The 72,089-nt window shown below is 39.7% G+C and overlaps 1 long non-coding RNA gene across 1 annotated transcript; it reads left to right on the forward strand.

The window, feature by feature from the left end:
- The first annotated feature begins 9,369 nt into the window (after positions 1–9,369).
- On the forward strand, positions 9,370–35,014 carry LOC142398216 (uncharacterized). Its single transcript, XR_012772764.1, has 3 exons — positions 9,370–9,541; positions 11,106–11,175; positions 34,516–35,014. It is a non-coding gene; the product is annotated as an uncharacterized LOC142398216 (long non-coding RNA).
- The last annotated feature ends 37,075 nt before the right edge of the window (positions 35,015–72,089 follow it).

A 72,089-nucleotide genomic window follows, 5' to 3' on the forward strand; every position in this document is an offset into this window, starting at 1 on the left:
TAAGTGGCGAGAGGAACTTCTTTTCTAATGAATTCAGTTCATTGTGTCTTTTTGATCCGAGAATATAAATACTTGTATGTAAAAATATGTAAATCATTTTTACATCAGAGCAAAAGTTTCTGGCAACATGTTTGTACTAAATTTGAATTTAAAGCGATTCTATCTGCACCTCACTGGCAGATTAATATTTTGAATGTTTTCAAAGATACAACTTTGAGACTTATCAAACAATGAATCAGTAATTAAGGGGTACTAGTTTAGCTCTGACAGAAGTCCATAATGCAACCCGAATAGACATCTTAGCTTAAATGACTCCCTTGTGGTCAGAATAAGATTAGGTTATTCTTGCTAATTTAACACGCTCAGACAAGACTCAGCCTCTTAATCCTCCTGTGAAAGATGGAAATCTATGACTGTGTGTGTGTGTGTGTGTGTGTGAGTTTATCTGTTTGAATCTTCACATGAACAGTTGTGTCAGTGTGTTTTGGGGTGGAGTTGAATTTATGAATGTCATATACTGATTTATTCAATTAAAAAAGGCTCAGTATTTAGTGTTTAAGGGGAGATTCTGAAGGCATAGTTATATTATATCACAAAATAAAAGCATGTGACAACATAAATCTCCAGAAGGCTTGTGCAATCTTATCAACACAGTGTCCTCATCAAAAATAATTGATAATTTATGGTATCCCAATGAAAATAAAGACATTAAAACTCCTTTTTGTGAGCTTTGTGAGTATCTGATAATAATCCTGTAGTCTTCCATCTTCTGGTGTTTTAAAGCAGCAAAGAACAAGAACTCATAGTAATTTTATCAGTTTCCAACAGTCACTGAGTTCAAACCAAACAATGTGACTATGTTGCAGGAAAATAAATAAGGAGGAAAAAAAAAGAAACCTAAATCTCTAAAAAACAGACATCAGACAGATTTAGTACTGTAGTCTCAGGAGCCAAAGGAGCCCGCAGACACTGACAAATGTTTCGTACATCCGTAGCTTCTAAATATAGTTTCAGATCAATGCAATCAGGAACAATCTCTATTATAACAAGCAGGTCGGCCGCTGAAGGGAGATATCTGAGGACGTCAAGTATTTCTGTCGTGCAGTCAGGTAAATATAGTCTGTAACAGGAACTAACACTGTGAGGCTGGGGACATGCAGGCAGACAGTTTGGCAGGATTCCTGATGCAATAACCCTCAGGCCAATAAAAGATATTAAATTCGGTGAGAGACATGCTGAGCATAGCATGTATAGAAACTTAAAGACAGCGAAAGAAAAAGACAACACTTGAAACATAAAAAACGTTTCACATACTTGATGAGCTAAATTTTATCTATCGATTAAACACCCAAAATTTTAGTCTATTTGTCCATTTTAATGTGTATTTTTCTTGTTTCTATGGCTAAATAGAGCACCACCGTCACTGGGAATTCACACGCTAAACTGAGAGGTAAAAAGTCACTGAAGAATAACTCTACTTACACTGTAAATAAATTGCACCCCCCACACACTCAACTATCCAAGATTATATTATTGGAATGCAATAAACTTTATTCCAAATATTATATTCACAAATGTTCTGCAATTCCATTTGAAATAATTAATCGGCGCCGCAGCTCTGCAGATCTTTTTTTGTCCCAACTGTATTTATGAGTGGATCTACACTTGGTGGGGGGGCAGATGAGGGGAACGTTTAGTTTATTTCAAATAAAACGAAAGACGCAGCAGAAGCAGAAGCAGAAGCAGAAGACCCAGAAAATACAATTCCAAAAATATAAGCCAGACCTCAACAAGAAACAAACGAATCCTGCACAACAAAAACAAAGATGAGGATCTGGCAGTGACAAAGGACATCTGGAACTACATATAGTTGTCGGGCTGTGATTACAAACCCAGTGCAGCTGAGGCAATTAGCAAACTGGGACCTGGTGTGAAACAGTAGGGAATGAATTCAGCAAGATAAGGGAGTAAGTTCTCCAAAATAAAACAGCAAAATAACAAAATGAGCCAAGCTAGACTCCAACTAATGGAAATGTAAGTGATAACACTAATATTAAAGATATAAAGAGCTAAATAAAACCCATAGACAATGACAAAACCCCCATGAAGCATAACTATTTCAGCCTCTCTTAGCTCTTTATTTTGTTTTACATCATATTTACTGAATGAACAATGAAGGCGGTTTTATTCCTTCACGGATGAATTCGTCTTCAGCCACCTCAGAGGACCATTTTTTCATGTGCAGTCCTCCAAAAAAAGCTAACAATACACAGCCTACATGATGCTACGTGTTGACCGCATGCTGACTGGTTTCAAAGTTAGCTTGAGTTTGCTCGATTAGCTAACAGCTCAGACAAAAGCTTCACTGGACAATCTTAAAAATCTAGTTTCAGTCTATCACATTTCTGTCCTCTCCACAGCATGTCATGTCATAAAAGCTGCTTGCAAAGTGTTTTAGTGCTGCTGGTTTTTGCAAGTTACTAGTAGCACTCTCTCGGAAATCTAGTAGATATCTAATATGTAATAGAACTAATCGCTTGCACCGGCAGGAACAGGTCCAGACAGAAGCAAGCTATTAGTTCCTGCAGTGGATGGTCGGAAGGTGTCGGGAGTTCCATACACCAGTCGCCCCTTAATGCTTCCACGGTGACATAAGCCGCATTCGCACATTAGGAACCTTTTCAGGAACGGGGCTGTTTTTTCCCACATTCGCACATACAGGAACTAGGGACCACGGCCCTCAGTTCCTGGAACCATTTTAGCTCCTTCTCCGAGGCTGGGTCTGTTCTGGTTTCCATAGCAACACATCTGACGGAGGTGTTTGGTGGTTGGTAGCTCCGCCCCTTGTCATGTTGTCAGGCTGAAATGTTTCCTCATACGACACGGACACAACCTTGGCGTGTTTATTAAGTTAAACCTCCACGTGGTCTCCTTTGTCTGCGGCGCTCTGCTCTCCTTCCTTCATGAAACCAAGAAGTACGGCCTGCGCTCCATCCTTCGTCTCCTGACTCTCTCTGTGAGCTCTTCCAGCCTCCATGTTAGACGCCCGATGTGATCGTCCATGATTAATATCACCATCATGAACACGGTGGCCTCCCCGCTCTCCATGTGAGCTTCTTGGTGGTGTTTTTTTCTTCTCTCCTTACTTTTACCAGGTTTGGTTTTGTTGTTGAATGTGGCGCTAAAGTAACACGTCGCTGTCGCAGATGGCTGCGTCCCATCAGTCCCCATCAAGGTCCGACTCATGTGTGAATGCAAACTGAAACAGTTCCACTGGGGAAGGACAGTTATCAGAACAGAATTCGAGGAGGACCGTTCTAAGAACTGCTCTGTCAGAATGCGGCTATAGTTTTCTTTCAGGGTTTGCTCCCTTAGCCTTTGATTCTGTCGAGAACCTGGACCACAAGGCAGCAGTACAACTCTGGAAGGCAGGGGAATTACTCCCTGAGGCATTTTCCATACCAGCATACCCAGCAGAGTAAAGCTATATAAACAACAACAGCTGTAACACAACCAAGAGCAGCCTACAGCTCAGATTGTTCCACAAATTTGTGAGGCTGCATATAGACGTACATTTCCAAGGCACCTATGGAGTGGAGATCTATATTCAGCCCGCTCAATGGTGCATCTCACTGTAGGCCTCATTTAGTCCTGAATATCTCTGACTAAATTTCAACCACTTTTATGGTTTATAGTTTCAGTCGTGAGTTAAAAAATGAACAGTTTTGGTTAATATGAAGATATCATTTCATGGAATGTGTTTGACACAAAGGGCTACACAGTAATGCAGTGAAAACTTGATGCACATGTGGAGGAATAGAAACAACTTTACGAATTATGTCTGCTCTAGTAAACATTATTTTGTTGTGACTCACCAGTTGTTTCTGATCTGAGCTTGTGAACCGTAAATCATGTGACTGACCAGTGTTTTCTCAGATATGATAACATTTCCCTCCCAGAGATTAAAATAATTCCCAAAGAACAGATCCTCCATTTTCCTTATGGTGATGTCCAGTGTAGTATTTATTTATTCAATTTTCTCTTCCTGAGGTAAGAGCTCCAGTTTAGGTCAGGACAATAACTTCTTAGTTTGAATTAAAAGCACTTGCAACAGAGCCTATAAACCTATCCGCTGGCAACACTATGTCGCCTCGGTTTTTCATTTAAACCTGTCAATGCAAACATGTCTGATTCACAGTTCTTTTTTGCAGCAGAGATCGCTTCGAATTTGCTCAGCCAGTGGGTGGAAACCTGGCTTATGGAATAAATCATTCGTAAATAAAGGAAACGGTAGACGGTCGTTACTTATGGTGGAATCCTACCAGTGTCCAGAAAAAGGACAACACAAATTTATTTGATCAAAGCAATTTAAGAACAGGCCCAGAGCACCAGTGGTCTATCAAAGCAGGGAAGACTTAAAGGGATAGTTAGCCTCTTTTGACATGAAGCTGTATGACATCCCATATTAGCAACATCATTTATGAACATCTTCTTACCCCCTGCTGCGTCCTGTGAGGAGAGTTCCGGCCTCGTTTTGGCGTTGACGAAGGTAGTCCGGCTAGTTGGCTAGGGTCCCGAAAATAAGCGTAAACACCGTAACAGGTGCGGCTATCGCTAGGTAGCTGTACGCATTGATATGAAGGGAGGCAAAAATAGTGCCAAGCGATTGTGAGGTCTGACTTTTTCTGGAGGGACGATTTTGTGATCCAAATGTATTACTCTTTTGAACGCATATTGTTTTGAGAAGCAAGACGCTTTATTTTCGGGACCCTAGCAAACTAGCCGGACTACCTTCGTCAACACCAAAACGAGGCTGGAACTCGGCTCACAGGACGCAGCAGGGGGTAAGAAGATGTTCATAAATGATGTTGCTAATATGGGAATGTCATACAGCTTCATGTCAAAAGAGGCGAACTATCCCTTTAAGATCCAAGGTCAAGGTGTTTCAAGAAGCACCATGCAAGGACCAGAAGACACACAAGGACCGGATTACTCAAGCAGATTCCAGGTGCATCTGAGGTCTCTAAGCATCTAAGATACTGCTCAGAACCTTCAAGCCTCCAATACGCAATCCAAGCTTGAGTAATGTGTAGTTATCCCCCACCCCACCCATGTCCTTATAGGGGTTGGAGGGAGATTAGTATGTGTTTCTGTTGAGGCAGTCTCTGAGTGTTGTTTACAGGCGCTCATTTTGTGCTCATGCAGGTGACCTTTTCTTTACAGTCAGATGATCAGATCTTTTAGGTCGGAGCACTGCCGCTCTCGGCTTTATTGTTTCACAGATCTGTCAGGCTCTATCTGCGTCACGTACATGGACTAAAGGAGAGGCGAAAAAGGGAGGAAGCAGAGGAGAGGGCTGGAGGATAATGAAAACATCATTGTATGGGAGGAGATCCTGATCTAATCACCGAGGAAATGAGGCCTGTGAATGCCCAGTCGTTTGGACTCATTTACACGACTGCGTTAATGCCGCTCACCCATCGATTAGCCACAGAGGACTTCAGGGGAAGAAGAGGGAGATGATTAAATGGATCTGTAGTTTGGAGTCTTTACTTCTGCTCTAAATTCAGAAGAAAAATACAGCAGGTCGGTGGCCTAATTGCCATGCAAAAGTGCTCCATTGATGTTTGATTGTGCACTGAAGCAACACCGGTGCAGTGATCAACAAAGCCATATATTGTGACAAATTATGCAAGTTTTCAACACCCTTAAAAAACATTTAATTTGGCAAGTACGTGGTCCATTTATAGGATAGTAAGAGTTTATACAGCACTTCATAAGAATAATGACTTTAATGAGTCTTGGAAACCTGTGTTGTTTCTTTTTTTTTTTTTTTTTAGCAGAATACAAGACTTTAACCACATTCTGTTCAGCCACCCAGCATCTTTCTTTCCTTTTTCTTCCCATTTAGTAGTTTTTGCTCTGGTAGTACATCCAGAGCTTATTCCACTAAATAAATTATATTTTATTTTCTCCACTTCTCCACTTCAGTGTCTCAACTTAATATTTGATAAAAGTGCATTTCTTTGCAGCTGTTTTTTATTTATTTTGATGTCCAATTAGCAGTGGTGTTATATCCAAATAATTAATAAAGTTTCTATATCCTGCAATGATGAGTGGTTGGATGTGAAGACACATGCAGGGAGAAGATGGGCAACAGCTAACATAAGCTTAAATCTAAACTGAGACCAAACAAACCGAATCTGGCATGGGGAAAAGGAAATACAAAGGCATATAAATTAAGAGAAGTAATCAACGACAGGGGATAGGAATTAAATAGTTTAGAGAAGGTGTGATGCAAACAAGGTGCAGAGCAGGGATGTCCAAAGTCAGTCCTCGAGGGCCGCTGTCCTGCAGGTTTTAGATGTTCAACACACCTGATTCAGATGAAATGGATCTCTTCGAAATATTGTTTAGTTCTGCACGAGCCTGCTGATGATGCTGAATCAGGTGTGCTGAGGCAGGGAAACATGTAAAACCTGCAGGACAGCGGCCCTCCAGGACCGGATGTGGACATCCCTGGTGTAGAGCAAAGCGAGTAGGAATGGATTATGGAGGAAACCCTTCAAAATAAAACAGGAAGTAAATCTAAATGTATATATCTGTCTACATTTAAGATGTAGTTCTATCAGTGCATGGAGCAACAGATTGAATAAAATGTATCATCAACTGGCCGATAGTCCAGTTTTACCGTTAAAGTCTGACAACATAAGGTTTTGTTGCAGATTCTACAAAGCTTCTGCATCAGCATCAGAGTGGGTCCAAACTAGCCTGGCGACGCCATCCTACGTACTTCCGCCCAAAGATTTTGGCTCCGCACATAGTCTGGCCAAATCCCCCTACCTCGGTTCGCTCAGTGTTTTGCCAATCAGCAAACAGTTGCGAGTGGTGACGCAGAACTCACGCGCGGAGTCCATAAACATGGCGACGGAAGAACGCTAGAAGCTATCCATGAAGTTGTCTCAACTTTGGAGAGCATTACACAATTAAAACGAGAGCAAGAGGAATGCCTCTTCAATTTTGTTAGTGGCAAGGATGTCGTAGCTCTCCTTCCAACTGGCTTTGGGAAAAGTTTGATTTATCAAATGGTATCGGTATAATGAAAGCGGATGTGGGAAGCGTGATTCGCGAGATAGAGCCTCGCGAGAGTAAGCATGAACCTCGGCGCATAACCAACGTCATTTCTAAACATTATGATTGGTTAAGGGAACTCCGTTACTCCAATGAATTTAAGTTGCTGGGTAAGGTCCCGCCCTCCATGGAAACGGATTCCTCTTGGGTTTTCCCAGACTGTTTAACAGAGTCGACAGTCGGCTTTCGCCCAGGCTAGGTCCAAACCATTATTAGGTAAAAATTAGGGCTGGGCGAGTTAACTCGTTATTGTCGCCTTAACTTGTTAATTATTTAACGCCGATAAATATTTTATCGCGCATTAACGCAGGTTTTATTATTACAGTACAAGTCTGTTGCTCACATGCTTTTCTTTTGTAAAAGTCTGTTGCTCACAGGCTTTTATTTTGTAAAAGTATGTTGCTCACAGGCTTTTATTTTGTAAAAGTCTGTTGCTGCCTGCTGTGGAACCGGAAAAGAAAGTAAGCGGCGGATCCACCAAACATGGAGAAGGGTACGGAACTTTTACTCGGCCATTTTCATTTTAAAGTTCTTCCAGACGGCGGAGTCGACAGAACCAAAGTCATCTGTAAACACTGCCAAGTTGAATTGTCTTCTCAGCGTAGTAGTTCCAGTCTAAAATATCACTTAAAGGCAAAACACACAACTGATAGCAGCAAGTCATTCAAGGAAACAGACAGTGGAGCGAGGCTTCTACATAAAAACTACAGAAAGATGCTGATGTTAAAAGTGTGTTTGCACAACAAATGTTATGGCTCTTTCATTCATATGGTAGCACATTTAGAATCAAACTAAATGCTAAAAGCTATACACTACTTTTGAATTCCTTTTTGGATTTTGCGTACAAATGCGATTAATCGTGATTAATCAGGGAAATCATGTGATTTATTTAGATTAAAAATTTTAATCGTTGCCCAGCCCTAGTAAAAATAAAGGTAAAAATCTTCGAAAACCAACGCTGACACTGTTTACACTACACCATGAAGTTCAGCATCTGGATTTCTTTTGAAAGAAGGAAGGGAAAATGGACAAACGTCTGTCAAGCATTGGTTGAGTTAAATGGTAGGCCAACAGATCTGAACACTCATGAGGTGCGAGAGCGTGGTGAATCGCTAAATGCTAACACACCTAGCACAACTCAGAAGATAAAGCAAAGATATTAAACACTTTTTCCAACCACAACTTGGCGAGCTCCAAGGTAATTACAACATTTGTTGCTTGATTTATTGCTAAAGATTTTCAGTAGACTTACAGTGTGGTTGAGAGAAAAAACTTTGGTGATTTTACATAGATTTTAGATAGAGCTAAAATACATAAACTAGACAGTAATTCACTGACAAATATGTGCCAGACTTGAATATCAAAGTAAGGAATGTAATTAACTATCAAATGCATATTAAACTGTGGTGTGAACTCACAAAAATACGTGTGATTCCTACTCTTTTTTAAGATATATTTGCTTGAAGGTAGCAAACCGATACTGCATTTATAGAAATTATACAGTCATTCACGATGGAACATTGATATCTTGTTACAGAAATGTTAAGAAATGTTTCAAACTGAATCAAATCAAACTGTATAGATTAGATCTAAGTGGCTCTGAATGGTCCCTGAATGGCATCTTACCCCGTTTATCTAAAGGTAAAACAATCTTAAAAGGGAGTGATACTCACTCATATATTCAGATTAGAAATATTTCTGTTAAATATCTTTTACATGCTGAATATGAGCACCGACTCAGACTTAGGTTTGATCCCATTTAATTCTGGCTCTCTGAGTACTTGAGACTGCAGGCTGACACATGTCGACAGTTAACATCGAATGTCCCGAAGAGATTTCATTTTCCTATTATGACCAAATTACATTCTCACTTCTAACGAAGCACACCTCAGCTCATGTGAAAGGAGACTTGGATGTACATTTTCAAGTGTCTGGATGGCATTGATTGGCGAATTGAGTTTTGGGGAGGGAAATCACTCGTTTTTATGGCACACAGTGAACAAATAAGTTTCACATGGCTCAGGTTCTACTCATGCTGCTTCCAAACTAATGCTCGATTGCAACCCCGCTTATCGCACACTCTTAAATGTATGATCCAAACCCTTCCTGTCAAGACGAAGTCTTGCACGACACAGCAAGAATTATCTCTGAACCGCGTCTCAACTCCCACATATGAGACATGCAAGATAGCTCTATCCTCTTATACTTATCCTTTACGAACATGCACACACACACACGCACACACACACACACGCAGTCACTTTTATACAACGTGGACTCACAAGGAGAAGAATTCTGATTAGGCTGCATCCAAAGCTGCCACCCACGGGACCCAGGGGAGATATGAATTTGAAAAGACCATGCAATGCCGATATGAAGCGCCTGCATCGCTGGGCAACAGGGACCCCCGGTAAGACGTGCTATCCACAGACCTGACAAGAGAGACAGACTGAGGGGTAGAGGGGGTTGGGGTGTTGCATATGGAAGCTGAATGTGCAGTCTCTCATTAAAGAGGTACTGCATCAACCACACCAACACACGCTAGCTAAGGTAACACTCACATAAACTAGCAGAATAAATATTTACCTTTGTGTCACAAACGGAAAAATCTAATTAACCTGTAAATGGGAAAAAAGACACAATTTAATTACTGAGTTAAAGTTGTTTACTGTTTTCAGATCTTTTTGATCTGATCTGATCTGATCTGATCTGCTTCTGCGGATGATAAGAGCAGCAAAACACTGGTGAATGGATTAAAACGGTATTCTACTGTTACAGGATAAGGTAACTCTTTCTCAAAAAGTCTCATGAAAAGACCAAAATGATTAATTATATGTTTGGTGCAGTAACAATCAGTAAAAAAAGGAGAGGCTTAATATTTTCCTTATAATAGTTTTTATTACAGGTGAACTCATTGTGGCTCGTTTTCATTCATCACAGTCTCTAGCCTAGCAAGCTAGACCCGTACAGCAAAAAGCTGTACAGGGGTCTAGTGTAGCTGGATAGCAGTGTGGGCGGGATAAACGGTTGTCTGTTGAGTTGCCTCTGCACTCAACGCCACGCAATAGGATGGCGCAACAACCAATCAGAGCGATGAAGAAGGATTACGTAGTCAGCGCGACGGAAAGTACATCGTGGTGTGTAGTCTAATGTCGTCTCGCAAAGAAAAATGTATATTTAAATCTTCTAGAGTCGCTGCCAAAGCCAAATCGAAAGACTGTTCGCTGGGCGCAGCCATTGTTTACCTCTCTCATGAACTACACACTAAAACGTCGCACCTCTGTCGTCACTAGGTAGCCGACCCCACTCCTCACGATTTGATTGGCCTGATTAAGTTTCGATTTGCAGCCTCGCAAAACGACCACAACTGACTAGACTCACCCGGGAGCAAATTCAATTTGCGGTCGCTAAGGGCGTCTAGATTTCTGGGCTATGCAGTCTCACTAAAACCTTGTGAGTTGATGGATTGCCTGTGGCACTGCTTTATCTTTTTTTTTGGTGGACTTTGAAATTAAAATGACAGGATATAACAATCTAGTCCTGTTTCATTTAGTGAAACTATCACGAAAAGACAATTTCCCAGTTTTAACAGGTGAAAAAAAATCCAAGTTCACACACGGCCTGACGACGCAGGTTAATTTCCCATCTTATCCATTATTTCCACACATAGTTTTATGCTTCGCTTTTGTTTGTTGTTCAGTCATCAGGAGCTACATGGTTAGATTTAGATAGATATCACATACTGCCACAAAACAGATGCTGTTTGTCTATCGCTCGTCACAAATGTCCCTTTTCTGGCTAACGGGGTGACAAGTCTGTGGTGCAGACGTGACAGTACTCTCACTCAGTGGGGTAGCGCCAAGCGATTGTGAGGTCTGACTTTTTCCTGGAGACCGATTTTGTGACGCAAATGTATTAATCTTTTGAACGCATATTGTTTTGAGAAGCAAGCCGCTTTATTTTTGTGTCCCCAGCCAACTAGCCGGACTACCTTCGTCAACGCCAAAACTCAGCTGGAACTCGGCTCACAGGACGCGGCAGGGGGTAAGAAGATGTTCATAAATGATATTGCTAATATGGGATGTCATACAGCTTCATGTTAAAAGAGGCGAACTATCCCTTTAAGACAATTTCTTAAGAAATTTAGATGAAAAGAAAAAAAACATTTCTTCATCTTCACTCCCGGCTCACTCCTGTTTTAAAACATAATTCCCCATGAAATTTAGTAATTTGCTTCTGTATAAATACGTTTAACTCCGTAGCCTGAAGGTTATGATCTGCCTGCATGACACAACGTACTCAGGCTGAATTTTACTCCAGACTTTCTGATAGTTCTAAAATTTTCCACACACCATTTAATTAAAAGCAGGGGCTTGTTTGTGATTGTCAAAGTGGGTGGGTTGGTAGGACACGGATGCGGACTCAGAGGATGTAAAAGGCAAACTGGGTTTATTATTAACTTAGACGGAACAAAAAGCGCGGCTGAGCCGGATGACAAAACTTAAACTGTGAAATCAAAAAAATAACAGGACTATGACAAAAACAAACGACTAAGCATGGCATGGATAAATACTCAACTCTAACGTGACGTCATGGCATGAGGGGGTGAAAATCAGGTAAAGATCTGACAAAAGTACAGGGGAGCCTGGAAACTAAATAGGGAAGTGGGTGATTGTGAATGAGTGCAGCTGGGGACAATGAACAGGTGATGTGAGTGAAACTAATGAGCTGGTATGTGAAGTGAGGGGAAAAGCAAATGGCAAAACATGAACTCAAGAACCAAAACACAACCTAAAACATGATAAAACACAACTAAAAACATGGGGAAAATCCCATGGGCGTGACAGTGATGCCAGTTCCAAATATCATTGGAGAAAGAAGCAGACAACACAATCTAAAACTGATGTTCACCGAATTAATAATTACTTTCCTTATTATTAACCTAATATTTAACATTTTCTTTTATTTCCACACCTCCTTTTGTGTCTCGCTTTGGCGCCCTGAGGCACTTTATCACCATTACGTGACACTTGTGATTGAAAGGTGCAATTTTTAGAAAAAGTTACGCTGATGTAAGCCATGCGACTTATACATATCAAGCTGATTGTTCACCCTCTTAAACATGTTGAAAATAACTCAAATTAATTTCACTGAATATAACTATCACTCACTAAATGCTTTAGATTCCCCACCTTCTTCATTGCCTTACTGCACTCGCAAGGAGTGGTAATAACTGAAGCAATCATACGTCAAACATAACAAACAGAAATGATACAAAAAAAAACAGACACTGAGAAAGAATCCTGGGGCCAGAAAAATAGAAAATATTTTACAGCCACTCCCAGCGATGATTGGCTTCATATGTTATCCTGTCATTCCATTAGCCGTTACGAGAGGATCGAGTGGGTGAAGAATGGGAGTGAGAGGATGAGGAAAGAAAGAGGGAATTTAAAGGCAAGGGTTGCAGATGGGAGCAGGGACATGAGAGGTTAGGGTGAGAGGAGGAAGGGAACTACAAGGGAGCTGAGACTGACAATAAGGAGAAGAATGAAACCTGAAGAATGTGAGTGCAGAAGAGAGAGAATTACAGAAATATTAGTGGAAAAAGAAAATAAAAAACATACCAGGAAAGAAAAGAGATGTGAGAACCGGGCAGAGGAAACAAGATTAAAGGGAGAAGGGAGAATGGATAAGTTGTGTCGAAGAATGACGCAATGAAAGGGAAGAAAAGAAGTGAAGAGTACAAGTGGAAATGAGAGGGAAGTATTGAAAAGGCACGGAGAGCAGAGAAGACGGGGATCAAATCCAATCAAGTCTCACAGAGAGAAGCGGAGCTTGAGTACACTACCAATCTGACAAGACGGGGATAAAATAAAATAAAATAAACCCCAGCAGACTGAATCCTGGCTCCCCCCCCCATCTGTTTTCAGTCTCTGCAGCTGAAAGGAAAGCTCCAGGCCCGGCCCACCGCCATGACTGGGCCGTAGAAGACTTGGAAAGTGCATCTACTCCAAGATTTACACCCACGCACACAATCCTTGGAGAGTAGGCCTGACGCCAGAGCACAACATGAACCAGCTGTTCCTTTGCTCTCGCATATTCGACCAATCAATAGCTACAACCATGGGAGACGGGCGGAGGAAAAAAACGTGCCGTTAACTGTAATGTTGATCTCGCTTAACAGACTTGAAGCAGAAGATAAGACCAAGACTTTTCTTGCCTCCAGATGTCACGAATTTACCAGCACTTGACCTAGTGGCCTAGCTGTTAGTCACATGACCTACTAACCTTACATGTCAGACATTAGTTTAACTGGAGCAACTAAATCACTAAACAACAATTCCCATGGTCTTAAAGTTGCATTTATTCTGTGTGTTCCCAGGCTAGAATGGCAAAAAAAAATCTGCGTGGCTCAAATAAAAAGAGGCCATCAGCTCTATGAATATGCTCAGCTCCAAAATTTCCCCGGTAAATATTGTTACGAAACTTCATACATTAAATTAAATATTGTAACTAATAAATGAACTAACTCATTTACATATTTGAGGTAGAAGTATAATATTTCATTCTTAAATTATATGTAGAGATAATAGTAATAAGTTGGAGAAACAAAACCCTCAAATTTGAGTACTTTACAAATATAATTTCTGCTATACTCGCAATTTTTGATGAATGACGTATGTGTTGTCAGCGCCACAATCAGAAGCTTTCCCGATGGATCAAAAGCTAAAAGCTACATAGAGCAAAGAAGACCAGAAGGACACATTTTTATCCATCAAAAACCTAAACCTAAAAGATTTAATTGCGTCTATAATCAAATCAAATCAAATTTATTTGTATAGCACATTTCATGTACAGAACAGTTCAAAGTGCTTCACATAAAATAAAAGCATTGCAGCAGGGAGTGGAAGAAGCATTAAAAATACATAAAAGAATATAAAGAGAAACAAATAAAATCATTTAAATGATTAAAAACAAGCAACAGTCCAGATAAATCAAAAGATACCGTGCAGATTTCATGCATAGACATATGAGAAAAGAAATATTTTTAACCTGGATTTAAAAATGTCTCCATTTGGTGAAAGTTTAATCTCCACTGGCAGTTTGTTCCACTTGTTTGCAGCATAGCAGCTAAATGCTGCTTCTCCATGTTTAGTCTGGACTCTGGACTGGACCAGCTGATATCCATGACTATAATGGATATTTACTCCACATTAGTACAACAGGTCAAACAGTTGTTTACACCTTCACCACCAAATGACGCCCATGTAGGAATACTGTCTGGGGTTAGTTTAAGAGCAGCTTAGGTTGCAACACCCTGGCAACATGGGCCATGTTACACCATGGTGTAAATATCCACCGCATAACAATCAATTGAGCAAACTTTTAGGCTTTTAGTTGTTTTGGGTCATGAAAAACAAAGAATGCAGGTTTAAGGCACGTCTAAATTGACTTCTTTCTTTAGAGGGGAGAGGAAGAACATCTGTACAGGCCATGGTCTTTCAGTTATTCTGTTTATTAGGGGGAATGTTTGCACACATTTGCATACCAGCTTAATAAAAGTACTTGATTTAAATTTTCACATGTAGTCACAACTCATCAAATGTTTATAGCGATGTCAGACACTTTTTGTCATGTTGATTCATACAGCATCTTTTCCTCTTGTAGAAAAATAGCAAAAAAAGTTTTTTAACAGCTGATGTGACCCTGGCAATGCTGGACTCGTTCCGACCTGAATGTTTCTGTCCTTGGTTTTAAGATCACAGCTGTGCCGACAAGATTCAGGTGCAGGTTTTACCTGATGGAGTCAACATTCGGGCCAGCTGTCAGACAGGTTCAAAGCTCCCACCCCCCAACACCTGAACATCCTTAGCTTGTGTCACTTCAATGTCTTCAGGCATGTGTGCATATCAGTGTGTATTCACATTAAATGATAAGCTAAAATGTAGTGTGCGTTTCAGAGGTGGGTGATAACGAGTTACATTTACTTGAGTAAGTTTTTGAAAAAATGATACTTCTCGGAGTAGTTTTAAATCACTATACTTTTTACTTTTACTTGAGTAGATTTGTGCAGCAGGAACTGTCCTCTTACTCCGCTACATTAGGCTACAATGAGCTGGTTACTTTTCTTCTTACCTCTTTGGTATTCTACGGCTCATTATTTTTATCCCCCCGCGTACGCCTCATTTTAATGTCTTATTCTGACAGAGAGAGAGACTTCCGCCAAAGGCTCTACCACCTGACTGTGTTCCACCAATCAGACGTAGCCGTGCAGTCTGGTCACGTGACCATACTCAATCTCAGCGGCGGGACGGGTTAGCTTTAGCATTAGCAGTCGTAGCAAACAAACAAAGACACAGATGAAAAATGTCAGAACCAACGGTGGGAAATGAAGACGCAGACGAGGCCTCATACTGAAAGCATGTTTACCTTACAAAGAGTGAGAAACAGCAGCTACATTATGTGTCTTCTGTGTCAACCAAAACAAACGCACATTTCAGCAGAAACTCAACATCTAACTTGAGGAAACATGTAGCGGTAAGTTTCCTAAAGTCGTTTTTTTCCCCATGGATAGATGAATGTTTGTTTTTTAGGTTACATATGGGTTAGATATGTTTTAAACATTTCCTAAGTCTCTTATTTTTTATTCAAGTACTTGAATTTACCTGGATTATTTTAATTTAAGCTATTTTGTAATTAATTCATTCATTTTAATTTATTTTATCAATTGGATGAACTCTAATTGGCCTAAAGATGATTATTTAGTAATTTTGTCTGTCTGATTGAATGCTTGTGTTAACAAATAAATCAGACGTTACTCAACAGTTACTCAGTACTTGAGTAGTTTTTTCACCGGGCACTTTTTTACTCTTACTTAAGTAATACTTGAGTACTCAAGACTACTTTTTACTTTTACTTGAGTCATATTATTCTGAAGTAACTATACTTTTACTTGAGTACATTTTTTGGCTGCTCTACCCACCTCTGGTGTGTTTAAAATATGCAACCTTAAATGAGGACATGCAGACATACAGTTACGCACATACATGTTCGTACACACGCTCCTCATAAAAATGGCCTTTCCCCCTTACTTTTAAGCTTTGCATAATCATACATTTGTGCATATGATCAAATATCTTACAGAATAAAAAAAAATACCCCAAAGGATTTATAAGCACTGAGGTCCCACAAGTAACAATGAATTAAACATTTTAGGATGCATAAAAACTGTCTTGTGCCTTCTCAAGTTTCCAAGCACTGTTGGATTTTTAACATGCCACCACATTCTCCTCACTCATCTCTTAAACACATGACCTTTGTAGTCTGGTGATGACAGGATTTCAATGCGGGAACTGTGTCTGGAGATACAGAATATGCTGCGGGTGGTTTGGCCAACAAAGGGTTCATTGTTCCATTGCTGCTGCAGGTTTATTGTGATCAGTGTCCTCGCTTCCTAACAATGTAGCTCGTGCTTGTTGACTATGTTAACCGGCATGAGGCCCATACCTTCCTCATATGTTGTTGGACTGTCCACAACTCACACACTGGCCTTAAAATGTTTTAACATTCTGAATTCTGCTGATATCTACAAGATATATGCACCTGTTTTATTCTCACAGCGAAGCATGAAACATACACAAAACGAAACTCTTAGTACTGATAGATACAAGATGGACCCAGACTGCACATTTTCATCAACACTCGACCTCTGAGAGTGGCTTCTGGTATACAATTGTGTGTCTAATTCAATCTCCAACTGTCCTGAGTCTCTCCAAGCGTCCTTTTACATCAGTAGAAACTTGCAATTACTTATTTTGTGACAGTTTACGAAAATGCTGTGAAACTATATTCTTTTATGCCATTTTGTTCACGTGCACGTCCATTTAAAACAGAGAAAGTCCTGACTGAGGACATCATTAAGAGAATTATGTACGTCTTGATGAATTTGTTCACCTGTTTTGGTTAATTTGCCAATACATACAGAAATACAGCTTTTGAAAAGAGCAAATAGATATTCATTCATTCATTCAGTTTCTATACCCACTTAATCCAATTTAGGGTCGCGGGGGGGGCTGGCTCGAGCCTATCCCAGCTGTTATTGGGCGAGAGGCTGGGTACACCCTAGACAGGTCGCCAGTCCATCACAGGGCCACACAGAGACAAACAGCCATGCACACTCACTCCTAGGGACAATTTAGAGTCACCAATTAACCCAACACGCATGTTTTTGGACCGTTGGAGGAATAGAAGCCACATATACATGGGGAGAACATGCAAATTCCACACAGAAAGAAGGCCCCAGCTGGGAATCGAACCTGGAACCCTCTTGTTGTGAGCAAATAGATATTGAATACATTTATTAAGTGCTGCATATTTATTTTTTTGGGCTTTTTATGCCTTTATTAGATAGGACAGTGTAGAGAGACAGGAAGCAGAGAGAGGGGGAACAACACGCAGCAAAGGGCAGTCCGATGCGGGACTAGAACCGGGGCCAGCAGCAGCGAGGACTATAGCGTCTTGTACATGGGGCGTCTACTGTACCCACCACGCCACAGACAGCCCCAGCGCTGCATATTTTTAGCAGCATTCATTAGCTCAAAGCATGGAGAACATTTCTTGTACTAAAGGTCAAAATAACACAGGCTGGACTGGAGATATTATGATAGTTGTAGACTTGCTTTGATGTTTTTCTGTTTCTTTATTGGTCTAAGGTGGTGAAAGTCGCTATCTGTAACCATTGTAACCATTCCATCAATGCACAAACTGCGTTATTTAACACACACAGATACAATCATTGTTTCAGAAGTTTAGGAATGTTATGCCTGAGTACATACGTGCGAATCACAATCACCCAATTTGCTGTTGCTATTAATTGCCTTATATACATATAATTATTCTAAGTGTGGCGCTGACAGCTGCTTTTAGACAACAAATGCTTTAGGATTAGTCAGACAGCAGCTCAGGGTGTCTGTCAAAAACACGACGTATGACAGGGTGGGAGCAGAGTCAAGGTTTTGGACATGCCGTCACTGATAGTGTTGGAGAAACTTGACTGTTGTGGTGTTGCAACAATGGGGCTGGAATTCACAGTGGAATGACAGACATGTCAGGCACAGGAAGGTAAACTGCTGTCAGTCTGGCTTTGTGAGCTGCTCCAGGTGACTGCTACAATGGTGCGACTGATTCACCTTGTCATTTTTCGAGAGTCTCTCCATTTTTCCCTTTCACCTGGGTTAGCTTTGCCTGTAGGGTTGTCAGGGTCATCCAGAAGCCCACAGGCCAGCGATAACCTCGGTATTTTATGACCCTGACTGCACGTTGACCCAGAGCTGCCTGAGGCGGGGTCACCACAGACAGAAGTATGTCTTTAAATTAAAGCGTAAAGACAGCTTGTGGTTTTTTTTTTTCTTTCTATAATGCAACCTCCCCACCTTCGTGTTGTGCATACTCCAGTTTGTCATGTCATCTCTGGCTATGAATGTCCTACTTTTCTAATTTAGATTTTTATCTTCAGTCACACAAAGAAAAACCTTAAATTGAAAGTGTCAGGGAATAGGCAAAAGTTGCCTCCATTGATAAATATAATTTGGATAAAATCTACAATGTGATTTTAAGAAAACATTTCCAACAGCTTGTCTTCTCCACTATTTGTTTTTCACCAGTCTGGTGTCATTATGTGACAAAATTAGGTGGAAGCACTGTGAAATCAACATGCTGAACATATAGAAGCCCTTATTAAATTTGGAAAGTATTGAAGAGCTAAAAAAGTCCACTGTGGGTGAGAGGAAATGGGCTGGTGCGGAAAAAAATGAAAGATTTCAATCAAGAAATCCTGGTTTGATTCTTCAGTGGAAACATTTCTACACTGTGTTTTCCCTCTGTTTTCAGTCACTGTTGGGTTAGGTCAGAGGTCGGTAGAGTAGCCAAAAATTGTACTCAAGTAAAAGTACTGTTACTTTAGAATAATATGACTCAAGTAAAAGTAAAAAGTAGTCATCCAAATAATTACCTGAGTAAGAGTAAAAAAAGTGCTTGGTGAAAAAACTACTCAAGTACTGAGTAACTGTTGAGTAACGTCTGATTTATTTGTTAACACAAGCATTCAATCAGACAGACAAACATACTAAATAATCATCTTTAGGCAAATTAGAGTTCATCCAATTGATAAAATAAATTAAAATGAATGAATTAATTACAAAATAGCTTAAATTAAAATAATCCAGGTAAATTCAAGTACTTGAATAAAAAATAAAAGAGACTTAGGAAATGTTTAAAACATATGTAACCCATATTTAACCTAAAAAACAAACATTCACCTATCCATGGGGGAAAAAATGAATTTAGGAAACTTAGCGCTACATGTTTCCTCAAGTTAGATGTTGAGTTTCTGCTGAAATGTGCGTTTGTTTTGGTTGACACAGAAGACACATAATGTAGCTGCTGTTTCTCACTCTTTGTAAGGTAAACATGCTTTCAGTATGAGGCCTCGTCTGTGTCTTCATTTCCCACCGTTGATTCTGACATTTTTCATCTGTTTCTTTGTTTGTTTGCTACGACTGCTAATGCTAAAGCTAACCCGTCCCGCCGCTGAGATTGAGTGTGGTCACGTGACCAGACTGCACGGCTACGTCTGATTGGTGAAACACAGTCAGGTGGTTGAGCCTTTGGTGGAAGTCTCTCTCTCTGTCAGAATAAAACATTAAAATGAGGCGTACGCGGGGGGATAAAAATAATGAGGCGTAGAATACCAAAGAGGTAAATCGAGAGGCAAATCACAAATCTACTCAAGTAAAAGTAAAAAGTATAGTGATTTAAAACTACTCCTAGAAGTATAATTTTTTCAAAAACTTACTCAAGTAAATGTAACTCGTTACTACCCACCTCTGGGTTAGGTTTTGGGATAAAATGACTAACTGCTTAAGTTTAGGCATGAAAATTACTTGGTTGGATCAAGATATTAAAAATGACACAACAATTCAAGTTCTGTTCTTTTTTGCAGGGAAGAATCTGGTGTAGTTTAATAGCAACAGTGTTACATCATCACAGCATGGGGAGGGATGAGGCAACCGGGCAGGACAGTCTGCCAAACATACCCAAAATGAACCCAACAACTCGATACCTTGTGTCCGTAGGTGCTTTTTGTTTGTATGTTTTCAACATGTTTAAAAAAAAGATGGCTCGTTCCTGTGCTGTGACTGCAGCAACTTCTTTGAAAAGCAAAGTCAGAGGCAGCCATAGCTGTTTGAGATTCTTGCAGAACTAAGGTAGCACAATTGATCATTCAAGGTAAACCGTCTCACTCGTAAAAATAGACACCATAAGTCATTCCTGCAAACTGTTGCTATGACCATCAAAAGGTTTGAAGATAAAACAAGTGACCTTTATTGGTGTTTAAGTTGGAAAACTGCTTTTGTTCAAGGCCCTCCCTCCCTGCATGCCTCTGTGAGGAGGTGCAAAACCATTGACAAACAGCTCAGAACTGCCTTCAAGAACTTGTTTAGTGCATAAACTTTAATGTTCCCAGTTTAAGTTAAAAACTAAGAGATCACTTGTTGTGTTTTTGTCCATTTCTGTGTTGCTTTAACGCAACAAATCTGCATAAGAACCCGTGAGGACTGAGCTGAAGAGTCAGACAACACCAACTGCTAAACTCAAAGCCCTGCCAGCACTTCATGACCTCCGGAAAAGAGTTTTATGACACAGCAAAGCTGGGAGCTACTTAACAATCTATCTCACAGAAATATGGCATCAAGCACTCACAGATGTGACCACTGTAAACTCATGTTTCTGTGCTCATTATGCTGCTGCTGCGACGAACCACAGGAAGCAATCATCGTGTTTATTTTTGTTTCCTCTTCGGGCCTTTTTAAGCTGATCTTTGCTTAACTGTTGCATGTTTTATTTGTTATATCATAAGACTCAAAAGGCTTTTCTCGTGTCCCTCTGATTTAAGTGAGCTTTGAAAACAGAGCTGCTTTATCTGGATTTTATCACATTTCTCTCATGAGCTTTTATTCTTATTGCTACTGTTATGTGATGTTTTTGATGTTTTTAGATATTCTTTATTAAAGGTTCTTTTTCTGGAGCATTTTTTTACATATTGCTTGAAATACTCTTCACACCCCCATTGCAACCAATTAATTAAAAGTTTTGACACAAATATGAAAAGTTTTAGTGGCCTCTAGAACGTACAACCTAGGAAAAACACTATCCAATCATACTGAACGGACCGTTAACAATGATTGGATTCTGATGCGTCTATCAAACTGCAATCTGCTCCTCCCTCCCCCTCCTTCCCCCTGTGCGCGTACCCTTCTTCGTGAACGAATTACGCGTCCAGAAGCTTGGCAGGAAGCTAAACTAGAGCCAGCTAGGATAGCACCTAGCATTATTAAACGTATAGTTAGCATACTAAATACGGCAACGATCGATGCTTGCTGTCAGAACAGCGCTCGTGCACCTTCATGCTCGTGCGCGTTCATGTACTCTAGAGGCGTGCCTTCGGGGGGAAAGTGAAGAAAAGGGTTGGGACTTTTGACCTGTGTATTTTCAAAATGCAGCTTCGCTGGACTCAAAATCCAGGATCTCCTACCCTACCTTTAAGAGAAAATAATCCAAGGCTATATCTGATTTTAAAACTGTTTTCTTGTCATTAATGAGATGATGGAACTTTTTTAAAACTCAAATTTAAATCACGTGACCATCTTCAAGTTGTGTCATATGCCTAAAAATGTAAGTGTAGCTCCAAGCTAATTATTTCTGTATGTTTCACTGGCATGATTTGAGTGGACAGGACCTTTTCTTTAAGGACCTTAAATCAATATCTACTCCAGGATTCATATGCATCAAGTCAATGTTCAGTCTCAAGTTGATGTTTGTTTCCCTTTATCTGTATTAATGTCCGCAGATGCTCTGTTTGTTCAAAAGTATTTTGCCCAATTTGCATGTTACTCCTAAATAATGAGTAGAACTGGCATCCTTCATAATCTCAGGTAGAAAACATTATATATACACAGGCATTCGGTTGTATCATGCATTACTGCACAGTTTACAACAAAACTTCATGTGGTTTATTGTCTATATTCGGTTTGAGTCATTGCAATATTATAGTTTAGTTACATCAATATGTTTGTATTTGTCTTGTATGACGAGTAGTTTCTGGTTGGCAGCTTTGATCAAAACAGCAGAGCAGTACACTAAAAAGAATTTCACTCTAAAACACTCACTGTCATGGACGCTGGAAGTGCGAGGAGAAGGAGGACCCAAATGCAGATTTTCCAAAAAACAAAAACTTTGATTAATTTCCAAGAAAACAAAACAAAAGGCGCGGCTGAGCCGGATTACAAAAACTAAACTGTGGAAACGAAACTTGACTATGACACAAACAAAAACACGAGTAGAAATAGAATATAATAAAATAGAAAAATACTTTATTCATTCCCCAGTGGGAGAAATTCAAATTAGTTATGTAGCTCAAAAAAAATTATTAATATTTACAATGATTGTATATTATATATTGTATATTATTGTATGAGTATGACTATGAATACACAAAAGGACAACCCTGATTTGACAAACTTGACTTGAATAACAGTGACAATCATGGGGATAAGGTGAGGATCTGGCGCTGATACCTGGGAGACCTGGAAACTAAATACTGAGGGAGTGATTGGTGAGTGAGAGCAGCTGAGGGGAAAAACACAGGTGGCGTGAATGAAGGTGACGGCAGAGCAAGAGAAACTAATGGTAAAACTAAATACTAAACATGGGCTGTGTTTGAAACCGCATACTTCTCCTCCTACTCCTACAACTCCTACTAACTTTAACTTTTTTTAAGTTCCCGGATGCATACTAGATTCTCCGAAATATTGGGTATGCATCATGAGGTTACTACTCGTACTCAAACTACCCAAGATGCAACATAACGTGACGTCGCCGATCGTCATTTCCTGTCAAGCTAGCTACAACGAGGGTAGGTTCACTTCCTGTTTTCAAAACAAAAGCACCAATTGTATCGTAATGGCTTTCCCTATGATAAAAGGCAACGGGTATTTTATTTTGTGAAAATAACCGGAAGTGCGTTGCTCACTGCGGCTAGCTTTAGTAGCGCCGAATTCGTGGGAACAAAATTGTAAATAGCCGGTATTTTGTCAGATTTTCAACACGTTGGGGATCTAAACGACTACTTTCTCACCTGAAAATGTTTCAAATGTTGCTAAAGGTTACAGAGTTTAGAGCTTAAGTGAAATCAGCTTCAGGCCGGCTGATTTCGCCTCGGGCAGGAGCAAAATGCATTGTGGGTAAACACTCTGCATACTGTCTGATCGATGAGTATGCAGTATGCAATATTAGGTATGTAGTAGGCGGTTTCGAACACAGCCATGGACTTGAAAACTAATTTAACTAAGACATAAAAGATACCTAAAACATGACAAGACTGTAAAACACAAGAGGAACTAAAAACAAAAACAAAACTCACAGACATGACACTCACAAGTCAGGGTAATATCTTGTATTTCTGCCTTTAACACTAAACATTCTATTCTTCTAGGTTTCTAATCATTTTAAAAAGTAGAAAATCAAGACATGAACAATGAAAGTCTGTTACTCCAACACAACTTATATTTTTTTCTCTGTGGCAAAAGATGAGCCCTTCGTGAGTCTAAATTGGTCATTTTTTTGCTTCCGAAATCTTTCCGTTTCCTTCCAGAACATCATTTCATGTTTATCTTCTAATAAAAACTAGAGAGCAGTCATGATTCCAACGACCCACTTTAACATGAATGCAAGCAAAACAGAGTCTGAGTCACTGAATGCTAAAAGGAATTGAGCAAACATAGAGAAACTCTAGGGTCCATATGCTTTGTTACTGCAAGGTCAGCAGACAGTATGCAACTCGAGACTACAACACACAGACAAGAGCCTGTTGTTCCTTTATTTCTCTTTCTCCGAGTTAAGCATCTGTGTGTGTGTGTGTGTATTCTGTCGTAAGTCCACATTAAATCCACAGTAAATTTATGGTAATTCATCAAAGTATTGCATTCAGAGAAAAAATAATAATACAAAACATAATTGGCAATCAGAGTTTTAAAAAAGAGGCTCGTGTTTGTGTTTAAAAAAACCCAAAACAACCTAATTTAATTTATGTACAGCTCAGACACATATTTCATCATTTAGCTTCACAAATCAATTAAATAACCCTGTCTTTGTCTTTCCTATGAGACAGCAGATCTCCCTGAAATATGTGGACGAAGCATGAATTCTTTGCCAACTTCTTATATGGTGGTGACAATACATGTTGGCTCCGTAGAAACCGTGCCAATGTTGAGTCAATCTGTCAAGGCGGACCAAACTTTACTCATCGAGCTGTACACACAGATCCCCTCGGTCCTTTGAGGAATAATAAATCCTCAAAAAGTCCAATTTACAGGAGAAGTAGGGGATGGCGGCTGTTCAGAATCAATTTAAGATTTGACCTTGGGGTGAACTTGCTGGGACGTCCACTCCTGGGAAGATTGGCAGCTTTTTTGAAAATGTTCCACTCGTGAACGATCATTCTCTCTGTGGAACGATGGACTCCAAATTGCTTGGAAATGGCCTGATAACCCTTCTCTCAAAGATGGGCAACAACAACTGGTTCTCTAAGATAATTGCTGATTTCTTTCCTCCTTGGCATTGTGTTAGCAAACAGTAAAATGCCAAACCTTCTGCTTTTATAGTAATAGTGCATTTGATGACCAGCACCTATCTGATATGTAATGTGTAATGTGTTGTTCATCTGAAGATCTCATTAGGATCTGATGTTTTTTTTTCTATTATGCCCCAACACAGAAAACCTTAGCGCTGAAAGTGGGTATTCTTTCTTTTTCACATGACTGTACTGCACCACTGCCTGGGGTGTGACTGGCAGCCAAGCTGGCTGGTTATAGAAACAGATGTGAAAGGAATGCAACATCTTTGCACACCACAGTAAGTGGAGGAGAAACTTGTTTTCTGTAGTTTCGGCACATTACTTTAACATCGTCGTCTTGACCATTTCAGGTATTGGTGTGAGACCGGGTGTCCCATCGGACCCAAAGTTCACACACAGCATGCATAAATTCTCTCCACCTTTTTGGATTTGAACACTCATTTTAGTTTCATTCTTCTGTTGTAACTTGTAGAACCTTGTAAACCTGTGGGAAAAAAAGGATTTTGAGCTCAATAAAGCATTAAAGTACAATACTTCTAAACGGTTTCATAGAGAATAAGACATACTTGAATAATGGTGTCCTAAATTGAACAATTACAGGAAGAAAAAAAAACCAAAACAGCCATTTCTAAGAAAAAATGCTTCACTGATGCTTTTCCACAGTGGATAGTTTTAACATGCTGAGGTAAGAACCATTTTAGTTAAATTCTAAGAATCAAACAAATCACCCACTCAAGTATAATATGCAGCACCACAGGCGCCAAGTGTGGTGTGAAAAACACCATACACAACCACAGCGCAGTGCTGACTGCAAACAGCGACTTCAAAGGGTCTCTGAATGCTCATACAGTAGTAATGCTGCTCGACTCACGCAGCTTGCCTCAAAAGAATGCATGAGAAAGACATCTTTTGTATTTGTTTTTGCGTATTATTCCAGGACATTTGCCTTTGCTGTTTTTAATGAGCACATTTAATAGCTAATTGGGAGATTAGCCTCCTTGCCTGCAGGCTGGAAATCGGGTCCCCTGCTGCGCAAGTTTGCTGTTCAAATACAAAGCTCCGACAGTCATGCCTCTCAGCTGTGGCCCAAACTCACTCTGCTCTATCAGTCTGCATGGAAATGAATCTTCATCCAGAGCAACAGGAATTAACTAGATAATCCAGCTTTTGTGCCCAAATAGGCTGCCTTTGTCAAGAGCTTTTGACGGAAGAGAAGTTAGTAATCTGGTGAGCCATAGCTATCTCTGAGGGCCACTGAGTCACAGGGCATTTAGCTTTCAAAGTGGTGGTTGATGGCTCCACAAATCAATAGATGATGGAAGATTAGATTTGTCTGAATGTACGTCAAGACCAATTTCATTACGATAAAAGTTACTTTGCAATAAACCACGGAGATTATAGAACTCTGAGTCATCGACATCAAGATGTGACTGTATCATAAACACAAAACAGTTGAAAACTTTTAATATAACCATTAAATATTGAGTTTAAATGCATATTATTTCCTACACTTGCAGTTTGTTAATATCATTAATGCTGTGGACCCTTTGGAAAACAGCTCTGAATATTTTATGATGTAGATGAGTCAGACTTTGATGTTTTAAAGTGTAGAATTAGTTTCCCAACATGATTTCATAGAAATATGTCTAATGAGCATAAACAAAGCTTTATGAGGTAGCAGCAAATAGTTGGGATTGCATGATAGAATCACAAAAACAGTGCCTGGTTTGTTCAAAACGTTGTGCCATTTCTCCATTGGTAACATGATTTTAACTAGGGCTGGGCAACGATTAAAATTTTTAATCTAATTAATCACATGATTTCCCTGATTAATCACGATTAATCGCATTTGTACGCAAAATCCCAAAATGAATTCAAAAGTAGTGTATAGCTTTTAGCATTTAGCTTTATTTTAAATGTGCTGCCATATGAATGAAAGTGCCATAACATTTGTTGTGCAAACACACTTTTAACATCAGCATCTTTCTGTAGTTTTTATGTAGAAGCCTCGCTCCACTGTCTGTTTCCTTGAATGACTATCAGTTGTGTGTTTTGCCTTTAAGTGATATTTTAGACTGGAACTACTACGCTGAGAAGACAATTCAACTTGGCAGTGTTTACAGATGACTTTGGTTCTGTCGACTCCGCCGTCTGGAAGAACTTTAAAATGAAAATGGCCGAGTAAAAGTTCCGTACCCTTCTCCATGTTTGGTGGATCCGCCGATTACTTTCTTTTCTGATTCTGCTGCAGACAGCAACAGACTTTTACTAAATAAAAGCCTGTGAGCAACAGACTTTTACAATAATAAAATAAATAATAAAACCTGCGTTAATGCGCGATAAAATATTCATCGGCTTAAAATATTAGTGCGTTAGCGCGATAATAACGAGTTAACTCACCCAGCCTTAGATTTTAGGCTTTGAAACTTTGCTTTCATTTGCTGTTTGATTAGATTAAGGAATTTTTGCTTTCAGGTGAATGAAAATAGCAAAAATGAAAAACTAAAAAACTAAAACTAAAGCGCAAATACGTTTATCCAATGACTTGAGATGGTTTTTTGCTTTATCCAAAGAAAACTTGATGTGCATTGGGAGGATGGAAACAACTTGAACAATCTTGTAAAGATTAAAATGACATCACTCACTCTGTGTTTACAGTCTGACCCAGAAAATAATAAACTCACATGATTGGCTAGTGTCTTCCCAGATATGATATGACATATCGGATATTTTCCAGAGATGAAAATATTCCTGGAGAAGCTCTTTCCATATTGCTCTTGTGGATGTCCCCCACAGGTCTTGTTGTGTTTTTCTTCCTCAAACGTTGGTTTCAGTTGGAGGACGACCTAATCTACTGAATTAGCGCCACTTACAACGTGGCCTATTCCTCCAACCCCCTGGAGACACAATGCAGTTTGGTTTATTTGCTTCCAACAAGTCAATTGAAGATTCACAATTTAAACATTTTTTCACTGTATTTCACAAATTTCATGAGACCGGCCATAGATTTTCTCTGGCACAACCCTTACCTGCTCTAGAAACTGAATGTTGAAGTAGCCATGAAACCAACGTCAATGTTTAAGTGTTTTTAAATGTTCTGTGTTGTATAATATGACACCTACAGTATCTGGAAAATAGGCTTAAGAAGTAGGCTTGGTATTTTTAATGTAATTTTTAAAGTTGATGAAGTTGAAATTTAGATGACACAACCTGCACACAGAGTCAAACACATATTTTGGAGTTGATAGGAATAGGATATGTGCAAATATGCAGATGTAAATAGCACTAAAAACACTGATCAACACCTAACAGGCGGCAAGAAAGCAAGAAAGACCTAATTTACATCCGATTTGTAGGTAATGGAAAATTTAAAGCTTTTTGGCACAATTACACGAGGTGATCTGCATTACATTAACACTTTTAAATGAAAAACGTTTTCATATCTCTTAGTAAAATGTCATTTTGTGCACTCACAGCTGTCCACTGTACTTGTTTAACACAAGATGCTATTAAATTCTTGTCACGTCGGCAAGACCAGCCAAAACATTCGACTCTCCAAACATCCAATATTCCCCCATAGTGGACGCAGAGCCACTCCAGCCACATGTCCGATGAAAGCTTCCTGTGGTGGCAACCTTCCCTGAGACCGGTGGCTTATAGGATTTGTGATCTTTCATCACAGCTGGACTCGCACTCAGAGCTCCACTGTACCTCCATGGTCTGCACGTCTGGCGGTTTCATTGAGGCAGCCCTGACACTGACACTCAGTGGGTCTACATGGTGAGATTAATTGGATTATAGCAGTAGTTGGGTTATGCTCCTTATTTGAGCAAGGGTAATTCTCCTTGGATATATGGCGGTGAATGACTCGAATCATTGGCACAAAGCGTGTCACACTCCGGTATGATAGGTGGCGCTGTACCCATTCCAACTATTGCTAATAGAGCCACTTCCTGTTGACCTCTTCACCACCACCAACAACAACAAACTCAGGCATTGGAGAAAGATGGAGAACGCAGAGCAAGATAAAGCTACGTCCCTCTACATTTGGTCTGTGATGAGCTGCTTGTTGCACAAACTCGATGCCCAACGGAGCATTCTCCATCGCGTTGTTTGTTTCTTTCTGACGGCGACAACAACAGGAATATCGTCTCCTTTGACTTCCGGGTCAAGACCCCAGGAAAACATCTGGAGCATGCGCAGAACGCAAAGTCTGATTCACCACGTGCTTCAGCGTCTACAAGCAGGTTTATTTTGACTTTCAACCGAGTTATCTCGGGGTCTTCGGCTTCTCTTTATTCTTTATTGAAGACTTTTCGTAAAGCTGTGACGCTCGGCTTTTAAAAACATTTTTACCCTAAATGTCAGAGCAAAAAAAAAAAAAACTCTTACAGATTCATGCACCTAAAGTAGGTCAAGGACATCAACGTATTTCTTTGAATATGCTGCCTTAGCTTCACGATTGCAGAACGAGCTGTTGGTTACAGTCATTGTGTTTATGCACATAAATAAAATGCTGCTAAGTAAAATGTGAGCTACGGTAGTCACCACCTGTGTAAACAAGGGGATTTAATGTAACGGTGCATTTATTTCAGCAGTCACACGTGAAATGAATGCCTGAAAAACATTCCTGAAATGCTTTCTGTGCAAACATGCCATTAGTCTTTGTTAAATTGAAGTCAACACTGATTTGAAAGCATAGGATGGATCTGAAATCCTAACAGTCAAAGCAGCGCTCTAAACATCCTGCCGCACTATTTTCTATAATAAAAAGATAACAATTAAAAATAAAGCCATAGAAATAATGTTCAAATGCTGTTAGGGAAATACAAATGCGAATAAAGATCGTTTCAATGTAAGTAGGGAAGTTATAGTGACCTTTTCCCCTCTATTTACTCGTACTTTCATCTTAGACATAACCTCAAATTCAATAACCAAGTGTTCATGTATCATCGGTCTTGCAGAATATACACTGATCAGCCATAAATTTATGACCACCTGCCTTGTTTTTCTGTCAAAACAGCCCTAATGCCTCCACTAGGCCTCTGAAGGTATTCTGTGGTATCTGGCACTGGTCCTGTACATTGCAGGGAGAGGCCTCCATAGATTGTAATTGCTTATTCGGCACATCCCACAGATGCTCATTTCAAATAACATTTCATTTGAGTTGCTCTTCAAACTCTCTTTGAACTAGATTAGCACTGAGGCAGGGAGCATTATCCTGCTGAAAAAGGCCACTGCCATTAGGGAATAATAGGGGTGTGACGATACACTCATCTCACGAGACGATACGATACACAATATTGGGTTCACGAGATCGATACGATACGATATTTTAAGAAAACTAAAATGACAAATTATGACTGGATAACAGAATTTTATTTAACTGAGTTGCACGTGCATTTATAACTCTTAACAACATGCATGATGTAAGCATGAACTTTCAAACTTCTTCCTCTACAAATTGAAATAAAAATAAAAATGTATAAAAGTTAAAATAAAATAAAATATTTCTCCTTTTTTCAAGTGCAAACAATATTATATGCAAAACATATTTTTGTAGTGTAGGCCTAATCAAAGATTTTCTTAGTTTTCACCGTCTCCGGTGTAATGAACATAAATAAATAAGTGATCTCAGGAAAAAAAAAAAAAAAAAAAACTCACGATACAGATTTTTGAAGCGACGAGAAATATCGCGGAGTTTAATATCGCGAGATCTCGTGCCACGAGATCTCGTCACACCCCTAGGAAATAACGTTTCCACGAAGGGTTTTTCTTGGTAAGCAACAACGCTTAGATGATTGATACATGTCAAAGTAACTTCTACATGAATGGGATAAACAAAGGTTTCCCAGCAGAACATTGGCACCGCCAGCTTTCTTCCTATTCTGAATCATGGTGCCGTGTCTTCACCTGATAAGGGATGCACATAATTCATCAGACCAGGCCCACCACTTCCTTTGCTCCAGTTCTGATGCTCTCTTGCCCATTATTCGTGCCTTCAGCAGTTGACACAGGTCAGTAAGGGTACCCTGACCACAACAAACTGTTATGCACTGCATGTTCTGACACCTTTCGATCAGATCCAGCAATAACGTTTTTCAGAAATTTGAGGCACAGCGTCCCTATTTAGCATAGAGAGGAAAATAGGCAACTCGGCTTGCTTTTGGATAGAAAATTAAAAGTTCTATTATGTCAAAGTTAGAACTATCTACGAGAAGAAATGCAAGAACACAGTTTATTTAACACTGTATTTTCACAGATGAAGTAATTTGCTCATTCAAAAGGTTGTTTTTATAATCTTTGGAGTACGAGTTAACATACCCCTGCTCACCCATCCACTATGCTGCACTGCTATGTTGCGTTTTTGCAGCATTACACACTTTGAAAGAAAGGGGCTGTGTTCAAAGCCGCATACTTCTCCTTCTACTCCAACTACTCATACTGACTTTTTTCCCGGATGCATACTAGATTCTCTGAAATGTTGGGTATGCATCATGAGGTTACTACTCATACTCAAACTACCCAAGATGCAACGTAACTTGCTGATCGTCATTTCCTGTCAAAACGGCAGTTTCAAGCTAGCTACAATGAGGGTAGGTTCACTTCCTGTTTTCAAAATAAAACCACCAAGTGTATCATAATGGCTTTCCTTATGATAAAAGGCAACGGGTATTTTATTTTGTGAAAATAACCTGAAGTGCGTTGCTCACTGCGGCTAGCTTTAGTAGCGCTGAATTCGTGGGAACAAAATTGTAAACAGCCGGTATTTTGTCAGGTTTTCAACACGTTGGGGATCTAAACGACTACTTTCTCACCTGAAAATGTTTCAAATGTTGCTAAAGTTTACAGAGTTTAGAGCTTAAGGGAAATCAGCTTCAGGCCGGCTGATTTCGGCTTGGGTAGGAGCGAAATGCATTGTGGGTAAACGCTCTGCATACTGTCTGATTGATGAGTATGCAGTATGCAAGTATGTAGTATGTGGTTTCAAACGCAGCCAGGGTGATATGGGGAGGGGAGTATTTAGTTGTTTGTAATTTGTAATTGCCTGCATCATACTGAACCTTTAATACTACGTTTGTCTGGCAGTGAAATTAGCTGTTTGGTTCCAAGTGTTTTGATTTTCTTCTTGAGAACTCAACATGCTTGAGAAGCCATTGGAGTAATCCTTGTAAGCCTCTCCGGAATAAAAAGAAAAGCATAACGAGCAATGCCAGATGATTTTTTTTAAACGAGGCCTTTTCAAAAAGCTTTTTTTCACATCTTTTTCTCTTCAAATGGGGGACTGCTTTTTGTTGAGAGAAATGCCAAGACAACGGTAACAGCCTCATTTTAAAACCATAACCGATACCTTTTTCTTTCTCCAAGGAGGCAGCTCAGTGAGCCAGAGAGTGCATGAAGGGCACAATGCCAGCTGATTGGTAGTCCTTACTGACTCAGTGCTTTGGCTTGATTACGGAGAGCTTGTGAAAAGTGGCTCTGAAGATAAAATGAAAATTGGGAACCCACTTAGCCAGCTGCATAATTTGCCAGAATCACAACTCAAGAGCAGGTATTGTGTTTTTGACGGTTACTGTCAAACCCGCTACCTTTTTGCCATCCCAGACTCCTTTAACCTGCCGCTTTTCTTATCATCTAACAACATGATGAGTTGACAGAATTTTGACAGGCTTCAGCTGGAATCTTTTAAGTGTTTCTCCAAAGGTGCTGTGTGCGTATAAAATGAGTAGAATATGCTGTCAACCACAATACACAAACAATAAATCAGTGTTTACATCATGTAATTGTTTGAAATATTTTTCCTTTGCTTGATTATTATGCCATAAAATTAATATTGTATTGACAACACTGCTTAAAACCTTAATTTAATCTATTATCGATACTTCTATCAAACGTTATCCAATTGTAAATCAGGGAATTTATGAAATGCTCCTCGACGCAGATGCTCTTCCCGGGTTTCAGCAACACATGGCTGAGAAGTTTGCCAGAGTTTTCTGTAGCTGGCTTGAATACTTTATATTCCTTGCTCTGTGTGCGTATGTGGGCGTGGAACAGCTGTGATGAGACAAGCCCAGGCCCCAAGTGACAGAGTCTGCAGAATGTGAGCACAGTTTTCACCCACGCCCCCTCATGGCTTTTCATTCCCTGCGCAAACTGATAAAAACAAAAAAAAGAAAAAAAAAAGAAGAAAAAAGTCAGAACAAGTCTCTCAGTCTGCCAAGAAACCTTCAAAACTTTTTCTTAAACATGTACTTTACAAGCTTGTCATGCAGCAATGTGCCAAACTTTAGAAAAGATAAGCTACAACTTGTCTCGTCTTGAGTGTGAAGGTTTTTTTTTCTAACAACATCAAGTTGTGGTATGGAGCAAGAGAAGGAAATCTTTTACATTTTGCAAGAGGAGAGAGATCAAAGTCCCAGAGAGGAACATCAGCAAGGGATTTTCAGTTTTTAATTTACTATAATCATTCTATAACTGTCTGGTGTGAAATATGAATGATAAATCTGACATAGTGTCCGTGTTGGTAACGGTGTGTAACTATAATGTTACGACCAAGTTGTTGTTTTACTTTTTTTAAATTTCCTAACCCTAACCAACTGATGTTATTACCTAGAGTCAAACAAGATCTGGTAAAAAAAAATAAATAAATTGTACGTTTTCGCATGTAACCATGGCAACCGGCCACAAAACGACAGTTATGCTGAAAAAAGGAATATTTTTGATACTTTTGATCCGTAACTATGATCATATTCTAGCCATAACTGATTAATGCTATTTCCTAAATCCAACCAGAAAGTGACTAAAGTTTTTTAGTAAAGTGTGTCATTAACTGAACATAACTCTCAGCTGACTTGTTTCATTCAATCAACTGAACTGTCTGCACTGAAGTTCTTAACCAGTTCATTTGATTGAATGAAACAAGGGTTGCTTGTTGCTTGCTGGGTTGGAACAAAAACCTGCAGCCACATCGGCCCTTTCACGAACCAGTTTCAGACCCCTGCTTTACAGGAAGGCCACATTTAACTGTATGAACAAAGAAAGTAAATGGTCATATCGATTGGATGATTTAAGATTAAGATCCGATTTATTGTCATGTAGATACAGGAAATACATGAAATTACTCCTCCGCATTTAAAGGGATAATCCGGAGTAAAATGCACTTTAGATCAATTTACGGGATGTTGGGAGTACATACGTTGAGTTGACATCAAAATCATGTCATTCGGATGTGTTTTGAGAATTTCGATTTGACCGTTTTTAGCCAAAAGTCGTTAGCCTGGAGGTGAATGGGGCAAATCATGTCACCGCTACAAAACGCTATTTTTATACCTCTTCTACAGCTCCAAACAACATAACACTTACGTGGTAGTGAGTAGAGGGTCCCTAAAGCCAAACCGAAGTGTCCCGAGGTCTTTGTGTAATCGGATATAGAGTCCAGAATGAATTTAATCAAGCCAGTAAAGCCAAAACAAAGTCATTATGAAGCAAATAACGAAGCTTTGTCTTTGCACTAAAACAGGCTTTCTGTGCTGCAATAGTTTAACCCGATTAGCACTGAAAATATGAACGTCCACTGATAGGCTCCCATAAAACTGATATATTTCTTACACCAGGATCTATCCATGTGTAGGATATGTTGCACAGAGATTCTATATTTTCCTGTATTAAAGGTTAATCTGTTTTGATCAAAGGACTGCTGACTTCCAACTGTGGGATTCTGGCACGAGAGGCTGTTGACTCCAGAAAACCACAAGTGTGGAGCGCTGGCATGAGACCAACCTGGAATTAAAATTTACAGTCCACAAACAAGGTGTTTAAGTGTTTGAGATGCAATTTTCCCAAGGAAAAAAAAAAAGCGTCACATTCCTTTTACTGCTTGACTCCTGAATTTTAACTGCAAACAAAAAAAGTACACAGTGTAGCATCTCAGGGTTTCATATTTCTGGAATTAGTCAGCTTGGTGTGGGGTTTTGTTTCTATGTTTGTATTCACATTTTCAACTTAGGGAGTGGACACTGAGCCAGCCTGCGATGGGCTCCTTCGGTTTCTGTGGTCCCACACAAAACTACCTGCTGATCTGAGCTCTATTACAGCTGTGTCTACATTTAAAACAAAACTCTAAAACATTCCTGTTCTCACAAGCCTACATTAATAACCGTGTGTGCATTTGTGTGCATGTGAACTTGTACTGCATCATGTGTGGTTCTCTAAAACCTCGTCTTTGTTCCACTGGGTTTACATGCTGTATAAATAAAACTGCCTGTGCCATTATATCGCCCAGACAATGCAAAACAAAAAAGTTCATTCCTCTTCCATCAGTTATTGGTTGCAGTCTTTAGAATTTTTAGAAAACCTGGCACTTCCATACGATCCAGACGTGGTCTACTTGTCTTTGGCAGCATCAGTCAGACACAGAGAAATCCTTCTAAAGCAGGAGGAAGCTATGGATTAAACCCTGAAGAATACAACGCTAAAAGCAGGATGTGGACGTGCATCCATTTATGCAAAGAGCTAAGCTTTAAGTTTTAAGTGTTTGCTGCCTATAGTTCCTCCATTAACCAAGAGGGGTAACACTGATTTAAGCAACTATATTACCCCTGATGAACGCATGGTGATATTTATCATTTTACATTACTGACTCAGCCAGTGTTTGAAATTTTAGTAATGGAAAGATGAAGCAAGAAGGCTTGCTTGTAGCTGAATAATACGTGACAAAAAGCTGGATACACATGAAAATGTTTAGAGTTGTACCAACTGAGCATGGGCGGCGGGTGAGCCTGATATTTGGCAAGGCACCGAAATCGACGTTTGTTTGTTTTTTAACCAAAAATGGTGTAAAAATTAGCTATTTAGCATAATTAATAACAACAACACAAGGATTCTGTATCAAAATCAAAAAGGAGGACATGACGGTGACGGTGTGGAATTAATTTCCAAGACTAACAAGTGTCCTGACTGTCTGTCTAGCATTTACGACTTTTTTTTCTAACTTTTTTCTTTTTTTCCATAACACAAGCACATACATTACACACACCCACGAGGCTACGGGGAGCCACAGCCACTCATCACTCTTTCAATAGGCTATATAGACCTGGCCCAGTGCAAATTAAATGAACTTCTTTGTTTTTCCTTTGCCTTGAAAAATGTTCGTATATCCATTTTATGCTTTTTCCAAAATACCGCGGCAGCGCGGTTCGTAAAGTTTGAAAACGTTTACAATGCCAGCCCATTACCCATATCACCTTGGGCCAGGTCGGTGACAACATTCAGTGGAGTTACATGGCACTGAAAGGATTGGATTATTGGCTAAATTACAATAAGATTGAGTTATTAAGTGCATGTAGACACCTTAATCTGACAAGAAATGGGTTTGGATTAAAGCGATACTCCGGAGTAGATTCAACCTGGGGTCATTTGAACCGTGATATCCAGCCAAGTAGCCCACCCGCAGTTTTTTCTATATTGGCTGAACATCAGCTGAGTTACTGAGTTATCCCGAATAGCTTCGTACAAGCGCTAACGGACCCTGGCAGTATCTCCAAAATTACCACACTAAAATCACATGCCATGACACCAAACTTCTACAGTAGTACAAATATGGTCTGTACTCACAAAACGATGCATTTGGAAGTTTGAAAATAGTCCAGGAGTTTATTATTATCAACACCAGCCGGATAGCTTTTCTGCTGCTAAAGCTGCGTCGACGTCACTTCTGGGAGCTGGGAGCTTCAAAGTAAGATGAGGGTTGATCTACTACTGTAGACAACAAAGCAAGGCTGCTCAATTTCTCCATTGATAAAATAATTTCACAACTTTACAACATAAAAATTCATAAAAAAAACATGTAGAATATAGCATATACTTTGTTGTCTACAGTAGTAGATCAACCCTTATCTTACTTTGAAGCTCCCAGCTCCCTGAAGTGACGTCGACGCAGCTTTAGCAGCAGAAAAGCTATCAGGCTTGTGTTGATAATAATAATCTCCTGGACTGTGTACAAACTTCCAAATGCATTGTTTTGTGAGTACAGACCATATTTGTACTACTGTAGAAGTTTGGTGTCATGTCATGTGATTTTAGTGCGGTAATTTTGGAGATACTGCCAGGATCCATTAACCCTTGTACGAAGCTATTTGGGATAACTCAGTAACTCAGCTGATGTTCAGCCAATATCGAAAAAACTGGGGGTGGGCTACTTGGCTGGATATCACGGTTCAAATGACGCCAGGGTGAATCTACTCCGGAGTATCGCTTTAAGACCCTGAGATAACTTGGTTGAAAGTCAAACTAAACCTGTTTGTAGACGCTGAAGCACGTGGTGAATTAGACTTTGCGTTCTGCGCATGCTCCAGATGTTTTCCCGGGGTCATGACCCGGAAGTCAAAGGAGACGATATTCCTGTTGTTGTCGCCGTCAGAAAGAAACAAACAACGCGATGGAGAATGCTCCGTTGGGCATCGAGTTTGTGCAACAAGCAGCTCATCACAGACCAAATGTAGAGGGACGTAGCTTCATCTGGCTCTGCGTTCTCCATCTTTCTCCAATGCCTGAGTTTGTTGTTGTTGTTGGTGGTGAAGAGGTCAACAGGAAGTGGCTCTGTTAGCAATAGTTGGAATGGGTACAGCGCCACCTATCATACCGGGGTATGACACGCTTTGTGCCTCTGATCCCATTCATTCACCGCCATATATCCAAGGAGAATTACCCTCGCTCAGCTCATTCTTATTGTAATTTAGCCAATAATCTGATCCTTTCAGTGCCATGTAACCCCACTGATTGTTGTATTATCACCAGGGGGCTGCAGCGACAACACCCCCACACACAATATAATAGCCTATATAACTTGCACACATATATTATATATAAGTAGCAAAACTCCCAGCATAACATTGCGGAAGGCACAGCCTACCCTAGCCTTCATTACCCGCCGCCCACGCAATTGAGTATAGAGAAGGAAAACGGTTGAACAGTTGGCTGATGTGGGTAGGTGTTGAAATCAGCTGATGTACCAAGATGTGGGTGTAGCTGGGCTTGCTGAAAGGGATCAACTTTACCGTGTGACTCATTACCAGCATCGTTATTACCTTTGAAGACTTATGCTGAACATTTGGAAAAAACAAGTTCGTGAGACGGTCCAGGCCTCAGAAAGGTTTTTGTCAACTTTTTTTGCAGAACGCAAACAATGTTTTAGTCGGCGTTGCAGGAATGTTTGGCTTGTCGTGAGTTTCACCAGAAGCTTTTCTGATGTAGATAGAAGATTAGATTTTTGTTGCATGTTACAAGAAAGGGTGACCTCTAAAGGTATGCGTCCTAAGTCCTGAACAATAAAACTGTTGTAAATAGAAGAGCTCTGGTCTAACACTTAAACCACTGAAGCTCTGCGCATCATTCAAGGATACTTTGCTTATCGTTGACTTAATAAATACTAAAATACAGACGCTGTAAAGAGTGCTGTGCAACTCTGAGGAGATTGTTGGATTTTTTTCTCTCCCAAACCTTGACAGAACATTGAGCAACTGCATAACCGTGTGTGAACCACAAACGTTGAACATTTTAGCTGTGCCACCGAGCATCAAGCCGACCCTAAATCACAAGGGTGGAAATGAAGAGAAAATGTTAGATCAGTATACGTTTGAACCGCTTTTCAAAAAACACTTTAATTTTAGCGAGGGGGCATAAAAGCTTTTTATTCGTCCATATTCTCTTTTCTCACCGGGAGCAATCTAATGAGGCAAAAGAAAGACATAAAAGGACTCTATCAAACTGAAAAGGAGCTGTACTAATAACAATGATTTCCTGTACCATAAAAACGCATTATTAACGCAGGCTACAGACGCCGCTAAAGTGTTGGATAAACCATTGACTTCACATCAATATTCTCAGTGGGTGCCCTCCTTCGAAACGCCATATTCCTGAAAAATTACATAAACAAATTGTGATTGACCACGGTGGGGGCGACGGTTTAGACAGCCATTCAAAACAACTCGACATGAAGTCAGAGCCGCCTGGTTGAATTTTCTCACACACAAACAGCTGCAACGCTTGAACAGACACTCACAGCACATCTGCCACTGCGCCTCGTCTCTGCTGTATTAGCATGGTAAAAGGAGCTTGTAACCCCCCCCACCCCCCTACATGTTTTTTCTTTTTTTCGATAGCTGAACTCCACGGTGCACTATGGCTGGGTGCCTTCCATCACAGCCCGAGCTCAGAAACTTGCATTTTTTTATATCAATATTGCTGCAAAGCCACAGAAAATTGCTGAAAATGAAAAATGAAATAGGTGGTTTTGTGTGTGTGGGGAGCGTTTAAAGAGTGGGTGAGCGGCCTCATGGGAACTGTGGAGGTGAGGAAAATCAAGCCTTCAGAAAGCAGCAGGCCATGCGACCTCCTCCTTCTGTCTGCTCGGCGACAGATTCTCCTTCTGAATGCCTCGGTGCTTCCAAATGAAGAAGCAGGAATTTGGGAGAAGAAGAAAAAACAGCCCGAATTTCCGCTTGGGCTTTGACATACTGTAATTATTTAGTGGACAAGAAGCATCAGTTACTGAGAATATTGTTGAATCCAGAGGCCTTCATGAGTCCAGTGAGAGCGTAACCAAGTGAGGAAGATTTCATTTAGTGCAGATTCTTTCAGTCTTTTTAGGTTTAAGTGCTTCCCTTGTCTACTGCTTTAGGTATCGGGGGTGTTTTTTTTAATCTCGTCTCTGTCAATGTTCATGCGGTGTGCATGTTAATATTTTTTTTCCCATTTCAATAAATGGGAAAATCACACTTGTCCCAACTGGAAGCGTAGTTTTTGTCCATTTTCTGTAACAAATTAGGGAAGAACACACTCGTGTCCTATGAGATGCCATTTCACTCAAAATTAAATAAGTAATTAAACACTTTAATAATTAGAATTCCAATCTTAGTTACAGATGTTATAACGCATTTCTTCCAATGGAATTCTTATTTTGTGAAAACAAGAATTGTCGTTTTCCTTCACCGTACGACAAGTAATTCATTCATATAAAGTCCAGCCTGTGGCCACGTATTTAATAACATATTACCTTTATTTTTCATGGGTAACCCAAACTAACCACAACTTAAAAGTAATTGGACAATATTGAGCTGGATGGGGTTTGAACTCTGTGCTCTGACATCACAGTTTCTCCACCCTCCTATCCCTCCGACCTCTTTAAACTGTTTATGAACACGTTATAACAACTTGAGTGACAGTGTAAATGGAAAAAAAAAACAAAAAACATATTTCAAAGGACGGCTTTAAATACATTATAATAATATTTCAGAGGACATCTGTTTTCCAGCTGTTATTTTCCATTTCTTACATTCGAATGTTGGAGTGTGATTTTCTATCCAAGACGGACAAAGCAACGGGATTGGTGCTGGACTGGGTCAGCTCCGGTGACCGATTCAATCCGTCTCTGGTTTTGTTGCTCTGTATGAACGACTTTGTGCGATTACCAAGCAAAAAGTCTTCGTCCATTGAATTTAAAAACAAACAAACAAAAAAAAACACAGATTCTGTATTTATCTAATATCGATTAATGGCATCATTTGAGTCTTTTTTCTTCTGTTTTGGCGTCTCGTTATTGTAGGGAGTTTAGGTCGCTGTGCTGAGTTCACTTGGCAGCTGATGAACTGAGTTGGGCTGAACTGAGGATGAATGTCTTGGCTCTGTGACAAACCTGACAATCATTCAGGACTCATAACCACCTGCCAACACGGCGTCCAATTACCTCGTAATATCCACGGTACCTGCTTGTACGTCTGAGTGTGAGAGCGAGGAGTGTGAGTGATGGGTAAAGCTGCTGGAATGACATACATGTTGGCAGGGACGCGTGTGCACATGTGCATGTGTGCTCGATGTGTGCACCATGTGTGAGCGTGCCTGTCTTTACGTGTCTGTATGTGTAGCTGCATCTGTGATGGATCAAGCTATCCCTGGAATGACATTTTTGTGGGCGAGTCTGCCTGTGTGTGTGTGTGATGGATCAACCTCTCCACACAGAGGCAGGATGACAGAGAGGAGCAGAAGATGGTGGAAATGGTTCTGGTGCTGTGACCAGAGTTCCGATGTGTTTTGGCTTCTGAAATAGCTGCAGAAAAAAAAAAAAAGAATAAAAACACTCCAGAGGATATCTCAAAAGAAAGATGTTCAAACTTCCCTTTTAAGTGGGGGAAGCCTTGAGCAAAGAAGTTACAGTGCTGGTCAGAATTACGTGCACCCATGAATTGTAGATGCAAAATTCATCATCTACCAGAAGCAGATTCATTCAACTGATTTTTTTTTATCATCAAAGTATTTTGATAAAATGTCTTAAATGAGTTAAAAAGCAACAATAAAAGTTAGACAATTCTATAATGTTGTGGGACTGCGATGTATAAACTTAACCCTCCTGTTGTCTAGTGGGTCAAAAGTGAGCCACTACCATGTTTAGCTGTAGAAAAAATACCTTAAACTATCTTTTTCCAACTCGAAATTGTATGACTTTTTGTAAAGGGACCCCATCATTAGAAAAAGTCACACTTTATTTTTGTTTATGTTTCCATGTGGGCTGTACACCACTAGGGTACAAATTTTGAGCCGTGAATTATAAAAACATTTAAACACCAGAAAAAAGTTCACAGTTTTTTTCCCTTTCAATATAATTAATTCAGAAGTAATTACTTCACATTTATATAATAGCAATAATAAACCTTTATTATGTAAAAGAAAACTGAGAAAACAAGAAAACTGTTGGTCCAACTGACAGTTGGTTTGTGGTAAAAAAAAATAAAAAAAAGATTAATCCTGAAAACTGGTGATTGTCTTTTTGTATTGTGTAACAAAAAATACATGATAAAAAATGTATTGAATTGAGTTGAATAGATAAATAACAGGTGGTTTCATCATACTAAATAGATTTTGGATTTAAAATTCAATTAAGTTGCTTTATTTTGGGGCTTTGGTAGGGCGGGTCATTTTTGACCCGTAGGACAAGGGGAGTAAACTGAATGTTAAGACCGCACAAGGGTTAAATATTGAAGACAGCATGGTGTTGCAATCTGTTGGTTTCCTTAGCTGGAAATTGTTTTTGAATTGGCTCAATATGAATGAATTGGATTATTTTATAAATAATTATGATTACAATGAATTGAATTCCAATTGGCTTGAATTGGACTTTATTATTTAAGTGCCTTGAGATGACATTTGTTGTATTTGGCGCTTTATAAATAAAAATTAATTGAATTGAATTGGTGTGGTGGTTAGCACTGTCGTGGGAAAACTCCAGCTTCCTCCCATCGTCCAAAACCCTGCAAGGTAGGTGATTCTCAGTCGAATGTAGGGGTGAGTGTGGCTGTTTGTCTTATTTGCCTCTGTGTTGACCCTGTGATGGACTGGCGACCGCATCCTGCCTCTCACCCGATGGGAGCTGGGAAAAGCTCCAGCGCCCCTGCGATCCTGAATAGGATAAAGCTGCTATGGAAAATGAATAAATTAATAAAAATGATGAAAATATCAGATGGAAACCACTGCATTTTTTTAAAAGAAAATGTGCCACATAGTCTCAGAAAACTATGGAAATCTCGGGTCTCTCAGCAGGACAACGGCACCAAGTAAACATACAACCAGTCCAGTCTGCAGGAAAATATGTTCCCATTTAACATTTGTGGAAGTCATAAAGTCATAAGTCATAAAATAGGTGCAAAGTGTCAGTCACATTTGCACAGACTTTACTTCCTTGCGTTTAACATGATGCCATGTGTTTTTCCCTAACCCTGAGGTGTTTTATGTCCATAACTTTAACCAGTTATTCTATCTACTGGAAAATATTCGGTGTTTGCTGCATCCGCCATGGTTCTCCCCTCATCCACCAACCCCCAACTTTGTTGAGGCAAATTTTTTTTGTTTTGTTTTCTTTCTTGGACTGAAGTAGCTGTTATCTGTTTGTTGATGCATGACAAACTGTTGTAAAGTCAAGCGATGTGGTGTCTGGCTTGGAGCCAAAGTTGTGAACTGTGGTATCTCAGCCCCCGTGCGCTCCGGAGAAGTTTCAGGCCTGGAAATGTGAGCAGCAACACACTTCTCTAGCTTTTAGGGGTGTGACGATACACTCATCTCACGAGATCGATACGATACGATATTTTAAGAAAACTAAAATGACAAATTATGACTAGATAACAGACTTTTTTTTAACTGAGTTGCACATGCATTTAAAACTCTTAACAACATGATGTAAGCATGAACTTTGAAACGTCTTCCTCTACAAATTGAAATAAAAATAAAAATGTATGAAAGTTAAAATAAAAATAAATGAAATAAAATGTTTCTCCTTTTTTCAAGTGCAAACAATATTATATGCAAAACAAAACGTTATTTTCTGTCAATACAGAGTGCAAATAGTGCAAACAGAGCCTGACCACGTATGTCACTGTAATGGGTGCATCTTCCGACGTCATTTTGGCTGCTTACTGGATCACAAATCTCGCGAGACAGACAAGTCCACGTTTCCTGTTTCCTGTTGGGTGTTTTTTTTTCTTTTTTTTTTTTTGTAGTGTAGGCCTAATCAAAGATTTTCTTAGTTTTCACCGTCTCTGGTGTAATGAAAATAAATAAATAAGTGATCAAGCAAAAAAAAAAAAAAAAAAAAAAAACTCACGATACAGATTTTTGAAGTGACGAGAAATATCGCGGAGTTTAATATCTCGAGATCTCGTGCCCCGAGATCTCGTCACACCCCTACTAGCTTTGCTTGAAATTTCTCAAAAGATTTCAGAAAAATAAAAAACGAGAATTCGTATCAGGGCTTTTTTATTTCCCCCCCTAATCCTCTTCAAAATGATCTGGGCTGTGTGGTCGGAGGCTGAGTAAAAGCACAGAGATAGTGGAACATACACTGAAAAAAACAACTCATAAGATTTACTTAAAAAACCCTTTGTAAGTATTTGCACTCAAATGATTTAAGTAATATTTAATGCTGCAATATCAAGTAACACTCACTTGCCAGTATCAAGTAAATTTTACTTACCATAAAACACAACAGTTTTGAAGATATTAAGTAACATTTACTTAATTACATGTAAGTTTTAAGTTGTATTTATTTAAACAAATTAAGTAAAGTCTACTTATTTTTCATTGGCAGGAACATCAATTTACTCAAAATTTTAAGTAAATTTTATATATCTGTAGTATTTGCTGTTATGAAGTAACTTAGTAGATTTTAACGATACACTTTCAGAGTAAAGTTTATGTAGTATTTCTAGGTTTATGTACATAAAACAATTAATCATTTAAATTGTATGAGGAAACCGAAGTAAAACTTACTCTTCCCCATAATTCATGTATTACGTTAATAAAATGTTTAATTTTACTTAAGAAGCTCTTAAGAAGTTCTTACTGAATCTTAAAAATACAAGGTAGAAATTATGACAGTTACTGTAATACCGTTTACTCCACCACAAAGTCACTTTTTTCAGTGTATGCTTATAGGCTTAAAGCTGCTTCTTCAGGAGGAAGAAACGGGAGGCATCCCATCTTCTTTTTTTTTTCGTGGGCCATAAAACCGCCTTAAATGTGCAGAAGCCCTGCTAGGCCACAGCTGCTCTCATTACAAAACAGGAGCTAATTGATTTGGAGGGTTTTGCCTGCTGGTCGTTGACAAGGCTGCAAGGTTTATATTCTTTATGGAAAGATTTAGGGGCAAACACGAGTGGAATAAAGGGGGTTATGGTAAAGTTGAGATGTGTTTGTGTAAAGAGAACTAAAAGGAGCAGAGGAAAGACATACATTTATGTATGGGCTCATGGGTGTGTCTGTTACCACTAGGAGGAGTGATCACATGCTGCAGCATTAGTCCTTACAGTGGGACTGGACGTAGGTGTGTAGACAAGACAAATCGTGATGAAGCATGAATTGATGTATTCTCTGAACGATAGACGTCACCATTTGTAGCCAAATGTCAATTTCAGACCCAGAGTACTTAAAATAACTGAGAATTGATGTTGGGTGCGTGTGCGTGTGGGAGTATGGGGCAAATACATCAAGGCCGATCAAACATTCGACAAGGTACTAAAGGCATTGGACAGAGAGAATATAAATGTGGTTGTTTATGTTGGTCTGGCATGTGCAAATTAAAGTGTTTAACTGCAGGCTTTCTTTTCTCTCTTTGTCTCAGTGTTTGATGCCTGTTTAGAGTTGTTTCAGAGTAGACTCTCTGCGATTTTTCAATCATTCGATTCAGCAGTCCACAAATAATTCCCAAATCATTCTGATCCACCCATAAATTGTCGTCATTACTGTTAATTATTGATCATCTAAGAAGAAAAATGAATCTGACGAATTGCCCAGAAATGAACAGCAGACTAATATCCAGCTTTTACATTTTGCTTTTTTCAGAAGAGAAAGCCAGGGACAGACCTCGGGAAACATTTGTTTATACCAAAATGTCAGATTATTACTTGCTAATGAGCGCGCTTTTGCCACTGACAAATAGGTTAATTGGTGCATAAATAGCAGAGCATTTCATCACTGCCTCCTTTGTTGAAGTAAACACGGGAGTTCCTCTTCATTTCAGAGTTTGTTTTTGCACCTCCTAGTATGCTTAAAAAAAACAAGAAGATGACAGCTTTTCATCCCCCACCAGCTGTATAATTATGGCGAGGTAAATCACAGCCATGCTGCTGGTATGTACAGGGAAATCTCAGCAATGCAGGCGTCATAAAAAGCTGCACGTTTGTTTACCGAGGTTGCAGCATGCATGTTTACGTGTGTGTGCAGTTTGCAGTGTGGTCAACAAATTGAGCTAAACTGTTTTCTCAATGTGAAATATCTTTGTGCAGCATTTTCCTTTTTGTTTTTCCTTTGTTGCGTTTGCCAGCGAGCATGTCTGTACTGGAACGGATGGCTCGGATAGTGAAGCTTACTACAGTGCATACCTCCTCATGCTGATCCCATCGCGTCTGCAAGTGTGTGCCTGTTTTTTTTTTTGTGTGATATTCAATGGAGCCAGCCACTGACTCAGAGTGGCCTTTAAAAAGCCCACGGTGCTCACTGCTGGCATGCTGTTTGAAACAAAACACACACCTGTAATGCAAACCAACCGCCCAGAGTCCTCTTTGAACTTGTTGAGCAATTGAATGTTACAGCAACGCATGGGCGGTGCGCGCTGGTAAATGGAGGTATTCACTGAGACAAAAACACGACTGGGATTTGAAGCTCAAAGGAACTCAAGCAGTTCTGCAAAAATCTATCTGGAATGCAGGTTAATGGGTAACACTTCACAACGTCTTATTGTTCTTCGAACTGCGATTCACTGATAGGACTTTTTATTAGAGGAGTCAAAGGCCGCGGAGATGTTGAGCTTGAAAAATATGCTCATAAAAGAAGTAAAGATCTGAAGAGAAACGTGTGAACGTAGTTACTGAAAGATAATGAACGCTGGTTTGAAATGTGGAATAGTTGTATAAAAACAGGGTCAATGCAGCGGTGGACACTGTGGGAAGTCATCAGCCCAGTTTCTCAGGGTAAAACTAAGTAAAATGAAAAAGTCAAAATATAGGACGAGAATTGTCCTCTTTTTAAAGGCAAAAGGTGCAATATTTAGCCAAATGATTTGGTTTTCTTAAGTTAAACCTGATGTCACAGTTTCATTTATTCCTTAACCTTTAATGATCGATGGGGTTTGTTATGTATTCTAACCTTACTTCCTGTTTTCTTTCTTTATTTTCATTGGTTTTCCTTGTGCACCTCGGTCAGTTTGCCCCACACCTGCATTTCATCCATTCATTACCCCTCCCATTATTTTTACTCTTTGGTTTTCTTTGCTCTCCATAAGTTCCCTGTCATCCTTATACTTGATGGCTGTTCTGCCTGTTTGCTCAGGTGGGTTTTATTTCCTGTCCGCTACTTATTTGTTCGGATTAAGTTGGATGTTATTTGGAGTCTTTTGGCTTCTCTGCTCCGTTTTACCTTTGGTTTTAAGTTTCAATAAAGTTCCCTTCATTCAAAATCTGCCTACATGCTGTCTTCCTTTGGATCCAAACCAAGTCTTTTGACAAACGTAACTAGAGAACAAAAACAAGCAGCAGCCGGAAACAAATCTCTAGTTGTAAAAGTGTCACATCTCTGTTTGTATAACTCGCTCTGCGACTTCTAAATATGGCTATTTTCCACCTTCAAGTCTCATAAACAACTTCTTTTGTGACATTGTACTAAAACAACATTAACTGTAATTGTATATGTGGTAATGATCAACTCCACACACATGAGGAACAAATGATTATTGAATCAATAGAATACATTTCCTGCACAGTATTTGTATCTCCTCCTATTCTGTGAATGTATTTGTACCGACTGGGAATTTATTTTCTTAGTCTTTCCACAGATTAAAGTATTGACTTGATCAATGCAACAGCAATCAAAAGTAGATTCTGCAGGATTCTCACTTTCCAGTGTATTTACTCATGACCACAGTACAAAATGTACTGCATGACAACTAATCCCATGTTGCTCGACAAATGGCTGTCAATCTCCCATCCTTATCCTGAATCTGGTGTTGATGAGGCTATGTGAGAATGGTGGTGCAGCACACACAGAGTGTGTGGTGCTACTCTATGGGTCAGACAATCACTACCACTGGTATTCAAAGGATTAATAAGTAATTGGTATGTTCGAGGAAATCTGGAAGGTACAGCCAATTAAGTTTGCCAATTATTTTGGGACATGCTATTTTGCCTTTTTGCTGGCTTAGGTGTTATGCATGTTTCAGCTTCTCAACTCAACTCAACTTTATTTATAAAGCCCTTTAAAACAGCCGTGTCTGAAACAAAGTGCTGTAAATGAGTAACAACACGAAATATAAGGCATAAAACATAAGAACAATAATAAACAATAACAATATTAAAACAATAAAAACAATAACAGAAACCGAGTCTCATGCTGGGTTAAAAGCCAGGGAATAAAAATGGGTTTTAAGACGAGTTTCATGTTGACAACTTGCATTGTAGTCCCTTAAACCCTTAAAGGGTTGGAGGCTGCCAGGCAGGATGATGACTTTTGAGGCATCTGTCCAGAGGGATCCTTTGTCCCTTTTTTTCCCTACCGAGCTTTTTCAAATACTCTTTGTTCATATGAATACATATTAAATCATATCTAAAATGTAGACTAAATACTGAAGTATTTTGTAATTTCAGCTGCATCAACTTGCTGCACAGCAGCTGAACGTGGCCAGTGAAGAAATGAATATTTTTCCACACAAACAGTCAATCCAACTGTCAGCTGCAGTATTTTCTATCATCCTATTTCCCTACCTCATGCCATGCCATGCCATGCTCCAATCCTAAGTGGTTAACAGCCTAGCTGACTCTTAAATGGCCCATATTGCCATTACTAAGGTTTTCTAGAGCCACCCCTTTCCCTTTTTAATGACAGCTGCTTCCTCCATTAATTCTCAATCAATAATGCAAAAAACACTCAGAGCGAAGTCCATCCTGCCACAGCTTTATTTTCTAATGCTCCTCGAAAGCTAATGAGTCAGGCTAATTGGTCCTTCATCATCACCACCACTCAGGAGTTGACCAGAGGAAGTGACTTCTTTGAGGTTTAAAGCGCATTAGCTGAAGAACTGGTTTCCAGCGAGTGACCTGCACAACTTATGTTGCTTCACAAAAGCAGAAACTTAAATTTTAAATGTTTTCCTACGAAGCAAGTCAAATTAATTTAGTTGTAATATTTATTTCTGTGCATTCTTTGACCCAAAGGCAAGTATGTTTTTGAAAGAATTTGTATTAGATCCTACATTTACAAAGAGTTTGGGATGCACTTAGCTGCTTATTTAGTCTCAGGGTCAGACAAACTGTTGAATAATGAAAAAATATAAAAATCATCGTCAAGGATTCACATTTGATCAGGAGAGGAAACAGCCTGCCTGGCCCTGTTGGAAGGTAACATAATCTAACAACCTCAGGATCTCAGGAAATAAATCCTTATTTAAGTTAAGCCCATGCACAGGCCAAGGAGACACACAAACTGGCTCATAAGCAAGTTGAGATGCAGAGAGGTGGAACACTTATTGCACAAAATGCAGCATGAATTATTAATATTCAGTTTTAAGAACATTGGTACAAACTGTAAAATATTTATAAAAACAAATCTCAAACAAACATTTTATTTATAATAGAGCACAGAAAACATTTAAAATGTTGAAAATGAGAAATGTTACTGTTTCAGTAGAAATATTAGCTTGTCTTGGAGTTGATGGCAGCAACACATTCAAAAAAGGTTATAAAAGGGCCAAAAAAAAAGGCTGAAAAAGTAAGAGGCTCTGAAAAAGAAACCGGTGGAACATGTTGCAACTAATTATGTTAATTGGCAAAAGGCCAGTGAAATGGCAGGGTACCAAAAGAGCTCCGCACAACCGCAGTCTCATGAATAAAAATGGGCAGACATTCAGCAATCTGCAAACAACTGTGTAACAGTTTCAGAATAAAGGCAGCGCTGCAGTAAAAGCAGGTATGATTCTGTCATGGAAATCACAGGAACACTTCCAGAAATCACTGTCTGTAAGACCCACAAATGTAGGTTAAAGCGCTGACATGCAAAAGAAGATTCCATATGTGAACATGATGCAGAAACACTGCACTTTAACCACATCATGAAATGTTAAATCTGAAAGATGACCCAGCTCTGTTGAACAGCGATACTGCAGAATCCCCATGCATTTGTCTCCAGCAGGTTAGACTACTGTAACGGCCTGCTCACTGGGCTCTAAACGGGCTGTAAGACAGCTGCAGTACATCCAGAACGCTGCTGCTCGAGTCCTGACCAGAACCAGGAAATAGACCATATTAGTCCAGTGCTCAGTTCTCTGCACTGGCTTCCTGTCGCTCAGAGAATAGAGTTTAAAACAGCTCTGCTCGTGTACAAGTCTCTACATGGTCCAGCATCAAAGTGCATCTCTGACATGTTAGAGCCATATGAACCAGCTCGGGCTCTGAGAACCTCAGGGAGGGGTCTCCTGCTGGTGCCCAGAGTCAGGACTAAATAAGGTGAGGCTGCGTTTCAGTTTCATGCTCCTAACATCTGGAACAGCCTTCCAGAAGATGTGAGACAGGCCTCAACTCTGACCATGTTTAAATCCCGTCTGAAAACAGTTCTATTTAGCTGTGAATATGAAGGCTAGCCGCAAATTCAACATGGCAGACTCACCAGGTGTGGCCAATCGCTCATCGGCATCCAGATCCAGATACAAGGCGCTCCTTCCTGGGCTCTCCCTGTTCGCCAGCAAGCTGCATCCCACCACCTCCCCATCTCCACCCGGTGTCTCAAGGTCCTCGGTATCTCTTTCCTTCGTCCGACTCCGCCACCAGGTTCGGGTCCCGGGGGGGAAGATATCCAGCATCTATCTCCCTATGCCGGACTTTCAAGCTCACAGCGGTTCAGCTTGCATGTCCTCCGCCGGGGCCCGAGCGCCAAAGAAATCTTGTCAATAAAACCTTGCAATTGTCTCCCTCTCTCTCCGTGTGAGTCTCTCCAGGTTGAAATGACACCTGAAAGTATTTTATCTGCACTCTTCGCTTTTAATTTAATTAATCAATGATTATTTTTATGTTTTATGTAGGGATGCACCGATACTGATACTGGTATTGGGCCCAACACTATTGTAATATTCTCGTACTTGTTAAAGTTAACTGATACCATGAACCGATACCAATTTATTGCATGAAGACCGCGATCAGAGGGTGGCTTGTCATTTTTGTTTAGGGGAGATGTCGAGCTAATCAGGAACAGTGTGGTTTGGCTAGTGAGACCGAAACCTGTCTTCCAATTCATTGCACTTTTTTTGTGGTAGAAGTATTGGCATCGGTACTCGGTATTGGTAAGTACTCAGATCCAAGTATCGGTTTGAAAAAAAGTGGTGTCGCTGCATCCCTAGTTTTATGGAATGATTTTGTGTCGCTGTAAAGCACTTTGAATGGCCTTGGGTACGAATTGTGCTCTACAAATGAACTTGCCTTGCTTTGCTTTGCCTATATTAGACAAGAATGGGACAAAATTCCTCTTACAAAAGGTCCAGCAAATGGTCTCAGTTACCAGATGCTTACAGACAGACTGACACACAGTGGTAAACATGACCCTGTCCCAACTTTTTTGAGGCCATCAAATTCAAAACGAGCTAATATTTTTCATGAAATAGTGTTTTATCTCATATATAACACAACAGGGTTGTCCAAGGCTAGCAACTTTGTTTGTTTTGGAGCCGAGAGCCAGTCCTTTCTATCATTTTAAACTTTAAAGCACTTCCTTGTTGGCTTTATGTTCCACAGCCCTCGGGTAAATTATATTCAGTAAAGTCTATGGTCCAGAGACAAAACAGGAGAGACGTTTAATGAGATGCCTCACAGAAAGAAACAATCAGTCAGCACTGTGGAGATGGCCAAAGCAGGTGCTCCACTTGCATCTGCTTGATCTATTATCACATTTACACAATAATACCACTCAATACTCGTGTCTTGGAGGCCATTTCCTAATATTAATTCACCTCATTTACCAAAGCACATAATGGGGCATTTAGTTGATGCGAAATGTAATATATTGGGGAGTCCAGCCTTTATGAGAAATCAGCTCGGATATCTGTTGCTGTTTGAAAATGCAATCACTGAATGATACATAAATTCATCCCGTGAACTCATTCTCCTCCCGACCACCTTCCCTTCTGTGGTCAACATAAAGACCCCCTGCCTAAACCCAATATTACCTTGTAAAAACATGCAGACCCATGGATTATCCATATATCACTCCATGCATTACAGCTGCAGGATTGGTGGAATGTAATCATCTCGATCATTTCTAACAAATAGCCTCCCGTTGGATCAATAGTCGCACAGACACAGGCGAGAGGAAAATTCTTCCTCATGGATTTTGTAATCAGCAAGACCTCTTCAGTTATCCTGTGGCTGCTACGTATTTTTCAGTTAAGACTAAGAGCAAGAGATAACTAAATGGTTGCAATATCGAATGTGTTTTAAATAAATGACCAAATGTCCCAATTTGATGGAAGGACAGTTGCCTGGAATTGTTCGGATTTTTGTTAACAGCAGTGACCCGAGGGGCACGTGACTTCCGATTGCGACACAGCGGACAGAGTTTAGCACAGTAATAGATCGTTATCTTCTGTAGATTTTAAATGTAAAACCTGTTACAGCAGTGGTCTCAAACTGATCCGTGAAAGGGCCGGTGTGGCTGCAGGTTTTTGTTCCAACCCAGCACAGCTGACTTATTTCATTCAATCAACTGAACTGGTTAAGGCCTTCAGTGCGGACAGTTCAATTTGTGTGATTAAATTCCTTTACTGCAAAATAAAAGTTTGATCGAAGATTGGCAGCAGTAAGTTTGTAATTACCTGAGAGACATTAGTATCAATTTATTTGATATTTACTAGGGCTAGGCGAGTTATCTCGTTATTATCGCGTTAACGTATTGGTTATTTAACACCATTAATTTTTTTATCACGCATTAGCACTTTTTATTTTTATTTTTTTAATTTAAAAAGACTCGAACCGGGGCCAGCTGCAGCGAGGACTATAGCCTCTGTACATGGGGCGCCTGATAAACCCACTACCCCACGGACCACCCTTGCTTTATTATTCATTTTATTATTGTAAAAGTCTGTTGCTCACAGGCTTTTATTTTGTAAAAGTCTGTTGCTGCCTGCTGCGGAACCGGAAAAGAAAGTAATCGGCGGATCCACCAAACATGGAGAAGGGTACGGAACTTTTACTCGGCCATTTTCATTTTAAAGTTCTTCCAGACGGCGGAGTCGACAGAACCAAAGTCATCTGTAAACACTGCCAAGTTGAATTGTCTTCTCAGCGTAGTAGTTCCAGTCTAAAATATCACTTAAAGGCAAAACACAAAACTGATAGCAGCAAGTCATTCAAGGAAACAGACAGTGGAGCGAGGCTTCTACATAAAAACTACAGAAAGATGCTGATGTTAAAAGTGTGTTTGCACAACAAATGTTATGGCACTTTCATTCATATGGCAACACATTTAAAATAAAACTAAATGCTAAAAGCTATACACTACTTTTGAATTCATTTTTGGATTTTGCGTACAAATGCGATTAATCGTGATTAATCAGGGAAATCATGTGATTAATTAGATTAAAAATTGTATTCGTTGCCCAGCCCTAATATTTACGTTACCTAATATATTGATATTTTTTAGAGTCAGCTACCGTATATCCTGTAGATACAGTTATACTTAGAGCAAGTCAAAAAGTGGATGAACCAAAATTTCCTTCAGTTAAATCAAGAAAGAACTGAGGTCATTGTGTTTGGCAACAAAGAGAAGAGGTTTGCTGTCAGTAAACATCTTGAGTCACTGTCTCTAGAAACTAAAGACCAAGTCCGGAACCTCGGCGTGCTGATAGACTCAGACCTGACCTTCAACTATCATATCAAATCAGTCACCAAATCAGCCTTTTATCAACTTAAGAACTTATCCAGAATGAAGGGTTTCATGCCCCAAACAGATCAGGAGAAGCTGATTCATGCTTTCATCTCCAGCACACTTGACTACTGTAACGGTCTTCTGACTGGACTCCCCCAAAAGAGTCTCAAACAGCTGCAGCTCATTCAGAACGTTGCAGCCCGAGTTTTAACCAGAACAAAGAGATCACATCACATCACCCCAGTTCTCAGGTCTTTACATCGGCTCCTGCTCAGATACAGAATAGATTTTAAAGTTCTGGAACGGTTTAGGTCCAGAACACATGAATGACATGCTAGCAGAGTATAAACCCAGCAGAGCTCTGAGGTCTGCTGACTCAGGTCAGATAGTGGAGCCCAGAGTTCAAACTGGACCCGGTGAAGCAGCTTTTAGCTGTTATGCTGCACACAACTGGAACAAACTACCAGCAGAACTGAAAGCAGCCCCAACTGTAAGCACTTTTAAATCCAGGTTAAAAACATTTCTCTTTCCGTGTGCTTATGGTTGAGTTTATATTTTTCTTTTCCCCTCTTCTTTGATTGCTTTTAATGTGTTTTTAATTTTCATTCTATTTTTTTCTCTCTTTAAATTGCTGCTTTATGCTGTTCTTTTAAATGCCTTGTCTTCATGTAAAGCACATTGAGTTGCCTGTGGTATGAAATGCGCTGTATATATATAAAGATGCCCTGCCCTGCCCCTGCCCTACAGTTGAATGTTTTCTACTATTTGACGATCTTTCCAAAGATTAATCTCAAACACACAAAGGTTTTTTCAAACAGCTTGTTTGACACGTGAAGTCCAAATACATGGTGGCATTTATTTATTCTGTCGGATGACAATTTAACTGACAGCGAAAACAAAAGTATATGCTCTACTTTGTTTGTGTGCCATATTTTAGAGTGACATTTTAAAACCGAGCAGCTTGTCAGTCAGAGAGCAGAGCTCCAACATATTAACGCTCAGAGAACAGTAACTTCTGTTTACCACGAGCAAACTGGGGAATGCATCAGAAGATATGCGGCCTGGTATGTTAATGTCCTCGACAGTCTTTGGTGCAAAGACACATGATTTGGTCCCATTTCTTTAGTTACGTCTATTAAAAAAATGACAAAGATAACACAGATTGACAGTCATAAAATGATATTTTTGCACCAACAAGGTGATTCCCAAAGAGCTATAAGCTGAATGGTTGCTCTATCTCAGCATGGTGTGCAGTGTGTGCATGTTGTACCCTTGAACAAGGGAAATAGCGATGGGAGAACGATGGGAGAACTCGTCTTTACTGAGTCATCATCAACCATAAGCACAGCAAACACAAAATACATATCTGGCATAATCACACCCCTTTTCAGGGCCACAGCAACCATGTCTAGCATACGTTTTTAACATTTTATAAGTGATCTTTTTAACATAACCTACTATATTGCCATGAAGATATGATACACGTTTATTTTTTTAACTTTTACTTATCTTTCTGCTGACACAAATTGAACTCGAACAAATTAAAGAGTAAGCACATTCCTTATGTTAACACTCTTAACTCGCTAGCGTAGCCACGAGGTACCAAGCCGCTTAGCTTGAACCTGTTTCCATGAGCTATACAAGACCTCTAAGACACTCAATAAAACGATTCTCCTTATGTATCAACCTACAGTCACACAGAGAAAACTCTTATGAACATGATCTTAACAAATTTACATTGCTTTTTACTTATAAATACCTTGAACCTAGCGATGGGAGAACGAATAAATGAAACAGTCGCTCTCTCCTTCACTGAGTGAGGAAGAGGTCCGTGCTCCCCCTACTGGATCCCCGAGGCATTACCAATAGCGAATATTGAACCCACACAGATTTCAAAATGCAATCATGTTAATCTTAAAATGCATTTACATTCAAGACAATACTTCTAACTAACAACTGTCTAATATCAGTTATAATATTACTTATCACATGCAAACATACATTTATATGCCAGCTGTAGCTGCATTGAACTGCCTTTTTTTTTTAACTTATCTGGTGTGTGGGCCTGTTTATTTGAGAGTGAGCTCGATGCAGCACACACTTGAGAACCATCTAAAGCAACCTCAGCCTTCAAAGACCGATACTTGGTCTGGTTGGACTGACACTTAATCTTTTTGTTTGTTTGCTGTAATTATTAAATACAAGGCTGGCCTCACAAAATGATGAAAAGTTGACGAGTGATTTGATCAATCATCATGAAGCTGTTAAGGTCAGAGACATTTCAAGTAACGTGTGGTGTCGATGAGAGTGAGTGATGTGAGAGTGAACAGATTTCCTCAACTAGGTGAGATATTAGTAATATTATTGATAGTTATAATAAAAGTTAGTCATATTGGTAATCAGATAATTGGTTTGGTTCTAATGTAGTGGTCACCATGGCTTCATCCACCAACAGGCCAATAGGATCGCTTTATATTAACCTGTAACTGAGGTGTTTTAAACCCAGATAAAGTAATATTTTCACTGATCTCTGTGGTGCTTAATCTATGCAGCTTATTTTGGACTTTTTAGATGACGGTATTGATGTTAATAATCCAGATAGACCTGATATTTATGTCGTATTACTCATATAAAATCCCAGAATTAAACAATAGGCAGCTGTTTCTGGAAAACAAGCTTGGACACGCATGACAAACATCTTAAGAAGAAAACAGGGTTAACTTCAAAACAGGAAAATCCAGGATTTTTCAATCTGGACCCTGTTTTTGTGTGGAAAGTATTAATAAGTATAGAAATGTTTGCATTAATTGACCCATATTGTACAAAATCCCCATGACAGAAAGCTGCAAAATAGCTCCAGAGTAATGATACATGGTAAATCATCCATGGCAAAGCAGAGGTGCTTGTAATTGTGACTCAGATTGTTATTTTAGGTACCTGAAAGTATTATGGAATAAGTGCTGATAAAGATAGAGCTCATGTTCACATTTCACTTCTAACCCTCAGTTGCATCATCCCTTTTTTGGTGACTTTTGTTATTTTCAGTCACGTTTATCGTTATTTACAAGTCATTCTATTCACTAATTAGACCTGATGGGCTATTTTACCAATCAAAGCTCTGGATATAAACTGCGTAGAAGTGTTGGCAGTTATTGATTTCCACATGTCATGACCTACTTCAGGCATTCGGGCATTTCAGTTTGTTTGCCATCTACATTAATTTTAACCAGAAAACAAGAAAAGCTCACACAAGAACTTTAATAACTTTAGTAAACTACAGAAACTCCCTCCACTTGCATCCACAATTAAACATTAATGTTGTCAGACACTTTCAGTTGAAAACTAAAAGCGCCTTTATTTTTTTCTGCAAGTGATTGTCATTACATTAAAATAATTTAGTGGTTGTTGTTCTCACTCAGCAGGGGTCAGACATAAAGTCTATCAATAATTTACGGTCACTTTTAGGTTGAAAAATCCCAGAATTTTAAAATCATTCCTCAATTGGTTTTCTGGAGGTTTGGTGGGGACCAAACCAGAGCAAACTGAAGCTACATGGAGACGTTTAAAGCAATCATTAAACAGATTTCATTGGTTGAGAATCAGTTACTACTTTAAAGGGGAAGTTCGGTTTTTTGAAACACATAAAATACGTCTTCTGAATCTGAAAAATCTTCTGAAGGAGGCCGACTTTCACCAAACTGTTATCGGTGAGTAGATGAATGGATTTTATGCCAGGAATAAGGTCCAGGTTTAAAAAAATAAAATAAAAAATTAGGATGTGAAAACATTAGGCAGCTCTTTAGTAAACATCAATTTTACTTGAATTAAGACAAATTGCTCGCTTGCAAAAGTGAAAATTATTCAGTTTTCCATTTAAGGCCACTAGTAACCTGCAACTTTAACTTAAGGTTGAAAAAAAGTGGGTATCTGTTTCATTATGCAGCTAATGTAAAACCCCCTCAACCTCGACAGATGTGCTTCATTTCTATCCAATTGAACTCTGCCTCGATGTGATTGGTCCCCTGCTGTTTATGAATGGGAACACAGACTGAGAAATGTCATTCAAGTGTTTGGCTCAGACTCAGATTAAAGGTCTCATTATTGTCAAATGGCCCACCGTTAATGTCCCCGGGCACATTGCTCTGTGGAGGTCACCATGTTAATAGATACAAAACTAGACTATTAGCCTTTAGCATGCATGCTGAGTGCGTGAAAGGTTTTAAACAGTCAAATATGTTGTATTAACATGGCGAATTTGATTTTGAATACTCGCAGAAAATATGTATTTCCATTCAAACAATCATACCATTGCATCAAAGACACAAATGTCGACAAAATACTTTAAATCAATTCCTTTTATCATTTTACTCCAGAGAGTTAAAGCATTTTGTAAAATAAAAGTACATTTATCAGATGTTTTGTCAGATTTAGTGTCTCGTTTCTTCAGTAATACATGATAAAAGATTTCGCATTCGGCACAAGTCTCGAGGACACGGTTAATTTAAAGATAAACATTTTTAAAAACAAAATGAGGCATCCGTGAATGTTAAGTCAACAGCGAATGGACATATTGGTTTCATTTCGAACATATTGGACTGAAACCGGAGCCGAACGCAGAAGGTTAAACAATGAAATTGACGGTATTGATTGAGTTACTGGAATTTGCCTCAGGTGATGAAGAAAAAACAGTCGGGATGAATTTCTTTGGGGGAAGCTACAGCCAAGCTGGCGAAAGAATAGAGAGTGAACAGAAAATTACACGATTACTAAAGTGACTAAGCTGCTTTAGAGATGTATATTAGTTCTATACTTGGAAAAACTGATATTATGACTGAATAAATCTGAAATACGTTGTGATTTTTATCATTTTTTTTACAATGTATTCACATCTTTCATCTTAAAACAAAGACACATAAAACTGGGACATTTCAACACTATTGATGACTAACTCTCCATTATGCACGAATGGTTGGTGTTGCAACAGGAAGTAGAGGTAAGAGGTAATTCCATTATTGGGAACATTGGTAACCCATTTCTGAAGTATATGTGCCCTTTGGCAGAAATAGTTAAGAAAACCTGTTTTTAATTAAACAGTTTTTCCTGGTTGATATGAGAAATTCAACTTAATTTTTTTACATTGATCGAACATCGAGATAAAAGTGAGAAGATATTTCATGCCTGAGGCTTTTCCGTGGTTACAACAACATCTGAAAGGGAAAAGCAAATGCAAGTGATTCTCATCTTACCTCTGAGTTTTTCATACATCACTGGTTCACATATCTGATTGTTGAGCGTTATCAGGACTGTCCAGTTTTTAATGATTCCTGGAGAGGAATGCAGCTGAATCCATGTAGCATGAAAATATACGTTTGAAAGGCATAGGTCAAAAACAGTGGAATTTAGGCGCAGTTGGGAAACAAGAGGATTTTAATGCTGATAAGAAGGACTTCTTGCCTGAGTCATCCAGTAACAATGTGTGAACCGGGCTAAAAATGCTAATAGTGGATCCTAAATTGCCCTATTATTCCGAACTAAAAGGATACCCCTTTAATCTTTATGTTTTAATCTAAAATGTAACGTTTTTTTCCTCAGGATCCAAACGTCCAAGTCCTGCCAGTCATATCAGTTTGTGATCAGTAATGACCCATCAATGACTAAAACAGTTTTTACACCAAAAGAGACAATTTATTCATTTTTCCAAAGTGTACACTGGCCAGAAAAAAAGCAAATTAAATGACTTTGTTCTGTCGTACTGTTTATCCTCAGTCTCTGAAAGCTACCAAACACTATACAGCATCATCCTCAGTGAAAATTACTGCGTGCGGATCCTTATGTTGTGTCAAGCCAGAGCCGATAAAAGCCTGCGATTATGGACGAAACACTTTCCCATCGCACTAAAAGCCAAACATTCATGATTATTAGTGGGTGTTTTGACCAGTGCACAAAAGGGAAAATACAGTTTCCCAGATGCAAAAATGACTTGTTTTTTTGATCATTTTTAACAATGCTTTAACTTTTCCATTAAGATCTAGAATAAACTGAACTTAACTTTTATGAACTTATATCATGGACAGGGTGGGGGTAGATTGCCCGTTGCTGCGTGGACGGTGACAGCGATACGCTTTGCTCATGGCCAGAGGCCTCACTGAGTCACTCATTCGTTCATTGGATGTATTCCAGGACAGTGGAATGACGTGAATAGATTGTGTGAGTATTTTCTAAGGTGCAACAAAGTGAATCTGTGACTGGAAGAGTGCCTGACTAGCTTCCTGGATCTACCGGGTGATTGACTATCGATTCTTTGAGCAAGGCTCTGAACCCAGAAGTGCTCATATTTGACTGATTAAGTTCTAACTGAAGGAGGTTGAGTTATTATCAGTTCTATCGGATCCAGGGAGCATTTCTCTGTTGACAGAATGCAAACAGTGACAGTGAAAGCTTTTTTGATGAAGATATTTTTCAGTCATCTTCCAATTGGCTTCAGAGGGAGTTTCATTTCACCCACTATAGCTCTTCTCTGTTGATCTCATTAGTAGAAACCAGCCCCTGATCGATGGCGATATACTAATAGTGCATCCATCCACCCTCAAACTATTGCATGCTTGGCCTTTCTGAACGTTTTCCATCGTCTACTTCACCTGTAGATATGTGTAGCAAACCACCTGGTACATCAGGTAAAAGGAACAGCCTTAGATTCACATTAAGCATGTTTATATTATGCTACACAAAAAATTCATTCTTGTTTGTCCAATGCTTGACGCCAACTTTGCATTCTCTGTAATGTTACAGGCAGAGGTGGAAAGAGTAGCCAAAAATTGTATTCAAGTAAAAGTACTGTTACTTCAGAATAATACGACTCAAGTAAAAGTAAAAAGTAGTCATCCAAATAATTACTTGAGTAAGAGTAAAAAAGTGCTTGGTGAAAAAACTACTCATGTACTGAGTAACTGTTGAGTAACGTCTGATTTATTTGTTAACACAAGCATTCAATCAGACAGACAAAAATACTAAATAATCATCTTTAGGCAAATTAGAGTTCATCCAATTTATAAAATAAATTAAAATGAATTAATTAATTACAAAATAGCTTAAATTAAAACAATCCAGGTAAATTCAAGTACTTCAATAAAAAATAAAAGAGACTTAGGAAATGTTTAAAACATATGTAACCCATAGGTAACCTAAAAAACAAACATTTATCTATCCATGGGGGGAAAACGAGTTTAGGAAACTTACCGCTACATGTTTCCTCAAGTTAGATGTTGAGTTTCTGCTGAAATGTGCGTTTGTTTTGGTTGACACAGAAGACACATAATGTAGCTGCTGTTTCTCACTCTTTGTAAGGTAAACATGCTTTCAGTATGAGGCCTCGTCTGTGTCTTCATTTCCCACCGTTGATTCTGACATTTTTCATCTGTTTCTTTGTTTGTTTGCTACGACTGCTAATGCTAAAGCTAACCCGTCCCGCCGCTGAGATTGAGTACGGTCACGTGACCAGACTGCACGGCTGCGTCTGATTGGAGGAACACAGTCAGGTGGTAGAGCCTTTGGTGGAAGTCTCTCTCTCTGTCAGAATAAAACATTAAAATGAGGCGTACGCGGGGGGATAAAAATAATGAGGCGTAGAACACCAAAGAGGTAAGAAGAAAAGTAACCAGCTCATTGTAGCCTAATGTAGCGGAGTAAGAGGACAGTTTCTGCTGCACACATCTACTCAAGGAAAAGTAAAAAGTATAGAGATTTAAAACTACTTCTAGAAGTGTAATGTTTTCAAAAACATACTCAAGTAAATGTAACTCGTTACTACCCACCTCTGGTTACAGGAATGGTGGTCCAGTGAAATGGCCCAGTGGAGCTGGGTTTTTTGGGGAACTTTATTGTTTTCACGAACGATAAATAACCATTTCAAATATAATGCTTCCACTGCAGCAATAGGATTGTTCTGAATAACAATCACCTGAACAATTCTAGGGTTTGTTGACTCGAATCAAACCTCATAGCTCAGGCAAAACCAATGTTTAACTTACACGGTTTGGCATGTGAGCCTCACTGCCAAGCACTAGTTGAATCATCACATAAAAATGAACCCTAATCCTCTCCTCTCCCTGAGTGCCCAGACCATGATAAAGCTCTTTTGATTAAGATTAATCACCCCTTCTGCTTACCCAAATGTGGTTTATTCCAATTTTTTTGCGGGCAGGCGTTTTTCCCCTCCTGCTAATCTCTTCAAACATTTTCAGGGGAGCCGAATGCTGACTGGTATGAGTGATCAAGCTAAATTGCCTAAGAGGCCATTAATAGTTTATAAGGCCGATGCTGATGAAAGACAGGCAGGAGGAGAAGACTAGGAAAGCTAATTAAATCAGTGTCGGGGGGGTTGCTGGTGTCTTGAGCTGGCATGGTGGGCCGTAAAGATTACCATTATCACTTTCATTACCTCGGGTGATTGTTTAGAGGTGCAAATGGGTGGGGTGGGGGGGGGTTGGAGGGACATGTGGTATCAGATTGCTTTTTCGTCCCCGATTACTAACCTGTAACAATTTCTATTATCATAAAGTTACAGCACAGAAGGATGGAGCTGATTTACATAATTTTATAGTGCTCTAGATGTCTAGATACATCCCAGAAACAGCTCAGATCGGACGGCAGAAAACTTCAGTAAAAAGTGAAACATGAATACTTTGTTATGATTCACCTCTGTAAAAACAATGTCAACGCTGTGAGGCCAATTTCCATGTTGCTGCTGTCAGGATAGCTCCGTACGGACTGCCCCGATCTAATCTTCTATTGTTTTCATATACATTTTATCTTGTGGAGAGGAAGGACTTCGACCACTGGAGACTCAGGCACAGAAATAGACTGAATCAAATCTTTAGATGTCCAATAAACGTATAACAAAACATGAAAAAATATCATTAAAGTTTGAAAATAAAAGTGGAGAAAGTGGAGGTAGGCCTGTGTAAAATCACATATGTTCTACACTGCTTCTGAATCCCACTGCTCGCTTGCTGTTTGTTCTGCAAGGTAATAACAGGAACGACCTTGTTCCCATAGCAATCTGTTGTTCATTATTGGATGCTGGTTTGGACCGGGCCTGTAACTCTTTCTCTCGTCCGTACTCTCTTTCAGCTCCTTCCATCGGAGGAGGTTCTGCCAGCTCGGGCGGTTTAACACAGTGTGCTGCCTCTTGGTCGGGTTTATAAATATGCGCTAATGAGCTAGCGGCTGATTGTGCTGTGGCACGTTTACTCATTTACTGAGATCACCATGGAGATCCTGTCTGTGGACGAGCTCTGGATGCCATGGTACTCGCATATGGGGGAACATATATTCAGGGGAATGACGCAGAGACAGTATGCTTGAAATGAATACCTGCTAATGAGGAAAACATCAATAATCTGAAGCAGAAATGGATTTCTGCTTATATTTCTGCTTACAGTCACAAACTTTCTTTTGATCATTTCAAAGTATATATTACATAAAGATGATACAATAACAATAAATGGATTGAAGTATACCACTATGTTTTGTTCGGATTAAGGACTTTTTTCACATCATCTTAAGCCTCACAACAGAGCGCACATGACTAACCGAAGCTGTGTATCCTATATGTTCATGAGCAGAGGTGGGTAGTAACGAGTTACATTTGCTCCGTTAAATTTACTTGAGTATGTTTTTGAAAAAATTATACTTCTAGGAGTAGTTTTAAATCACTATACTTTTTACTTTTACTTGAGTAGATGTGTGCAGCAGAAACTGTCCTCTTACTCCGCTACATTAGGCTACAATGAGCTGGTTACTTTTCTTCTTACCTCTTTGGTGTTCTACGCCTCATTATTTTTATCCCCCCGCGTACGCCTCATTTTAATGTTTTATTCTGACAGAGAGAGAGACTTCCACCAAAGGCTCTACCACCTGACTGTGTTCCTCCAATCAGACGCAGCCGTGCAGTCTGGTCACGTGACCGTACTCAATCTCAGCGGCGGGACGGGTTAGCTTTAGCATTAGCAGTCGTAGCAAACAAACAAAGAAACAGATGAAAAATGTCAGAACCAACGGTGGGAAATGAAGACGCAGACGAGGCCTCGTACTGAAAGCATGTTTACCTTACAAAGAGTGAGAAACAGCAGCTACATTATGTGTCTTCTGTGTCAACCAAAACAAACGCACATTTCAGCAGAAACTGAACATCTAACTTGAGGAAACATGTAGCGGTAAGTTTCCTAAATTTTGTTTTATAGGTTACATATGGGTTACATATGTTTTAAACATTTCCTAAGTCTATAAGCCTATTTTTTTTATTGAAGTACTTGAATTTACCTGGATTATTTTAATTTAAGCTATTTTGCAATTAATTAATTAATTTTAATTTATTTTATATATTGGATTAACTCTAATTTACCTAAAGATGATTATTTAGTATTTTTGTCTGTCTGATTGAATGCTTGTGTTAACAAATAAATCAGACGTTACTCAACATTTACTCAGTACTTGAATAGTTTTTTACTCTTACTCAAGTAATTATTTGGATGACTACTTTTAACTTTACTTGAGTCATATTATTCAGAAGTAACAGTACTTTTACTTGAGTACAATTTTTGGCTACTCTACCCACCTCTGTTCATGAGTATTCACTTTACATAAAGGTTCTACACTAATTTTCCCAAATGCCTGCTCGGACTCTACTACATTCATTCATTCATTCATTGCCTATACCGACTTATTCCAATTTAGGGTGGCAGGGGGGCTGGAGCCTATCCCAGCTGTCATTGGGTGAGAGGCGGGTGACAGCCTGGACAGGTCGCCAGTCACACACAATCATGCACGCTGACTTATCTACATGTAAACCACATGGACTGTATCTATTAGGAATGCAAACATGTGTCCAAAAACATTTTGCTTTAATATTAAGGAAACTGTGTTTGGACGTTCTCCTCGTTCATGTGTGGGTTCTCTGGAAAAAAAAAAAAGGGAATGTTGGGTTCTGAGATATCTCTTAGAATTTACCCTTGGGGCGAGTGTGAACATGCATGGTTGTGTGTCTTGTTTGTCTCTATATGGCCGTGTAATGGACTGGCGACCTTTCTGGGGTATACCCTGTTGCCCAATGACAGCTGGGATTGGCTCCAGCCCCCCTGCGACTCTAAATTGGAATAACCAGATACAGAAAACTAAGCTTTTTTTTACAGCCCCAATTCTGAAAAGGTTGGAACATGGTAAAATGTGAATAAAAACCGAATGCAATGATATGCACAAATCAAAAACCAATATTTTATTTTCAATAGGACAGTGAAAAAGAAAGACGTTTTATTATTTAATGAAAAAGCTCATATTGAATTCGATGACAGCAAAACATCTCAACAAAGTTGTGACAGGTGAGACAAAAACAAGGAAAACTAAGTAGTATTAAAGGTAAGAAATGGAGAAGGAAGTTGCAACTTATTCGGTTAATTGATAACAGGTCAGGAACATAATTGGCTTTGAAAGAGCGCTTTAGAGAGGTTGAGTATCTCAGGAGAAAAGATGGGCAAAGGTTCAGCAATCTGCAAAAAAACTGCAGAAATTGTGAAGCTGTTTAAGGATAATGTTCCCCAACATATCTGTAGACATAGTTGCGCAAAAGAGACACAGACTAAAATAAATATCAGATGCCCACAATCTTTGGGCCCTCAGGCAGCTCTGCATTAAAAACAGACCTGATTCTGTCATGGAAATCACTGCATGGGCTCAGGAACACTTCCAGAAATCACTGTCTGTGAACACAGTTCACTGTGCCATCCACAAAGGTTAAAGCTCTATCATGCAAAGAAGAAGCCATATGTGAACATGATCCAGAAAGGCTGTTGTCTTTCTCTGGGCCAAAGCTCATTGAAGCTGGATTGAGGCAAAGTGGAAAATTTGTTCTGTGGTCAGTTGATCAGCAAGAGTAAAGAGAAGATGAACCATCTGGCTTGTTATCAGCGTTCATTTCAGAAGCCTGCATCTCTGACAGCATGGAGGAGCATTAGTGCCAATGGAACTGGCAACACGAACATCTGGAAAGGCACCATCACCACTGGAATTTATATCTAGGTTTTATAGCAACGTTTGCTCCTATCTATATAATGCTCTGTTCAGGGAATGCTTTGCATATTTCAGCAAAACAATGTTAAACTATATACAGAGGTGGGTAGTAACGAGTTACATTTACTTGAGTATGTTTTTGAAAAATGATACTTCTAGGAGTAGTTTTAAATCCCTATATTTTTTACTTTTACTTGAGTAGATTTGTGCAGCAGAAACTGTCCTCTTACTCCGCTACATTAGGCTACAATGAGCTGGTTACTTTTCTTCTTACCTCTTTGGTATTCTACGCCTCATTATTTTTATCCCACCGCATACGCCTCATTTTAATGTTTTATTCTGACAGAGAGAGAGACTTCCACCAAAGGCGTAGCCGTGCAGTCTGGTCACGTGACCATACTCAATCTCAGCGGCGGGACGGGTTAGCTTTACAGTTTACAGTCGTAGCAAACAAAAAAGAAAAAAATTAAAAATGTCAAAACAAACAGACATCTAACTTGAGGAAACATGTAGCGGTAAGTTTCCTAAATTAGCTTTTTTTCCCCCCATGGATAGGTGAATGTTGCAGATGCAATTAAGCATTAGCTACACCTTCACTGTTGACAAGAATGTCGCTGAGTAACGCGAGAGCTGGGCTCACTTCACATTCCTCAGACGAGAACAGCCGTGTTCAGCATTTACAGAAAATATGAACGCGGATCGTGAACTTGCTTATTATCAACGCGTTCATGCACAACACTAGTAGCACACGCCTACACACCTATCACAACCCAAAATTCTGTGCTTTAGGGCTCATTAATAAGCACGACCTCAGACAAGGCGAGGTGGAAATCTGTTGGAGCAGAAAAGGGTTCAGCAGCATTTAATATGTAAGAATCATCTGATTTCCAGACAAACTCCTACATAAAACACATTTAAAATTCAAACGTCTTCTGTCAGCTGACTGAACTGGCGATCAAGGTGAGTGGAAACACTTAATAGTACCTGTAGTAATTTGAGCCACATACACACACATTAGAACATGATTAGAACATTAAGAGCATAGAGAGCAACATCAAACTATTCATGAGTCAACGGGATGGATTTTTTTTACCCACCAGTTTTCTGTGAATGCAGGAGATACTTCCTCCATAAATCTGAAAGTGATATCGAAGGGAATAATCACACATTCAGCATTCAGCATTGAGCTCCGGTTCACTCATTTGACATTTAAAGAGCAGCATATTTCCCTAGAGATGATAAACGGAGAAAATAAATCTTTTGGGGAATTCTAGACTGTGGAAACAGATTGGAAGTGCAGACAACAACAGTATGAAGGAACTTTTATAGCTCCTTAAAATAAAATCAAAGGAACTAAAATTAGCTGCTGCTTTTGGTCAAATTGCACCTCCACAGTTTTGTATTTTGAAGAAGTTTTATGTATTGATACCTTCTTAAGAAAGAGAGAAAGAGAAACAAAGTCTCAAACCACTCTGTTGGTGCTCTTTTAGATCAAACAGGAGTTTCCTGAGGGAAGACTTCAAGGCACAATGTAGTTTTTTGGCACACAATTAGGCTCAATGAAACCTGAGCTTTCCCTTCTGTCCATCCCTCAACATCTTACTTAATCATTCAAAGGATGATATCAAGCACTGTTGTTTATATTAGTGACATATTTGCAATGTTGAGGTCCCTGTAGTGTAATATCTACAGGGCCAACTCTAATTTAGAAGCTTAAATAGACGCAGCAAACAAGTTCTATAAACCACGAATGTCTGCAATTTGTTTGGTGCAGACAGAAAAAAAAGGTGTAATTAGGTTAATAGTTTCAAGAACTATGATAAATTTCCAGCTGTGTGACAGACCTTATGACTTTAAAAGGTGAAAAATCACAGAGTATCCATGAATCACAAAATGATTTAATTCACCAAAAGTTGCACAACACTTATGCAATCTATTTTCTAACACTAGCCTGGTGTGTGTGTGTGTGTGATCTCAGGGTGTTTCTGTGAGCTCGTGGAACAGGTTTTTATGAGCTCAGCCATCAGCTCGGTCTCCCACTGCTGCTAATGTTTCTGCTGGTGCTGAACTATTCTGCTGCCAGACTCCACAATGGAAAAAACAGAGGATGTCCAAGTACTTTATGTGTGTGTCAACACGTGTGTCAGCAAGTGCGGGGGGAGGAGAGGGGGGGGTTTGAGAGTGTGCATGTGTCAGCATTTGTGAGGGTTTATGTGCACATTAAAGAAATTTGCAGCAACAGTTCGTGCATGTTTGTGTGTGGACCTAAAAGGCAATCTGAGCGTGCAGCAGGCTGGTGAATTGTATTGTATGCACGTTTTAATTTCCATGTATACAAGTTAAGGGTGCACCTGCACGTGGGTCAGATACATTTTCATGCACTCACATAACGCCAGAATGCGTCCACTCACCAGAGGTCAGTGACAATGTTTGGAATGCTGACTGTTTGTATTCATGTGTACATAGTCAGCTGTCCGACTGCCAGCGTGCATGTGTGCCTTCCTGCATCTGTCTGTGCACAAACCCAAGCAGCACATGGGAAACATGGGTGGAGACGCCATTTAGAAGTGGGTTGGAAGTTACATTTCTCCCGGCGTCTGCAGGTCCACTCCCACATTCAGGGGATTCCTTCAGAGATGCACGCCATTTGTCTGGGGCGATAGCAGAGAGAGGTGGGTGGAAAGGCCGACTGTCTCTTTGAGAATGTGAATTTTTTTCAGACTGATACACGGCGCGAAGGAAATTAGTTTTATTGCAGAGACAAGAGCGACACAGATGGGGGTTGGGCTGGTTTTCATTAAGCCCTCCTTATGAGTAAGGGCAAAGCTACCCGGGTCAGAGAGGAGCTGAGTGCAGAGAGAGGAGGGAGTTCACTTGTCTGGTTGATGTATGACAAATGCACATAAGAGATGCAGGCAGAGGGGAATTGGATCCTTCCCTTCTCAGCAAGATGGAGATTACTTTTTTCTTCCTTCTTTCCTCCCTTTAGGCAGTAAGGTTATAGATTTGGACAGATGTGAATACTGATGATGAATAGTAATGTTTGTTAGCTTAAATGGGGTGCTAAGATGGATGGAGCAAGCACTGACTTTAGATTATAAAGGTTTGGTTGTCCCTTTGAGAGTTTATGGGGCGTTATCTGATGTAAATGGGAAACCGAATGGAAAACAGATTCTCTGTGTTGGAGCTGAGAGAGTTTACATATCAGACATACTTATATCATATGGTATAAAGTCTAGAAATGAACAAAGACATAGAAATATGGAAGGTAAACACACCTAATCAAGATATCCGCTGCCATGTTCTTTTGTGGGCAGTTTATCGGATTTGTTGACGTTGGTCTTCATTGGTCTAAAAGCTCTACAAGAGAAAATAATGATGATAAATTATGTATTTGGCAGGTTTAACATAGGCCAATATGCAAATTAAATGCTTGTTATATTCTGAAAACACACTCAATATACATATTTAGATAAATTAATCTAAAAAAATAACTTAAATACAGAGGACAGTAAACCAATTTTCTTGTAACTTCTGCTGTCGGTTGCAGAATAATTTCATGTTCGAAGTGCTAGATTGTACTCATTGTAGAATAGATTTAACCAGATTATGAGTTAATGTCTGAAAATATATACAAGATAAAGCCATGAAAATAAAGAAGCGGATAATGCAAACATTATCTGGTAAAATGTTACAAATGACCTCCTAACAATATCAGTCACCTGTTGTTTATTAGTCATGGCAGAATTCAATTAGCAGACCCCCATCACGGCAGCCCTAATTCAAACCACGCAAGGTCAGAGGGGGGCGCAGTTTGTTTATCTCCTGCTGATGAAGAACTACGTGTTCTGATTCAGCTGCCATTACGTTCCTCACTACCAAAGCCTCCCAGACCCCTGCTATCAGTCTGTAACCTTTGTCCTCCAGCATCGGGGCTGGCCCACATCTGGACCGAGGCTCCCCTCCACCGCTGCTCTGTGAGGAGAGGGAAGGCTGGTGGGTGGTGCTGTGGGTCCTTATAACTCACACCTCCACACAGAGACATTGGCTTTGAAGCTGGCATTCAAAGAGCCGGCACTGTTTGTCCATGCTGGAGTTAATCTAGGTCGGGAGGGTCAGAAACTGTTAAGATATCACAACCGTGTTTTTAGTTGAAATAAAAACGTGTGAAAAAATAGGGCATGTTATGCTCCATTTGGTCCTAAATTTACACGTGTAACAGAGCTTTGCATGAATTTCTTTCTTTTGGAGTGAAACAAATGTTAAGCCAATAAAGATGGCAAAAAATTAGGGCTGGGCAAGTTAACTCGTTATTATCTCGTTAACTCGTTAATTATTTAACACCGATAAATATTTTTTTAAATATTTTTTGTTATTTAAAAAACAAAAAAAGTTTTTTGGGGCTTTTGTGCCTTTAATGGATAGGAAAGTTCAGAGAGACAGGAAGCAGGGGGCAGAGAGAGGGGGAACAACACGCAGCACAGGGCCGTCCGATACGGGACTCGAACCGGGGCCAGATGCAGCGAGGACTGTAGCCTCTTGTACATGGGGCGCCTGCTAAACACACTACCCCACGGACCACCCTTGCTTTATTATTCATTTTATTATTGTAAAAGTCTGTTGCTCACAGGCTTTTATTTTGTAAAAGTCTGTTGCTGCCTGCTGTGGAACCGGAAAAGAAAGTAATCGGCGGATCCACCAAACATGGAGAAGGGTACGGAACTTTTACTCGGCCATTTTCATTTTAAAGTTCTTCCAGACGGCGGAGTCGACAGAACCAAAGTCATCTGTAAACACTGCCAAGTTGAATTGTCTTGTCAGCGTAGTAGTTCCAGTCTAAAATATCACTTAAAGGCAAAACACACAACTGATAGCAGCAAGTCATTCAAGGAAACAGACAGTGGGGCGAGGCTTCTACATAAAAACTACAGAAAGATGCTGATGTTAAAAGTGTGTTTGCACAACAAATGTTATGGCACTTTCATTCATATGGCAGCACATTTAAAATAAAACTAAATGCTAAAAGCTATACACTACTTTTGAATTCATTTTGGGATTTAGCGTACAAATGCGATTAATCGTGATTAATCAGGGAAATCATGCGATTAATGAGATAAAAAATTTTAAACGTTGCCCAGCCCTACAAAAAATATTTGGAATGACTTTTAAAGTTTTTAGGAAACTTGACACTGAAAGAGTGCAAACGATGACGGGTTGAGACTTCAAATCAAATCCAGGATTATTTTCAAAAGCTACTTGTTATAATTGACACAATTTTGCTGTGTTAGTCCACTCACGCTTGGGCACAGACCGATGAATCTGTCCACACCCAGTGTTGCTATTTCCAATGCAATATAGCTAAAGCGTGCTTGAAGACCATCAGTAGATGAAGTCATCACCTGATTAGCATAACCATGAGATCATCCTGTCATATAAGTCATCTGCCCTGTGCCAGCCCTTTACATCAGTCCGCTTCTCCTCTGATGTCTGCGCTCATTCATGCTGTCTCTTAAAGGCAGGGTAGGGGATCTTTTTCTGGACCATTTTTTTACATATTGCTTGAAATACTCTTCACACCCCCATTGCAACCAATTAATTAAAAGTTTTGACACAAATATGAAAAGTTTTAGTGGCCTCTAGAACGTACAATCTAGGAAAAACACTATCCAATCATTGTGAACGGACCGTTCACAATGATTGGATTCTGATGCCGTCTATCAAACTGCAATCTGCTCCTCCCTCCCCCTCCTCCCCCCCGTGCGCGTACCCTGCTCCGTGAACGAATTAAGGCTCTAGCATGGTTGCCGCGTCTGCTCTCGCGAGCGGTGTTGATGACGTTACGAGTTCGTGCCCGCCATAGGACCCTATATAGTGGCGCAAGTCGTTGCGCGCCAGTAGTTGCAATTTTCTCCGTCACAGAGGTGGCGCTGCTACGTGAAGGTTACCTCTACTCTACAACCAGGAAAGTGGAGAAGAAAACAATGCCGCTGTCAAGAGCAAGAATACTGTAATTAATGATACTGCTGCAGTTTTCCGATCATTTTAATTTTTTAATTCAGTTAAAAGAGGTGAAGGTCATCAACAGAGTCTCTGCCCTCTTCTTTGCCTTCAAGTATCTGTCCTGTAGCTTCTTCCACACATTCTTACAGAACTCTCCCTCTTTCCCCAAAGTTCTGCACATCTCTGTGCACCAGTTTTGGGAGTTTACGTGCTCCCTGTGCTGTTTTACAGAAGTGTCGTACAGCTGCCTGTACAAACGCACCTCCTGACTGAGCCGGTCTCACATCGGTCCATCCGGTTCGTTGTGCTCGGCGCCGCCAAGTTACAAAAATCGACTGGTGCACGACAACGCGCTGCGCCGTCTTTTCAAGGGAAGCGCCATGCCTGAAACGTCATTTTGACGTCACGGTGCGACACCGCCGTGACAGACGCGGCAACCATGCTACCGCCTTTACACGTCCAGAAGCTTGGCAGGAAGCTAAACTAGAGCCAGCTTGGCTATCACCTAGCATTATTAAACGTATAGTTAGCATAAACTAAATACTAAATACTAAATACGGCAACGATCGATGCTTGCTGTCAGAACAGCGCTCGTGCACCTTCGTGCTCGTGCGCGTTCATGTACTCTAGAGGCGTGCCTTCGGGGGGAAAGTGAAGAAAAGGGTTGGGACGTTTTACCTGTGTATTTTCAAAATGCAGCTTCGCTGGACTCAAAATCCAGGATCTCCTACCCTACCTTTAATGCAGGTAAATGCCCAATGAAGAT

This window comes from Odontesthes bonariensis, chromosome 14 (genome assembly GCF_027942865.1).
Source record: "Odontesthes bonariensis isolate fOdoBon6 chromosome 14, fOdoBon6.hap1, whole genome shotgun sequence".
Classification (NCBI taxonomy): Eukaryota; Metazoa; Chordata; class Actinopteri; order Atheriniformes; family Atherinopsidae; genus Odontesthes; species Odontesthes bonariensis.